The sequence below is a fragment of the Nicotiana tomentosiformis genome, chromosome 12 (genome assembly GCF_000390325.3).
Source record: "Nicotiana tomentosiformis chromosome 12, ASM39032v3, whole genome shotgun sequence".
Lineage (NCBI taxonomy): Eukaryota > Viridiplantae > Streptophyta > Magnoliopsida > Solanales > Solanaceae > Nicotiana > Nicotiana tomentosiformis.
The window spans coordinates 120,197,161-120,269,249 of NC_090823.1; the positions used below are offsets into that span (position 1 = coordinate 120,197,161).

The 72,089-nt window shown below is 37.0% G+C and overlaps 3 protein-coding genes and 1 long non-coding RNA gene across 6 annotated transcripts; 3 read left to right on the plus strand and 1 right to left on the minus strand.

Moving 5' to 3' along the window:
- The first annotated feature begins 13,409 nt into the window (after positions 1 to 13,409).
- On the plus strand, positions 13,410 to 16,995 carry LOC104110465 (protein POST-ILLUMINATION CHLOROPHYLL FLUORESCENCE INCREASE, chloroplastic). Its single transcript, XM_009619968.4, has 8 exons — positions 13,410 to 13,600; positions 14,191 to 14,311; positions 14,664 to 14,748; positions 14,842 to 14,920; positions 15,321 to 15,434; positions 15,524 to 15,636; positions 16,266 to 16,376; positions 16,495 to 16,995. The coding sequence occupies exons 1-8, from the start codon at positions 13,501 to 13,503 to the stop codon at positions 16,612 to 16,614; spliced, it is 843 nt and encodes a 280-aa protein (XP_009618263.1). The 5' UTR covers positions 13,410 to 13,500; the 3' UTR covers positions 16,615 to 16,995.
- Positions 16,996 to 19,207: 2,212 nt separating this feature from the next.
- Positions 19,208 to 20,857, plus strand: LOC104110466 (protein TOO MANY MOUTHS). Its single transcript, XM_009619969.4, has one exon. It carries the CDS (start codon positions 19,295 to 19,297, stop codon positions 20,774 to 20,776), a length of 1,482 nt encoding a protein of 493 aa, XP_009618264.1. The 5' UTR covers positions 19,208 to 19,294; the 3' UTR covers positions 20,777 to 20,857.
- A 14,691-nt stretch (positions 20,858 to 35,548) lies between these two features.
- Positions 35,549 to 45,685, plus strand: LOC104110467 (uncharacterized). Of its 3 annotated transcripts, none has more exons than XR_011412495.1 (7): positions 35,549 to 35,963; positions 36,905 to 37,031; positions 39,206 to 39,423; positions 39,735 to 39,908; positions 41,133 to 41,384; positions 45,110 to 45,301; positions 45,354 to 45,685. XR_011412495.1 is itself a non-coding variant. In XM_009619970.4 (5 exons), exons 1-5 carry the CDS (start codon positions 35,766 to 35,768, stop codon positions 41,214 to 41,216), a joined length of 801 nt encoding a protein of 266 aa, XP_009618265.1. In that variant the 5' UTR covers positions 35,549 to 35,765; the 3' UTR covers positions 41,217 to 41,740. The 3 variants fall into 3 exon arrangements, 1 of the variants encoding a protein (XP_009618265.1); XR_011412494.1 differs by having other exon boundaries at positions 45,120 to 45,301; XM_009619970.4 differs by lacking the exons at positions 45,110 to 45,301; positions 45,354 to 45,685 and having other exon boundaries at positions 41,133 to 41,740.
- LOC117280117 (uncharacterized) lies at positions 44,642 to 45,117 on the minus strand. The gene is made up of 2 exons (XR_004510571.2): positions 44,996 to 45,117; positions 44,642 to 44,899 (listed from the first exon to the last, which is right to left on the minus strand). It is a non-coding gene; the product is annotated as an uncharacterized lncRNA (long non-coding RNA).
- Positions 45,686 to 72,089: the final 26,404 nt, after the last annotated feature.

Below are 72,089 nucleotides of genomic sequence, written 5' to 3' on the forward strand. Positions count from 1 at the left end.
TTTTAAGGGGTGTACAAAGTCAATAGTGAACAAGTAAAAGTAAACAGAGAGAGTATTTATTTTCATTAAGACACAAAAATGTAAGCTAAGGTAAATCCAGCTTTACTGAATTTTCTTAGTAATTATATTGGTAAGTGGGTGATGCAATTGTAACCCACAGTTTCCAAATGTAAGGTGTAATTATTAATATTGGTCGAACAACAAAGTGATCTTATAACACTATCCGATTAGTTATACAAATCTTTTTCTCAATTTCAACCTTAAATATATTTTTTCTTTCAACTTCTACTCAATTTGTCCAAATTCTCACATCTCTTTTATTATAAGCTTTTGTTTAAGATAGCAAACCTAAGGGGTTTTTTTCCCCGATCCTTTAGAAAGAAGAATTTCTCGTCACAAATGTCTGCCAATATCATTCGTAATTTCATCGTTTTTAGATCGATCAACTGATATGAAAAAAATCTAAAGACAAGAAAGAAGTTGAATTTGTGGGGTGTGGAAGAACAGCTATGCGTGTTGCTAAGTAACGTGGAATATCGACAGTTTTGTGACAACTACGGAAAGCTAACGTTAATTGCCGATCTTATCTCTTTTTGGTCTACCTACGTAGACTCTTCCAGTTAGATTATTATGCTTTATCTCATTCAAGCGGCCTACCCGCTTTTCTTTCTATTCTTATATCTATATCATTTCTTCCTTTTTTTAACGGACAAAGGTTTCAAATGAGCATTGTATGGGGCAGCCATAGTTTGAACCATCCTTCTCGTTCAGCTGCCCTATGGGCGGATCTACGTTTTAATTTATGGTGCTCGAGCACCCATTAACTCCAAAGTGTGCTCTGGTAGTTATATACAAAATAGTAAGAAATATGTAAAGTTTACTAATCAGCACCCAGTAACAAAAGGATCCCTGGGTGCTTTGGATAGCCTCTTTTTATGTTAGTAAATGTTTTACCAGCCACGCTGAATTCCGCTACTTTCCCACAATGCATCAATTTTCCCTTCTTTCTTTAATTTCCAAATCTAAACTTATTCTTTCCATTGCTGACATTTCCTTTTGTTCTTTTCTTTTACGTTTTCTTTTTCATTTACTTGTCTCATTGTGGCACATAAAAGAGAAAAAGTAAGAACTAAGATTTGATTAAAGCTAGAGAAATCGAAAAAGAAAAGAATGTGTCTCTCTTTTTAATATTTTTTGGCTCTTAATAATTTTTTTGTGGCTCAAAGAAAAAAAAAATTGGTACTTTAAAAGTGAAAAACAGAAAAGCAAAAAGATTTTCGAACCGTAAGCAATGATGTTATTATTCATCATTTTCAACATATGAAACACTGTCGAGCACAATGATATCTTGTGACTAGAATTGTTTTGATAATGATGAATATTATTAGTAGTTCATTATCGCTTGTGTGTAGAAGTCTTTTTTGATAATGCTAATATTAATCATATTTTTAATTATATTTTTCTGTCGGTTTCAAATAATTATGTACTTATACTATACGATTAGTAGCAACTTTATGTTAGAGTGAGCACCCACGGCCATCAAATCCTGGATCCGCCACTGAGCTGCCCTCAACTGTACCGTAGCCCGTAGGGACTTTTTCATGCAAATTCAATTCATTATTATCCGCCAAATGTTCTATTAATAATATAGGTGAATTTAAGCCATATGTTTGCATATCACGAGATAGTACATTCAAAAATTCAAGTTCTTTATGGTCTTTTATTATATTTCTGCCTTGTTAATTAAGTTCACTTCATTTATCATTAAAAAGTTATAATAAGACTTTTAATTGAGGTATGTGTCACACCTCTTTTTTCGGGGAATTATGGAAAAATGAGTTTTTCTAATTTAAGGATATTATTTGAAAAGAGATTGGTTATTTAAGAATCCCAATTCAAGGAAATTTTGAAAATAGATTTTTCACTTCAAAATAGATTTTTACAATTCGAAGTATATGAAAATAGTTTTGGTTTTCTATTTAATTAGAGATAAAAAACTGAGATTAGTAGATGATGAAAATTTGAAAAAATATTGCCTTATTCTTGAATGTTCCTTAAAGCATAACAATCAATATGATATATATGGTTTAGATTTATTTTCTGTCTCATTGATATACTTCAAATAAAAAGATTTGATTCTTTTTCAAATGCATATATTGCTTATAGATAATGTTAATAACTCCTGTTACCGTTGTTCATCGGAAAGAAATTTTTCAAAATTAAAATTGATAAAATCTTACCTAAGATTAACAATGTCTCAAAAGAGGTTAAACGGATTAGCTATATTGTCAATTGAGAAAGAATTATTAGGAGAAATTGATTATAAGAAAATTATTAATAACTTTGCTTCTAAAACAAACTAAAAAAATAGACTTCAAATAAAAAATAATCTCTATATTTTTTTTTTTAAAAAAAAAAGAAGTTAAGGCCTCTCGTAAAGTTTGGCTTTAGGCTACAAAATTCGTACGGCCACCCCTTCTCTGAATATGGTCCGAGAAAGAATTTTGTTAACCCGGAGAAGGTATAAGACACTCCCGAGTTCTGTGATTTTAGTACGGTCACCTTAAAAAATTACAGTTGGCTTAAATTAATCTTGATTTTTTTACATGTTTTAGGAGTTATGTACATTTCTAATTTTATACCACGTTTATACATTTCAGATATTTATGAAATTTATCTTTGATCAAGTCACGATCCCGTGCACTTGTTATTTTGCACGTATTGTAAATCATGCTGCGCGAATATACCCATAATTTATAACATATTTTTTTATTTGAAATTGAGGATCAAGGGACACAAATGCGCACTTAAACTTGGGTTACATACCACAGTTGTGCCACCAAAGCCGTGACAATCAATTATTTATACGTGCCTAGAAGCAACTAACGTGTTTTGAATTATTTTTTCTAAACTAATATGATATTGTTATAAGGTCATGATTTATGAAATTATTGCAAAAGAATAGATGTACTCTAGTTTTTATGAGTAATACTAAGAATTTCAAAGTCACTTAATCAAAGTTGAAACTCAAAATTATGCCTAAAATTACTAATATTCTATCATTCGTTATTGAAAAGATGGACCAACTTCCAGCATTTCTTGAATTGGGCCACGCAAAAAATAAATTCTTCAGCCCAAAATATTTTGTTCAAATACTGTCGTAGCAAGTTTTATGGCTAACTTATAATTTATATGCTTAATTTAATCAAAAAATTACATGGGTGTCCTATTTGATCGCCCCTATTTAATTGGACGATTTAAATTTTTTTAACTTGTACTTATCGTTTAAACAATTTCAAGCTTTTTTTCCTCCTCCCCCTCCCCCTCCCCCTCCCCCTCCCCTCCTCTTCCTCCTCTTCAGTTAACAATGATTTTATATGGTTTTTGTAGAATTATTTTAAGGTAACAATGATTACAAAATGGGTTCGTTAGATTTATTATTGTTTTGACAAATTGATGATTGGGGTTTGTTCTTGATAATATTTGGGGGTTATGTTTCAAATTTGAGCTTATTTAGAGTAGATGTAGTATTAAATCGTATATTGGATTGTTAAAATTCGAAGAACAAATTTCTGTTTCTCGGCAATTTGCACTTAAGGCCTATTTGGCCTTAAGTGCATGAAAACGTTGGTTGCACTTCAGACATTTTGGTCTTAAGTGCATCTGAAGTGTAATTTTTCACTTCAGACTTATTGGCCTTAAGTGTAGGAAAACGTTTGTTGTATTTCAGACCTTTTGACCTTAAGTGATCTGAAGTACAATTTTTCACTTCAAACTTATTGGGTTCTTTACATAACTAAGCAATATTAAAAAATATAATACATCTTGGTAGCAGCAAACTTAATATATTAATAGTAGCAACAAAAATATTTCTTCTATAGCATATCCTAACCAAAACGGAAACCCCAACAATATGCCTAAGATCTCGCACCTTTGTAACATAAGGATTTGTCCCTTATTTATCTCCTAAGCTTCCTTAATCCCCAACACTACTTTTATGATAATACATATATTATTTAACATTTATTTGACTAATTTTATATTATTTGATTTTTGATTCTTTCATGTTTGTATATTTAAATCTAAATGATATATAATAAGTATATTAATTGACACTGTAAATATTTTATAAATATATTAATGATATATAGTGTTTACTTCAGAGTAATTAAGTTTTATACTGTAAATATTCTACAAATATACTAGTATATGCATAGGTTTTTTCTTAAATATTTTCATATTTATGGTATATTTCTAGTATAAAATAATTTATATCTTAAACATAGCATGAGCATCCCATAAAAGAATTCCAGCTAATCACATTATTAATATAAAAAAATGTATGCATATTTTAGTTGAAAAATATAGGTAATATACATTATGAACTATTTAAATTTATATATATAAATAAGTAAAAATATTTAAATTTATTTTTTATAGGTAAGAATGGAGATAGAAGGTAGCAACAATAAAGGGAGGGACGGGGGGGAGGGGTGGTTGCCGTTACAAAGGAGTGAAAAACGGAAAGTTTTACTATAATGATGGCAGAGAAACAATATAAATATTATTAGAATAAAACTAACTCCTTAATCTGAGGGTCAGTTGATTTTTAAAATATGCTAGAATTGTAAAAAACAATTGCCATTTATGGAATAAATGAAGAATACTATCATTAATGAAAATAATATTAAATAAAGGATTAGGCATGTAAAAATATCAACTTACTTATTGGCCTCAAGTAAGGATGGCAATGGGGCGGTGCGGGTTTTAGCATATGCGGGGTGGTGCAGGTTTAGACATATGCAGGCGCGGGGCGGGGCGGGTCAAAATAAATTTTTTAAAATCCTTTGTGGGTGTGGTGCGGATTTTAACTTTTTGCAAAATTACAACGTTTCAACTATTAGCAAAGTTAAAATGTTTCAACTATTATTAATATTATTACAACCTGCAAATATTTACTTTTTCACTTTGTGGTTCCTTTCTCCTATGCATTGATTATTTTAGTCTCAAACTAATTTGATTTTTACGAGGCATGTATTTCATATTGGACATGTGTTTAGTTGACTTAGGGGTGGCAAGTGGGCCGGGCCCGGTCCTAAGTGGGCCGGTCCTATGCGGTCCGGTCCTAAACGGTCCTGGGCTTCGCGGGCTTACTGCTGGAACCGGCTCGGGACCGGGACCACGAACTAACGGGCCCGGTTTAGTGGGCCGGTCCCGGGCCCAAACGGGCCTAAACGGGCACAACAGAAACTTTTTCTTTTTAATTTTTTTTTATAGAAGTTAGAGAAAAAAATAGTAATAAAGATATATAAGCTATATTCGATTTATATACTATATATACATCTTAAAATATATTATATATGCATGTATATCTACTATATATATCTAGTATATCTGGTATACTATGTGTATATAGTATATCTTAAGATGTATATATAGTATAGTATATATAGTATATCTTAAGATGTATATATAGTATAGTATATATAGTATATCTTAAGATGTATATATAGTATATCGAATATAGTTTATATATCTAATGAGATGTATATATATAGTATAGACTATAGTATAGTATAAATATAAGCTTATATGTATACTATACTATACTATAATATATATACATCTTACTATATATAAGCTATATTCAATTTATATACTATATATACATCTTAAGATATACTATATATACATGTATATCTACTATATATATCTAGTATACTATGTATATATAGTATATCTTAAGATGTATATATAGTATAGTATATATAGTATATCTTAAGATGTATATATAGTATATCGAATATAGTTTATATATCTTATGAGATGTATATATAGTATAGACTATAGTATAGTATAAATATAAGCTTATATGTATACTATACTATACTATAATATATATACATCTTACTATATATAAGCTATATTCAATTTATATACTATATATACATCTTAAGATATACTATATATATATGTATATCTACTATATATATCTAGTATACTATGTATATATAGTATATCTTAAGATGTATATATAGTATAGTATATATAGTATATCTTAAGATGTATATATAGTATAGTATATATAGTATATCTTAAGATGTATATATAGTATATCGAATATAGTTTATATATCTTATGAGATGTATATATAGTATAGACTATAGTATAGTATAAATATAAGCTTATATGTATACTATACTATACTATAATATATATACATCTTACTATATATAAGCTATATTCGATTTATATACTATATATACATCTTAAGATATACTATATATACATGTATATCTACTATATATATCTAGTATACTATGTATATATAGTATATCTTAAGATGTATATGTAGTATATCTTAAGATGTATATATAGTATAGTATATATAGTATATCTTAAGATGTATATATAGTGAGTATATATAGTATATCTTAAGATGTATATATAGTATATCGAATATAGTTTATATATCTTATGAGATGTATATATAGTATAGACTATAGTATAGTATATATATAAGCGTATATGTATACTATACTATACTATAATATATATACATCTTACTATATATAAGCTATATTCGATTTATATACTATATATACATCTTAAGATATACTATATATACATGTATATCTACTATATATATCTAGTATACTATGTATATATAGTATATCTTAAGATGTATATGTAGTATATCTTAAGATGTATATATAGTATAGTATATATAGTATATCTTAAGATGTATATATAGTATAGTATATATAGTATATCTTAAGATGTATATATAGTATATCGAATATAGTTTATATATCTTATGAGATGTATATATAGTATAGACTATAGTATAGTATAAATATAAGCTTATATGTATACTATACTATACTATAATATATATACATCTTACTATATATAAGCTATATTCGATTTATATATTATATATACATCTTAAGATATACTATATATACATGTATATCTACTATATATATCTAGTATACTATGTATATATAGTATATCTTAAGATGTATATATAGTATAGTATATATAGTATATCTTAAGATGTATATATAGTGAGTATATATAGTATATCTTAAGATGTATATATAGTATATCGAATATAGTTTATATATCTTATGAGATGTATATATAGTATAAACTATAGTATAGTATATATATAAGCTTATATGTATACTATACTATACTATAATATATATACATCTTACTATATATAAGCTATATTCGATTTATATACTATATATACATCTTAAGATATACTATATATACATGTATATCTACTATATATATCTAGTATACTATGTATATATAGTATATCTTAAGATGTATATGTAGTATATCTTAAGATGTATATATAGTATAGTATATATAGTATATCTTATGATGTATATATAGTATAGTATATATAGTATATCTTAAGATGTATATATAGTATATCGAATATAGTTTATATATCTTATGAGATGTATATATAGTATAGACTATAGTATAGTATATATATAAGCTTATATATATATATAGCTTAAGATATAAAAGAACAAAAAAATTGTAAAGAGATATTCAAATCAATGCGTTATATTTTTATTATAGCATTAAAAATCATGGCAATATCTTTCTTAGTCTTCCTCGCCCCTATGGAATGAGCACAACAAGGTGCTAATACCACCATTGAGAAGAAAAAGAAACTAATCAAGATGTGCCAAAATACAAGTTACATATTAATTTACATGGTATCTCTTACAAATTTCATAAATCCTTCAAGGTTCGGAGGAATTTTCGTTGGTGGTGGCGGAAATGAAGCTTGCTCATCACCGCTTCCAGGCGAAGCATCATCCTCCGCAAGTTCAGCTAGCATTTCTTCATAAGCTTCGTCTACCTCTGGTTGTGATTCAGCAAGTCCAAAATTTCTTCTTTCCGAACGGATCCAATCTCTGAAAAGTACTGATTTTTCCAAGCTCTCCCTCATAGACGCTCTATAATCACCGAGTTGAAGTCTTGCTTGACTGAAAGCGCTCTCTGATGCCACTGTTGAAGCTTGAATAGTTAAAATATCTAGGGCCATCCTTGAAAGAATTAGAAAATATTTTTCTTTGTCCTTCCACCATTCCAAAATATTAAAGGAGCCGTCGGGATTCACTTCCTCAATTCCCTGTGACAAATAAATTTCAAGCTCATTTAGTTGTGAAAAATCACTAGTACTAGAACCTTGAGAACCCCTGAACCCTGCCCAAGCACTAAGTGCTCTTACTCCCGCAGTTCTTTTAGATGATTGAGAACTAGAAGAAGAAGGAGTTGGAACATTTGGTCTAGCATGATCTAATGCAACTTGATAAGCATTATAAATAGTTTGAACATTTATTTTAATTGAGGCTATTGCGTTCGGAAGTTTAGACAACTCCTCATCTTCAAGTGCTAAACCATTATAAACAGTTTCATACCAAAATTGAGGACCTCCTAATTTCATAGTAGGATTTAACAATGCAGCAATACTATAAATAGGGGGAATAGGAAAAAAATATTTTTTAAACTTTTTTCTCATGGAATCAATAGCAAGTTGATAAATTTTCCCACCATCTGAAAAATGATCAAACAAATTTGCAAGTTCTGCAATATAAACTAAACAGTTAGAAATAGTAGGATAATATTGCCCAAAAAATTTATTTGTAGCAATATAGAATTTTTCTAAAAAATCTACAAGCATTTTAACATTAGCCCAATCCGCATTTGTAAGGTGCTCATCATCATCACTTACATGAGCATTAAACGTTGAGTTTATGGGGTTTCTATATTCATATGCAATAACTAAACTTTCATACATGTAATTCCATCTAGTTGGACAAGGTTTAGGAACCTTTCTTTCTCTTAGGCCAAATTCATCGCATCTTTTAAAATATTCTCTAAGTCTACTTCTACGATTTGAATAAAAAAGCCAATTAAGAGCCATTTTAACTTTTTCAATTTCAACATTTAAAATTCGCATGTCATCACCCACAATTAAATGGTAAATATGACAAATACATCTAACATGAAAAATATTACTAAATACAGAACTTAGTATCGTGGTAAGCAAGGCTACAGCATTTGTGTTACTAGTAGCATTATCCATTGAAACTGATATTATTTTATCACTAATGCAAAAATATCTACAAATATCTGCAATCGTGCTAGAAATAAACTGCCCTGTGTGACGTGAATTAATTATTCTATAAGCAATAATGCGCTTTTGCATTATCCAATGCTCATCAATCCAATGACTGGTAACAGTAAGGTAATCACAGTCATTACCACTTCTACCAATATCAGTTGTAATAGCAAGACGACAATTTATATGAGTAAATAAATAGCGCAAATATTGTTCATATTCATGTTTATATTTATAAATATCACTCTTTACGGTTGTGCGAGGAAAACCTTTATAAGTAGGATTAAAAATTTTTCTAATATAATGCACAAAGTGGGGGTTAGAAGGAAAACTATAGGGTAAGCACATAACAGTGACCATTTTTGCCAATTCTTCCCGATCTTTTTTTGGATCATAATATAAAATACTACCAGTAACAGTGTTAATTTTCGGTTGAAATTGATTTGACCCGGTACTAAGGTCAGCCTGACTAGGTGCACTTGTCCCCTCAGCCAAAGCTTTCATACGAAAATATCTAGCTTTATCTTGAGGGTGTAGCAATATGTGTCTAGCCAAACTTTCCGTCTCCCCCTCCCCCCCCCCCCCGACTTCCAACATATTGAAAAACTAACTCTTTACCATAAGTTTTACACTTACCCTTATTTTTTTCTCTTAGTTGAGTAAAAAATTGCCAAACAAGAGATGTTTCTGCCCGTTTAGGAGGTTGTCTAGAAAAAGTAGGGGCACTAATAGGAGGGTCAGATGGGGGATCATCTAGATTATTATTAGTTGGGTTAACTTCAGGAGCAAGACTAGTGGGTGTATCATCATCCGGTTGCGTTTCATCAAAATCTATTTTTTCATCATCATTTTCATCAATAGTTGGATTACCATAAAGAGCATTCATATATTCATGGTTTAATTGTTCACCGGGTGCTATATTATGGAAAAATTGACTCTCGGTAAATTGTAATAAACTATTATCGCTATCAAGAATAGGAGGTATAGGACGGGTAACATGTTTTGGTCGTGGAGCCGGGGGAAGTGGAGGAGGAACATATTAGCCACTAGATTCACCACTCTTCGATTTTTCCTTATATTTACTAAATATATTTTTTAAGGAATAAGCCATCTTAACTAATCAAACAAAGTAAATAAAACAAACAAAATTATAATATTAAAACTTAAGAGTTGGAACAAGTTTACTGAATTGACGAACAACTTGTTGGAAATTGATTATCGTTGAAGACTTCAATTCACCAACTTCACAATTGTTTCACAAATTGTAACAATAAAGTAAGCAATAGTAGAAGTAAATTAGAGAGAGATTGTGATAGATTGATGATTTTGTAAGAAAAATAAAATAATGATGGGGTAGGTATTTATAGTTGAAAATAGGGAAAAAGTGTAATTATAAAAAGTTTGGGATTAAAACAAAGTTGAGGGGTTAAATGGCTATTTCATAAATAGCCAACGGCTATTTTTGACAGCCCAACGGCTATTTTTTACAGTCCAACATTTAAAAAAAAAAATAAAAATAGCCGTTGGGCCCGCTAGGCCCGCTAATGGGACCGGGCCGGTCCCGGGCCCTGACGGGCCAAACGGTCCCGGACTTGGCGGGCCCAATCATAGGACCGGCTCACGAGACCGGACCAGGCCCGCTAAAACCGGACCAAACGGTCCTGGCCCGTTTAGCCGTTTGGCTCGTCTGACCCGCGGTCCCGGGCCTGGACCGGCCCACTTGCCAGGCCTAAGTTGACTGTAAATACACATTTTTTTGTTATTTGCGTGTCGGAAGAAAATATTATATTATATTTGTTTTAGTGTTTTAAAGTCGATCCCACTTTAAGTATATAGTTACTTTATCTGAGTCGAGTAGATAATTAGTTGACTCAATTTTCATGTATTTGATCTCATGACATACTGATATATCAAACTGAATTTCAATACTAATGCATGTAAAATCAGAAATAAGTATATTAAAAACTTTAAAACCGAACACTGTTAAAAGTTAAAACTAACAACATTCGATAGGATTTATAGTTATGAATATTCAAAATTGGACTTCTTTGGTTTGCAATTTGGATTCAAACAGGAACTTTTAGATTAGTAGTACATATATGAATATAATTGAAAATAAAATTAAATAAGATAAAAATATTACAAATTGAAAGAAATAATAAAGGAAAATTTTTGCAGAGTGGGGCGGGGCGACGCGGGTGGACGCGGGTGTTGATGCGGGGCGGGTGGATGCGGGTGAAAATACTATGTGGGGCGGGGCGGGGCGGGCTAAAATTTTGTGGGTTAAGGCAAAACCCGCCCCGCACCACCACATTGCCATCTCTAGCCTTAAGTGTATGAAACCATTTGTTGTATTTCACACCTATTTGGCCTTAAGTACATCTGAAGTGCAATTTTTCACTTCAGACTTATTGGCCTTAAGTACATCTGAAGTGCAATTTTTTACTTCAGACTTATTGGCCTTAAGTGCATATGAAGTGCAATTTTTCAATTTAGCCTTATTGGCATAAAGTGCAAGAAACTATTGGTTGCACTTCAAACCTATTTTGGCCTTAAGTATATTTGAAGTGTAATTTTCACTTTAGACTAATGTATTTTAACTTCAGACCCGATAAGTCTGAAGTTGATCGTAAAGTGGGTATAGGTTCAATTGTGACCCGAAAATCAGGTATAGATGCAAGAACCATAATTTAATCCTAATACAACTATACAAGAAAAGATGACGAGAGATTATTAGGAAACGAGTGATTGTGTTATGATAAGTTTTTATTCTTTTATCTTTTAGGCTTAAAATAAGAGATTATTTTTTCATTTAGATTGACTTTTGTCAACTTGATCAAGATAGGAAAAAATCTTTTATTGTATATAGTGTAAATTTGCAAATGGTTGTCATGAATGTTATATATTCTTATAAGCCTTGTAGTTAGGAAAAATTACCCAAAACATTGGGCGGTTATTTGGTTGGGAACAAGTCACCTCGAAACTATAAAAAAGAAGATTAAATAGTGACGAAATTATTAAGTGAATATATTTTTATTGGTAAATGTTTGGTTTTTTGGACTTAAAATGGAATACAAAGGGGGCATAATATAAATATGTGACTGGTGTATACTAGATAAGTTGGGATAAATTTTTATCTTAAATTTTAATCTTGAATTTTTAGAGGATTTTAGGGGAATAGCCTTGGAGAAAGACATTTTTGTTATAATACTTTATCTTGGGATTAGTAATCCAAACATTATTATCCCACCCTAAATGTGGAATAGAATAGTACCATAATTACTGAATTAACTAATCTCGGAGTTGCTAATTCAAAATTTATTCAAACGCAAGATAAATAATCTCGCATGTAATTCGGAAATTATTTTCTCATATCCCACCAACCAAACCATCCCTTATCTTTTTTTCTCCTTTAAGGTTTTTCATTCATCTACATTTTTCAGCTGCAGAAAATTTTGAATTTATGGATAATGTTCGTGCTCCAAATAAACTTATTACTGCATAGAATAGCTACTTCTCCAAATTCCCCGCAAATATCGTATAGCAAAATATTATTTTGCAAGACTAACTGTAACCCTGGTATCGAGAAGCAATTAGCACAATGACCTTGTTGACATCTTTTGAAAATGTAGAATGTTTCTTACCTCAAAAATACAAGGTCACCTTAATAAATTTAGAAAAGGATTGAACAATTCTCATAACTATGCCTGAACCAAGTATCTACAGTGGGACTGTGTGGGCATTTTTCATGTATTTCATAAGGATATATGGCACTATTTCCCTATTAATTACAGTTTATTTCAAAAAGAATAGTATTTTTTTATAACTAAAACTAATTTTTTAAAATTATTTATCTTTAATGAAAAAATTTATGGCAATATAAATATTTCAAAAGTTTTAAAGTCACACAAATATTATGACATATCAAAGATATCAAGTCTCAAAAATTCTATATCATACGAATTGAAACACAAAGGGAGTAACTTATACTTAAAGCTGCACTTTTTGTTAGAAAGAGTAGTTGGTGCATGTACTTTGGATCTATTAACTTAAAATTATTGAATTTGTACGTGATAATAAAGATGGCTGGCTTTTTCAACTTGGAAGGATTGAGAAACGAGAGAGAGATATTTCTTCAAATATCAAGATATTTTGGGAAGTTGAAGATTCATGCCTAAGTGTGAAAATGAAGTGGTTTGTCCGGTTCTGGGGGTTTGAGATATTTCTCCATACTGCAAAAAATTTGTATATTTGTGTGGTTGCAAATGAATTTATACCTCACGGCATACTATCCTTCTTTTATCTGAAACAGTCTCTAATTTTCTCATCCTACAGCTTCCAAAATGGCAGCAATGGCTGCAGCATCAACAAACACCTCATTATTTTCAGCAACTCGTTCTGCTTCTAATAGTAATGCAACTCCCACTGTTTCAAATGTATATGGTACGTTCTTGCTATCATTTTTCCATTTGATTGTCACAGTAGCAAAGCCGGAAATTCAGAGTAATAGAGATTAAAAATATATTAGAGTGTTACACTTAGGATTGGAATCTGTGACCTAAAATAATTTGTGAACATCTTTTGCTACTATACTGGAATCTTTCCTTGAGGATTCAATAGTTCATATAATCCAAAAGAATTGTTTTTGCCTTGAGGATTCAACCTTTAAGAGTTTTAGCATTGAACACATTATTTAGTTAAAGTTATGGGTTCAATCAAATATTTGTTGCAATTCTAGTGAATTTTACACATAAATTTATGTTGCGTGTCGAAAATACTGGATTCAGATAAATCCGGTACTGAAGAGCTAGATACGCCACTGACTTCCCCCATGTGATGATAGATGCTTAGTTCTTGTTGTTACACTAACTTTGATATTAATTCCAATGTTGACCAAAGTGTGAGAATTGAGATTTAGAGAAAAGTTGTAGAGAACTCCTAACTTGGTTAAAAGGCTAATTTTTCTGATCATTGGAATGAAATATGACCAAATTGGATAGAATGTCTAACATGTCTGTATATTGAAAACGCAGCTACAAGTTTTATGGGAGCTCACTTGAGAAGATGTTATCCAGCAACGAGGAAACTAGTACGGATTAATGGGGGAATAGTTGCTGCTGCTGTTGCAACTTCCCCTGCAGAGGAAGTCAAAGAGTAAGCTCCACCTTCCTCTTTTCTTCTGCGTTTTGATGAGATACTTGTTTATGTTGTAATTATATACATTTGTTACTCAACTGTGATGTTTTGTAACAGGGGAGTTTTTTCATCATATTACCAATGTACTTTATATTTATCTTCATCTTCCATAATCTTTGTACCTTATACTATTTCAAGACGAGTTAGCCCCAAGGATTTGTTCCCAAGTGTAGTTCAGTTCATATCCTAAATTAATGAAAATGATTTTTCTACTATTTTTGTATGCGTTGCAAGTTGGCTACTTTTATGATCGATGGTCACTTGATATGGAACTATGGAAGTTTAACAATCGCCAACGTTCATGTTACAGATACTCACTTCCGACATGGGCTAAATTTGACCTTGGAAGAGCACCAGTCTATTGGAAAACAATGAATGGTCTTCCTCCTACCGCGGTATGTTTCATATATCTAAAATATGGATAGTTTTTTTAAATATAATAGGTCTGAATTGCTTTTAAGCTTAGGTCCTAAATCTTTTTTTGACAGGGAGAGAGACTGAAGCTTTTCTATAATCCAGCTGCAAACAACATGGTCCCTAATGAAGATTTTGGAATTGCTTTTAATGGTAATTTCTTTTTTGTTTTACGGAACTTGATGCCTAATATGAATTTCTAGTTCACATAATTACTTAGATTCCAAGTTGCTTTCATGTGATCATGACCGAGGTCACGGGTTCGAGTCGTGAAAACAGTCTCTTGCAGAAATGCAGGATAAAGCTGCGTACAATAGACCCTTGTTGTCCAGCCCTTCCGTGAACTCTGCGCATAGCGGGAGCTTAGTGCATCGGACTGTCCTTAAATTCTGAAGCTAAAGGAATACTAAAATCATCAAACAAGTTTCTTCCCTTTTTTCTTTCATGTATATGCAATTTTCTTCATTATGCTACACACCCTTAATTAGATCCTGTGATATAAAAATTAGTGAACCTCTATTGAAAATGCTGAATTCTTGAGCCATAAATTCAGGAGGTTTCAATCAGCCTATCATGTGTGGTGGTGAGCCTAGGGCAATGCTCATGAAAACTAGAGGGAAAGCAGATCCTCCTATTTATACAATTCAGATATGTATTCCCAAGCATGGTGAGTTTTATTAGTTAAGAAACTTGTCTTAAATTGCATGACAAGACATATCTTTTACCCATTTTTAACATTTTGTTTATCTGTTTCAGCCCTTAGTTTGATCTTCTCATTCACGAATGGAACCGAATGGGATGGTCCCTATCGACTACAGTTTCAAGTCCCTAATGCTTGGCGAAATAAACCAACCGAGTTCTTCACTGAGGTAGCTAGCTTGATTTTCAGTAGGGGTTGCAATTTAAGCCCAAACTCATTTGACCCGCCCAACCACCTCAAAGTTGGACCGGACATTGACCCGTCCATTTGCTGAACTTGGCCCATCTTGACCCAACCTGTTTCGGACCATCTAAATTGATCCAAAATATCTTTATTTTTTTGTTTGATATGTTATATATGACCATGACAAAAAAAAAAGTCTTATTTGATAATTAAACAACTCATAAGAAAATAATATACATTAATTAAAGCTTGATAAGAGTTGCGCGGATTGGACTATGATCCAAATTTTAGCCCAACTTGACACAGTCCATCTCAGCCCAAGTTGCTTTTAGGCGGGTCAATGACCCGTCCATTTATTGACTCAACACATTTTGACCCGCCTAAAATAGCCCGACACGCCCATTTGACCCGTCCATTTATTGACTCAACACATATTCACCCGCCCGAAATCAGCCCAATCCGCCCGTTTGACATCTCTAATTTTCAGTCATGCTTTTGTCATTTTTATTATAATAGGAATATATGAGTCATGGTCACTGGCTTCTAGCTCTAGTATGATGAACTTGTATTGGTTTCTTCATGTTAAATTGACTGCCCAAATATTGTGATTTTCAGGGGCTTGCAGGGGAGTTAAGTCAGGAGGGTGCGTGTGACAAGGCAATTTTCCCGGACACGAATATTGTGATCACAAGATGTGCTATGGTTGGTAACTTGTCTGTGGAAGGAGTAAGTGTAAATCATCTTTGCTCTTTGTTTCTGTTTCAATAATTTCCTTTATTTTGATGTTGAAAGTTTTATTTCAAAGCTACAGTATTTGATTAGAAGCGACACTATGCTGATACAGGGTGATCGTTGCGAACTTGATATAGTACCTGGATGCATTGACCCAAGCTCTCCCTATTACAATCCATTAGCCAATGTTGATGATGGATCTTGTCCACCATATTCAGATGCTGAGGATTAACTTTCACTACATATGACCGATGCTTATACCTTAGTGTTATCGATGAGAGTCTTTCACACTAGGGGATCGTTTGGTAGGATACATTACATAAAATAATGCATACATTAGCTTTGTGTATGAGTTCGCCTTCCACTATTTCCCTTACCCTTCACCTTTCCCTGGTTCCTCTGCGTGATAAAGCAAACATCTAGACTTAGTAAAGAGAAACACTTTGAGTAAATATGAATCTCCAACACTATACTGCGGATACTTGAAATGTCCAGTTATACAAGTAGAGCATTTGTACTGGTATATTGTGCAGAACCTTACGGAACTTTGATAATTACCTGTTAGCAATTTGGTATATAGCCGAAAAAGCTCTGCTAGACGATTCTTCTTGTACTATTGGGTGTTGAGCCATCCCCAAACCCCTTGGAACAAATGCCATTATTTGTATAAACTTATTAGAACTGAGCATATCGCCTAAAGAAAATTAAGAACATATATACATCGTGTTGAGGTTTTATTTTTTTTTAAGATGTAATATTCTTAAAATGAGGGTGAATGGGAAATGGAGGGAAAATGAAATTTTGAGTAAAATTTTAAGTTTTCCCCTCTTAACAATGAGACATTGTCCCATATTGGAAGTGAAAGACATTTTTGGTGGGTATATATATAATTGCTCTTCTTGTAGCTCTTAAAGAGTTAAGAAGAAAGCAAGCCTCGCGCCGTCGTCGTCGTCGCTCGCTCGGCTTCGGCTACGGCTACGGCTTCGGCTTCGGCGATTAATTGATTAATTTTTTGGACCAAATTTATTTGTTAATAGTACGTAAGATTATCCGTATTTGTAAACGGATATTTTCCAATCCGTGTATTGATAATTTGGCAGCCGGATAATGGTCTTCCCACCATGAAGTGCTTGCTCCACAAATATGAAGTGCTTGCTCCACAAATATGTAATGCTTGATCCACCATGAAGGGTGGACGTTTGGTCTTGCACTCCTTCTTGGCTGCTATATATATGAGCAGCAAATGTTGAAGAAATACTCAACTCAACATACAATTCGCTCAACAAATTGGCTATACATTGCACTCCTTCCTCTCAGAACTTCCATACATTTTTCTGAGTATATACTCCTTCGTTCTGCATTGTTTTTTAACTTCAAACAAAGCAACTGTAAGTGTGATTTGCTACCGAACTTTGTGTTCGCCGAAACACTGGGGTTTGAAGTACCGCTACACCAGTGTGTTATTCGTTCTATCCTGGGAGGAAATAATCCATTACCTTGGGTACTAGGAGGGGATTAAATTCCTTAAGGAAACACTGTGAATTCAGTGGGCTCGAATTTATTATTATTGTTTCATTACGTTAACTTATATTTTGCAGAATTAATATTTACAAATACAGGAATATTGACCGGGAATAACACATCGTTCAAGTCCAAATCAACAGGTTAAGTTAAATCCACAAAATTCGTCCTAAATCCGCCTCTCAATTTGCAACAGCTCCATAAGGAACTTTACAAGAAGTGATTTCAGGACTAAGAGAGGAGGAATATTCAGTGGAACTCTCTGAAAACAGAACTAAGTGGATTACGCATTCTTAAACGTTTAGTAACTATAACATGGCATGATAGCTGAAACTAGACATAATTTTTATGTTCGATAAATGTTCTCGAAAATTGTACAAGGATGCTTAAAAGATAAGCAGAAAGAAAACCAGGGGGAATTTATGTGGAGGGGGTTGGGTACATGCACCATGCTCCTCTCCTAGGTTATGTATAAACAATACTAACTTTTCAGATTTGTGGTCACTCATGCTCAAGTGTTATTGCTATTGTTTGTTTATTACTTCCTTTTCACTGTTTTTGAGCCAAAGGTCTATCAGAAAAGTTTCTCTATCTTCGTAACACATTATCCTCAGACCCCATTTGTAAGATTTTATTATATTTTTTGTTGTTGTTGTCACCCATGCTCATCTGACTATTTTGTTGCTTCTAAGTGGCCCTTTTGACCCTCAGGGGTTTGATCCCCATATAGTTATTTTTAATGTAATATTTTTTATAATTAATAAATAAATAAATCCCTAATTTTCCATGCCTTTTTTTAATTAACATAATGATACACTTATATTCTTAAAATTCTAGATACACCTCCAAAGAAAACATGTCAAAAGTATAAGGGATGCTTTATGCAAATTATATTCGGCACTTAACTTTATAATGTAGTAAATAATACTTAATAACCAACAGACTAACAGCTACTTAGGAAGAATATAAAGATTGGTTAGACATGTTGAGACTTGAGTTGAGACTAATTCCAAAGTTTTTACTTGTATTTTATACCTTTCTTTCTCCTTTTTTCTTACATTTCTTTTCGTTGGACTTGATAAGTTGAGAATTCGGCCCAAATCCTCACCCCATAATGGAGCCCAAGCCTACTTGTAAGTGGGCCTAGATTCGCTGACGTAGAAGCAGCCTCAAACCCGTGATTGTGATAAATGCTCAGTAACACACAACTCTGCATTTATTTCATCTCCTCCTCATACTCGTGAATCCATAATTATCCTACTTAAATTTATGCACCCACCATTTTTTATTCACTTGTCACACACTCCAACCTGGGAATTCAATAAATTTCCCATCTCTTATAAAATACCCCTAGAAATTCAGACATTATAACAAGTTTCTTTCATTCCAACATGGCCTTTTTTCTCTCAATACAAGCAACTTTACTACTATTTCTTTCCTTCTTTCCACTAGGCTGGTCATTCACCGTTATAATGGCCGATTCGGGTACGCCTTCAGCTCTGGTTGATGCACCACAAACTGGCTACTCTATGAATAATAACCGTGCACGAACCGATCCTCGTGAACGAGAAGCTGTTTACGACATTATGAGGGCCACGGGGAACGACTGGGCCACCGATATCCCTGACGTTTGTCGTGACCGATGGCACGGAATCGAGTGTATGCCGGACTACGACAACGTCTACCATGTTGTATCACTTTCTTTTGGAGCATTGTCCGATGATACAGCATTTCCTACTTGTGATTCAACTCATTCTTTCATTTCACCTTCTGTTACAAAACTTCCACATCTTCGAACTTTATTCTTCTATCGTTGCTTTAGTAACAATCCTCAGCCCATTCCAGCATTTCTGGCCCAATTAGGGCCCACTTTACAGACACTAGTTTTAAGAGAAAATGGGTTCACAGGGCCCATTCCAAATGAATTGGGTAACTTAACCAGTTTGAGAGTCCTAGATCTTCACAAGAACAATCTCAACGGTTCAATACCGGTTTCTCTAGGCCGGATCACCGGTTTGAGGTCGTTAGATTTGAGTGATAACAAACTAACCGGTTCAATTCCGAGTTTGACTTTCCCTCAGTTAAATGTGTTAGACCTTAACCAAAATCACCTTGCGGGTTCAATTCCATCCACACTCATGAAGTGTCATTGGCTTATAAAGCTAGACCTGAGTCGCAATCGCCTCTCAGGCTCAATACCTTACTCCATCGATAACTTAAACAATCTCATCCTCATGGATTTGAGCTACAACAGTTTAACAGGTTCATTCCCAATCTCGCTCAAGAAATTAAATTTTCTCCAAGCCTTAATCCTCAACGGCAATCCAATGGACTCTGCTACTCTACCAGTTAACGGGTTTGATGGTTTCAAGGACTTGATGATTTTAGCTTTATCGAATATGAATCTTCAAGGTTCAATACCGAATTCTCTAGGCCGGTTGCCTAAAATTCGAGTCCTTCATCTTGATGGGAATCAATTCAATGGCTCAATCCCATTAAGTTTTGGTAATTTAAATAGCTTAAGTGAGCTCAGGCTAAACAACAACATGTTAAGTGGACCTATCCCATTTAAGAGAGATATGGTTTGGAGAATGAGAAGGAAAATGAAACTTGCCAATAATGAAGGGCTTTGCTATAACAACGAAAATGGTCTTGGAGATGATCTAGAGACGTTGTTGGATTCGGGGATTGGACATTGTGGAGATTCCAAAACAGAACCAACAAAAATAGTGGAACATATTTCAACACTTAATAGAGGAAGTATTTCAAGATCAAATAGTGACTCAGGTGTTACATTGAACAAATTACAACTTCTTTCTAAGAGCTTGATTCAGTCGGCAACTTTAGTTTTGTTTGCATTCCATTTATTATGAGAAATTGTTTAGTGGTTTGTGTACAGTATCTTTTTTGTCTTTCAGCCTTTAAATGTAACAAAGCATCATAATATTAAATACGAGGGGTGTTATTATTTTCATTCTTCTTACCTTTTCTGGTACTTTGTCAATGACAATTGCAAAATAATTGTCGAAGTCTCAGGACTTGGTCTTAACTAGACTAACTATTTTCAAACAAACTTGGGCAATATTACAAAAAACACTTAACATCTAAATTCGAGATCATGCTTGCAGTTGGAATGTTAACATGGATATGACCATGTATATTAATATTCCAGCTTACAATAAAATTAATGAAGGAGGTGAATATAAACGAAAGTCTCTAATTGTATTTTCTGATTAGCTGCCAAGAAGAGAGCCTCTTCATATAAGACTTTTAGAATGTACAAAACGATATAAAAAGGACAGAGCTTCGTCTGCTTTGGAAAATTCATCAAAGATATATTGAGTAGTTGTTAGAGGGTATTGGCTGTCACAGTTGAAAGAATCTACATTGTCTTCAAATTAATTTAAGTCGATGTGATTTAAGCAGGTGAAGAACTTTCTTGGAACAACCATAGGCTATGCATAGAGGCGCTGTAAGAAATTAATGCGCAGCCATTAAGACACAATTATACCATTAATCTAAAGTTAGAGTTTAAGCGTACAGTTCAACTCTATCGATTTTGGGATGTCTACAATTACCACATATTCAAGAGGCAGAATGCTCTAGGGTTTTCTAATAGAAAGGAGGTTGGCCTTTATCTATAAAGAGTGTTTACCCATCATAGGTCAATTGTTATTGTGCCTCATTTATCCACACACATAGATTAGACCTTTTATTTCTCCGCCATCGTGGCCACATCGTTATCCTTTCAGACTATAACCAAATAATGTAAGTCTAAATTCAAACACGCGCACGAGCAGATGAGCAGAGCAACCACGTTAAAGAAGCAGCTAGTAGCAAGATGGGCAGTTGATAGACTCATTGAAGAAGTAATAAGTCGATTTCGTTGGCACAACAACAGGGCCATTGTCCCAACCAAGCTCAAGGACATGTCCCAATTAATCATGCCCAAATCCAAATGGACTTCTCCACAAGAACTGGCCATACAATTCTTGTCCTGCTTCAGTCCTTGGCTAATTCCTTCGCATCTGCAAAATCTTTATCACACTCGGTTGCAAAAGATCAACGAGTTGCAAATTGAAGAGGCTATAATTGATGAGGGAATGGTTGAGATTCAGTCCAATTGTATCTTATATCTTCCATTTGGTTTGACGTAGTTACGCAAGAGTACTGAGTCTGTAAAAGCTTGCATCCAATCTGAGTTCAAGAAGATCCATAGGGTCATTACTAAAGCCCAAAACCTGAGGCTAAAGGCGGTGGAAATGGCAGTGAGGGAGCTGCTGAGCCAAACTGAGGCAGTAGATTGCCTTAGCAGGAAACTTGTTTTACCAAGCAGCTACGCGGCACAAATTGAGCAAAAGTTCAGATTCTGGAAGAATAATTTCACGCAACTTTCGGTATGATTATTGTATGGGTCAAAATATGCCCTAAAATATTTAAGATAAAATAACACTAAAGAAAGAATCCTCGAGCCGTCGTCAGTCGAGGTCGAGCACCGTTGATAAAGCTGTAACGATTAGTTTTCGAAATACGATATTAAAGAGAATATTCTAGTGGATATTCTCTACACTTGTACTATTAGGGTTTACTAGGAAAATGTCTCGTTTAAATAGAAAAAGAGACAATGATAGGGGCATGTGACATTCATTTTGTAAGAATAATCTTTTGACATAAGATTCTCTCTCTTACTAAGATACAAACACTACCTTTTCATCAAGATTCTCATTCATATTATTATATATTTTTCCATCAGATCAGAAAATAGTTCGAACATTCTAGGATTTGTCTGTCACCCATCATTGTCGGAAGGAACAACCATCTAGCTCATCCTTTATTGGGTGAATCACTCCTCCTATTTACTTAAATGTCATTTATTGTTATTCATTGCTATTAAATGTTATATTATTGCTCATACTTTTTAGAATAGTTATTGCACGTTGCTGTCTTTCTTCCACCAGATCTATTTGACGCTAGTCATGTTTTCAAACTTCACATTTAGAAATATTATTGTTAATTAGGTTTAACCCATTATCACATAAATTTAATTATTTGAACTAAGAGTTATATTTTTTTGTCAAACAATTTGGCACCGTCTGTGGAGATTTCTTAGTTAAGCTTTTAGTTTCTTCTAGATCTACAACTAACACGGGTCACTAATATAAAAACAAAAAAGAGCAAAAATAAGATATCCTTTCTTAGTGTGCACACATTCTAATATGGCAGGTAACCGAGAAGAAAGGACGAGAATAATAAATGACCTCCCAACCAACCTCATGAACGTCATCAACGAAAGCTGTGAAACGGCAGGCGAAGACGCAACGCCCAGTGCCTCCCCTAGGCAAGATGGTTCGCCGCCTCCTTACTGCAACATCACAAAATCTCTTGGTAAGGGAACCTCTACATCTGTGGGGGAGGAGACGCCCCCAGCTGTAAAAAAGCTCCTCAAAGCATGGCTAACTGACATGCTAACCAGCGTCCTCAACAAGCTCGCCAGGGACACGGCTACAAAAAACACAAGGACTTGCACTATACAACCAACAGACGAGCAGTGCAACCAACTCCCTCTTCCTCCAACGAAAGGTATTACTCACAATGTCATTAATAATGCAGGTGACAACGCTCTCGCAGCCATTTTGAAAAGGATGGAAGAAATAGAGAATAAGAACAAGACACTCCGAGATCAAATGAAAGAACACCATGAAAGGGTCGATAAATTACTGGACCGCCCCAAGTTGTTGCCAAAGAGTTATGCCGGTTGTACAGTGATGATGCGGCCCCACATGCTATACCAAAAACCTTTAAAATGTCGCCCTACCTCAGGATATATGACTGCACAATCGACCCCGAAGATCATGTGACTCATTACGTCATCGACGTAAAAGGAAACAACCTCGCTAAGGAACACGTGTCTTCCATTTTGCTGAAGAAGTTCGGCGAAACCCTCACTGGAGCAGCATTAACACGGTATTCGCAGCTACCAGCACGCTCCATTGAAACCTTTAAAAAAATGGCCGACAAGTTCGTAGCGGCTCGCGCTGGAGCCAAAAAGGCCGGGGCAAGAGTGAACGACATATTTGTCGCCAAACAATCTCTAGGAGAAGGATTGAGGGTCTTCCTCGTCCGGTTCAACCGAGTGAGGATGACTTTACCAAACGTGTTCGAAAGGATGACAGTCGCAGCCTTTCAGAACGGGTTGAGCAGGGATGGTTCAAGAGCAACGAGAAAACTGTTAAGTCAGTTGATGAAGTACCCTCCAACCACTTGGGATGAAATCCACAATGATTATTGTGCCGAAGTCCGTGCAGATGAGGACGACCTCAACGGACCAACCCATCGGCTAACCTCAGTATAAGCGGAGTCAAGAAAGGATCGAAAAGACAACGCCAGAAGATATCACTTGATCCCACGACTTAACATGGAATGAAATCAACCATACATCAGGGCGGCTATCGCACCTTCCCCTCACTACGAAGAAGGGCGTCCAGATCAAGGACGGTAACTCATCGGAACAATAGAGGTATGCCCTTGTTGTCTGCTCATAATTTTTTGTGTGTCACCTACAAAGATAGTCTACGCCCTAGAGAAGCCCGGACCAAAAGTGAAGTGGCTGCCAAAGATGAGATCAGACCCTAACACCAGAAAAGTCTAATGCCCTCTTTGAGTTCTACCATGAACGAGGGCACAAAATGGAAGACTGCATCGCACTAAGGCAGGAGGTCATGAATATGCTACGTCAAGGACATCTTAAAGAGTTGTTAAGCGATAAGGGAAGAACAAATTTCGCCAGAGGGAGCGAACATCAAGGACTACCCAAACCACCCTTACCAGCCCGTACCATCAACATGATCATCAGAGACGACGCCTCTATCAACAGCGTGAAATTCACCACTACACACAAACTCAAGCGACCCATCACCCGAAAACGGTATGACAAACTCGAAGAAAGTATCATCTTCGACAAGTTAGATGTCGACGGTTTGGTCTTTCCTCATCATGACGTTCTCGTTATTACTCTGCGAATTTTGGATACTGATATTAAATGTATTATGATTGATGACAGGAGTGGCGCATGTATTATCCATCCCCGAGTACTTACCCAAATGAGGCTCAAGGATAAGATAGTACCACGCTGCATCACACTAACTAGTTTTAACAATGCAGTTGAGCGGACATCCGGGGAAATTACTCTCCCCGTTTTGGCTGGCGGCATAACCCTCAAAATAACATTCTACATCATGGACTAATACACCGCGTACAATGCCATAGTGGGGCAACCGTGGATACACCCCATGAAGGTCGTCCCCTCCAACTTATACCAAGTCATCAAATTCCCAACTTCGTGGGGAATATTCAGCATATGAGGAGAGCAGCGCATATCTCGGGAATGCTACCGAATCGCTTTAGACAATACGATCTCCCAACAAAGGAAGGACAAGGAAAACGAGGCATAGCAATCATTAGGGTCGAGGTCGGGGGACAACGAGGTCGGGGAAGGCATCAAAGATCTCGACATAGTCGAAGCCACAGGGCTAACGACCACAGGTAAATTCAGTCAATTCTTAAAAGCTAACACGGATTTGTTTGCTTTCAGCCATTCAGATATGTTGGGAATCCCAAAGGAGATCGCCACGCACAAATTAAACGTCGACCCCTACCACCCCCCGATGAGGCAGGTCAGGCGTAAATTCAACTCTGCAATAAATGATGTAGTGCGCGAAAAAGTGGAAAAACTATTAGAAAATGGTTCCATAAGGGAATCAAAGAACCCCAAATGAGTCGCCCACGTGGTAATGGTTAAAAAAAGAATGGGAAATGGCGGATGTATGTAAACTTCATAGACTTGGACAACGCATGCCCAAAGGATTCATTCCCACTGCCTCACATTGACCAACTTATTGATGCCACGGTCGGACACGGACTGCTAAGTTTCTTGGACGCTTACTCATGCTTTAATCAGATCCTCATGGAAGAGGAAGATCAGAAAAAAAACCACATTCATCACCCACCAAGGAACGTACTGTTACAGGGTCATGCCCTTTGGATTAAAGAACGCGGGCGACCTATCAAAGGTTGGTGACGAAAAAGTTCAAGGATCAGCTCGGCAAGATACTGGAAGTATATATAGATGACATGTTGGTCAAGTCGAAAAGAGGAGAAAATCATATCGATCATTTGAAAGGAGACTTTCGACATACTCAGACAGTACGGAATGAAACTGAACCCAGAGAAGTGTGTGTTCGGCGTAGCCTCAGGAACATTTCTAGGGTTCCTCGTATCACAACAAGGGATCGATATCAACCCTGACCAAATTAAAGTCATTGAAGGGATACCCGAACTCTTAACCACCAAAAAACAGGTACAAAGATTAACTGGCCGCATCGCCGCCCTATCAAGGTTCATCTCGCGGTCGTCAGATAGATTCCATAAATTCTTTGGCATACTCAAGAAATATAAAGGCCTCCAATGGACTTCGGAGTGAGTCCAGCCTCTGAGAGAACTAAAGGAATACTTGTCATCGTCGCCCTTGCTTTCAAAACCCGAGCCAGGTAAACGTCTCCTCGTTTATCTAGATGTATCCGAGGTAGCTGTGAGCGCTGCCTTAATTCCAGAAAATAAAGGTACGCAATCTCCCATCTATTACATCAGAAAAACATTAGTCGATGCCGAGATGAGGTACCCGCATCTAGAGAAACTGGCTTTGGCCTTAGTCGTAGCTTCACGGAAGCTTAGACCATATTTCCAGTGCCACTCTATCTCAGTCATCACAACTTCCCCCCTAAGAAGCATTTTGCATAAACCCGAGCTGTCGGGGAGGCTAGCCAAATGGGCCATTGATCTCAGCAAGCACAATATCACATACTAGCCACGGGAGACGATAAAGTCACAAGTGCTCGTTGACTTCGTCGTCGTCTTCAGCGCAAAAATAATGCCTGAAGTCGAAAGGGAAGCCCTCCGAAATCCCCCCCAAACACAAGACCTCTAGGTCCTATACACTGACGGTACGTCTAGCACGTCTGGGTTCGGACTGGGACTCGTACTTGAAGTACCAACATGCGAAGTAATTCACCAGTCCATAAGGTGCCCGGGCATGACTAACAACGAGGTCGAGTATGAGGCCTTCATTGCAGGTTTGAGACTAGCACTCAAGTATAGGGCAAAATGGTTAAAATTATGTTGTGATTGCCAGCTCATAGTCAACCAAGTCATTAGGACTTTCCAAATCAAGGAACAAAGATTGCAAAAATACTAGACCAAAATATGCAAGTTGTTGCCCGAGTTCGACGAATGTCAGCTCGACCATATTCTATGAGCACAGAACGCCAAGGTAGACGGCCTCGCCAAGCTAGCCGCGGCTACCAAAAGCATCACAACGGGATACAAAAACGTGATCCATATTTTCAACTCCTCACTAGACCAAGTCAAGGTAAGACCCATTAACTTAACTTGGGACTGGCGCAATCGTATTATCGCATACTTATAGGATGGTACGCTCCCAGGCGATAAAAAAGAGGCCAGGAAATTAAGAATGCAAGTGGCCCGATACAGTATCCTCCACAACGACCTGTATAAGAGAACCTACGACGACTCTTTAGCAAAGTGCCTTGGCCCAAATCAGACTCGGCGCGTCCTTGAGAAGATCCACGAAGGCCATTGTGGGGCTCATTCCCGGCAATCGAATACTGGTAAGATGCCTCATATGGGCGGGATATTATTGGCCCACCATAAAAAAAAAGGCCGCAGACTTCGTAAAAAGATACGAGCAATGGCTAGAAGTATGCCCCACTGATTCACCAAGCAGGCAAACACCTCCACTCTGTCACCTCACATTGGTCGTTCATCAAATGGGGAATAGACATCGTAGGCCCCCTCCCGGCAGGATGAGGTAACGTACGATTCCTTTTAGTTTTAACTAACTATTTCTCTAAGTGGGTGGAAGTAGGCGAATTCGCCCAAATATGGGAACAGTAAGTAATCACTTTTATATGGAGAAATATAATTTGTCGGTTCAGCCTTCCCAAAGAAACCAGCTACAATAACGGACCCCAATTCACGGGAAAGAAAATCGTCAATTTTTTTGAGAAATGGCATATCAAAAGAATACTCTCAACCCCGTACCACCTCGCGGGAAATGGGCAAGTAGAGTTCTCCAACAAATCAATACTAAACATCATGAAAAAAAAGCTCGATGATGCCAAGGGACGTGGCCGGAAGTCCTACCAGAAGTATAGTGGGCATACCGAACAAATCCAAAAACAACCACGAGAGAGACGCCCTACTCTTTGGTTTACGGGACCGAGGCAGTAATACCAATTGAGGTCGAAAATCCAAGGTACTCCCATGAGAGCGGCACAAGCAACGACGAAGGCCGAAGACAGGAACTCGACGAACGAAGAGATATGGCTTATTTAAGAATGATCGCCCAAAAAAGCAAGCATAACATTATTATAACATGAAAGCAAAGGTCAGGCCGCTCAAAATCAGAGACTACGTACTAAAAGCTAAAACCCAAGCGAGCAAAGATCCCAGAGAAGGTAAGCTGGGAACAAATTAGGACGGTTCGTACAAAATCACAACAAAAGCGAATAAAGGATCATTTGAGCTAGAAACAATGGAAGGAAAGCTACTACCAAACAACTGGAATATCAGCCACCTCAAGTACTTTAACTTATAAAGGAAAGAGTGTCCTAAGTCGTACTCTTTTTTCCCTCACTTGAGTTTTGTCCCAATTGAGTTTTCTCGAGGAGGTTTTTAACGAAGCGATGAAGGGAACACTCCAAGTCAAAGTACGCGAAGGCTAAGCCCTGGTTACTATTTGTTTGCTAAACCTTTCACTACTCTCCAGATCGACCAATGAATGGACTAGATAGACCGGGACTGGGACTGGAACGCCAGCCAACACCCAAAATCTGTAAATTTCTCCAAGTATGTAACAAATGCAACAATATCAAGGCAATAAACTTTATATTTACCAGCGTATCTCTCTTAAAGTTAGGTTATATTCGACCTCGCTCGAACTAACACCTGCCGTACCTCGGCCATAATTAAATTTAGGTTATGTTCGACCTTGCTCGAACTAACACCTACCGTCCCTCGACCATAATTAAGTTGGGTTATGTTTGACCTCGCTCGAACTAACACCTACCGGCCCTCGACCATAATCAAAGTTAGGTTATGATTCGACCTCGCTCGAACTAACACTTACCGGCCCCCGGCCATAATCAAAGTTAGGTTATGATTCGACCTTGCTCGAACTAATACCTACCGGGCCCCGACCATAATCAAAGTTAAGTTATGATCCGACCTCGCTCGAACTAACACCTACCGGCCCTCGGCCATAATCAAAGTTAGGTTATGATTCGACCTTGCTCGAACTAACATCTACCAGCCCATGACCATAATTAAAGTCAGGTTATGATTCGAACTCGCTCGAACTAACACCTACTGTGTCCCGGCCATAATTAGAGTTAGGTTATGTTCGACCTCGCTCGAACTAACACCTACCGGCCCTCGGACATAATTAAATTTAGGTTGTGTTTGACCTCGCTCGAACTAACATTTACCGGCCCTCAGCCATAACTAAACTCAGGATATATTCGACCTCGCTCGAACTAGCATCTACCGTCCCTCAGCCATGACTAAGTTCAAATATGTTTGACCTCGCTCGAACAAGAAACGAAAGCAAAAAACATGCAAGTATAGAAAAACTAACCACAGAAAAGGAAAGAGATGCAGAAAAAAAAATATGGGCATTACATTTCATACTTAAATGTTTTTTTTATAAAGGCTCGTGAAGACGCCGACAAAAATACACAAGCTTACAACAAAATAAAAAAGAAGGAGAAAAAATATTGGTCGCCTCCATCGGGATCTTCAGCACTATTGCCCTAAAAATCGATACCTCGGCCGTCTCGATCCCCCTCTTCGTCATCACCATTGCCCTCAAGGTCTGCAGCATCATACCAGGCGTTCTCTTCAAGCTGGTCCACGTCCTCCTCCCCCTCATCATCACCAGCCTCAGGCGTGGCGGGATCATATCCACAAATGACCCAAGCCACACAGGCCTTAACACGAACGTCATTAAGGGCGGCTGCAGAAATAGACCCCACCTTATACAAATATCGAAACACGTCCAACTGAGCTTCAACATGAATCTATTCCTCGTACATGTCCCGGGGAATGTTTGGGAAGTTTAAAGTGTGATAGGAAGACGGTTGCGCAAGCAGTTGAGCCTTTTCAGCCTCTAAGGCGGCCACCAGGTCCTAAAGGAGGGAGTTGTCTTTTTCCAAATCTCCAATCCTCTCATCCAATCTATCTTCTTTTGCCTTCGCCGTAGATTGGTCAATCTCCCGCTTGGCCCGGAGAGCCCTATTCGCCAACTCTAACATCTCCGATTTTCTCCGAGCCTCCAAACGGGAAGACTCCGCCTTCTCAAGCTCGCTCTGCTTCTCGGCGAATTCGCTATGAAGGACCTCCATCTGTAGCCGGAACTCTTCCAACTGCATGTGCAGCTCGATCACTTACGTCATAAGGTCACCACATTGAGCCTCTACGGCTCTGCTAACTTCGAGTTCTTCCTCCTTACTTCTCAACGTTCCCTCAAGGACACTACAATACTCGATGACTCTCACCAGTTCGTCATCCTTCTCCGTCAATTCATCACAAAGGGCTTGCAAATTGCAGCCCTCACCAAACCGCCTGTGAAACTCCCGGTACTTGCCACGGTACTCAAAATACTTGCGTTGCAGCTTCTCAAATATTGCCTTATGATTCACCTCTATTCGGGCGCTTTCAATCTCCAAAATCATGGTCTGTAATCATAAATACACAAGCTTACAACAAAATAAAAAAGAAGGAGAAAAACTATTGGTCGCCTCCATCGGGATCTTCAGCACCATTGCCCTGAAAATCGATACCTAGGCTGTCTCGATCCCCCTCTTCGTCATCACCATTGCCCTCAGGGTCTGCAATATCATACCAGGCATTCTCTTCAAGTAGGTCCACGTCCTCCTCCCCCTCATCATCACCAGCCTCAGGCGTGGCGGGATCATATCCACAAGCGACCCAAGCCACACGGGCCTTAACACGAATGTCATCAAGGGCGGCTGCAGAAATAGACCCCACCTTATACAAAACTCGAAACACATCCAACTGAGCTTCAGCATGAATCCATTCCTCGTACATATCCCGGGGAATGTTTGGGAAGTTTAAAGTGCAATAGGAAGACGGTTGCACAAGCAGTTGAGCATTTTCAGCCTCTAAGGCGGCCACCCGGTCCTAAAGGAGGGAGTTGTCTTTTTCCAAATCTCCGATCCTCTCATCCAATCTATCTTCTTTTGCCTTCGTCGTAGATTGGTCAATCTCCCGCTCAGCCTAGAGAGTCCTATTTTCCAACGCTAACATCTCCGATTTTCTCCGAGCCTCCAAACGGGAAGACTCCGTCTTCTCAAGCTCGCTCTGCTTCTCGGCGAATTCGCTGTGAAGGACCTCCATCTGTAGCCGGAACTCTTCCAACTGCCTGTGCAGCTCGATCACTTGTGTCATAAGGTCACCACATTGAGCCTCTACGGCTCTGCTGACTTCGAGTTCTTCCTCCTTACTTCTCAACGTTCCCTCAAGGACACTACAATACTCGATGACTCTTACCAGTTCGTCATCCTTCTCCTTCAATTCATCACAAAGGGCTTGCAAATTGCATTTCTCACCAAACCGCCTATGAAACTCCCGTTACTTGCCACGGTACTCAAAATACTTGCGTTGCAGCTTCTCAAATATTGCCTTATGATTCACCTCCCTTCGGGCGCTTTTAATCTCCAAAATCATGGTCTGCAATCATAAAAAGAGAAAAAACATAAGGAAAGCGAAAATGAGAATGCCCCCGCTAACAAAGGCAAAGCACTAAACAAAAAAAACACAATAGACCAAAAATCGAAGCCCCAAAATACTCACCTTGAGAGCAAGGCCGACTATGCTTCTCGACAAGGTAACATCATCCAACTCTTTGAGGGGTTCGCCCTCCACGTCGGAGCAAAGAGGGCCGAGGGCAGGGACTACGTTCTCCGTATTCTTCAACAGATCACGATCCATGGGGATCACAATGGTCCTCGTAGATCCCTCCAGCCTCACCTCGAGCTGAGTAAACCTTCCTCCATCATCCTCAGGTCAACAACGTCAATGTCTGAACCCATCTCGTAGCCGTCTTTGGCGATGCCTTTTCCTTTCCTATAGGCTGGAAAAGAAGTATCATCGGCTAGCTGCGAAGTCAACGACGCCTCTTGCCGCGAAGTGTCAGAAGCCCCAGTGACCAGCCCTTAGACTTTCATCATCGCAGAAGGGAGAGACACGCCCTCATCGGCCTCTACCGACCTCGGAATCTCAGGCGCTGGCCCGACATCGTCTTTAATGACAATAGTCACCGTCTCACGAAGCGTAAAATCACCCATCACCGAGTCAACGGCCCGGGCAACCCAGTTGCCAACGTCCACCGATCTCCTCTTACGGGGCATCAGGTCTCCATCACCTGGCAACGACTCATTTTCCTCATCTATGCGATATAAGAGAGAAGCCGAATCTTTCGCCGCTGAAGTCTCCACAGACAAAGAAGGAATTGATGCGGAAGAAGCAGCGGGCGGAACCGAGGAGTGAGCAGAATCAGTCGAGGTTGTAGATGGGACAGAAGCTGAAGAGGCAGCAACTTTCCTCTTAAGGGAAGTACAAAAGGATAAGAAAGTCAGTAAAAACAAACTACAAAAGAGAAATAACTAACAGGACAAAGACAAGAGTAACTTGCCAGTCGAGGGGGGAGCTGGCCCAAACCTTTTGAAGAAGCCCGACCACTGACGAATCCCCGCGATGTGATGGAGGAGATGACCGACCCAACCAAAAATGTCCTCGACCAAAGGAGGAGGCGAGGTCTTGGCTGCATAAGAAAAGGACGAGAGGTCAGAATCCACAACTAAGCAAAATAAACCAAGTACTTACATGCAAGGGAGTGAGGCGTGTACGAGTGCAATTCCAAGCTTCAGGGAAGCCGTCGGCGTTGGCTAACCCAGAACTGGCGGTTAGCCTTGTCATCCATCTTCACCACCAGTCATTTGCCTCATCGGTGGTGGAGATTCAACATCGTCCCCCCTACAAAAGCTGGGGGCGAACAGGTGCATCAGGTGTCAACGTGTGATATCGACCCTGGCCAACTCCGCAAACTTAGTGAGCATCCTTATGAACTTGTAAACATACGGCGCGAGTTGAGCCGAGCAAACACCATAGAAGCGACAGAATTCCTCCGCCAGCTGGAGGAGAGGAAAAGTGTAGCCGACGTGAAAGGGGTAGGCGTAAAATGCGCAATACCGAGGATGGTGGTGTTGCACTGCATCCTACCCGTCAGGGATCAATTCGACATGATCAGGAAGGTCGTATTTCACCTTGAACTCTAACAAATTAGCCTCCTTCATCGCCGACTTAAAGGTTCCGGGTTCATCTTCAAGCGGTTTTGAGAAATCGTCTTCTCCGCATGAGGAGGAAGAAGAATCGCCAGAGGGACTGGGTCACTTCCCTCGCTGGGACCAGAAGGTATGTTAGACATATTTTCAACAAAAGAAAGGAAGGTATCAAATAACGGAGAATTAAAAACGATAAAGATCGTTAGAACAAGAGGCGAAGATGCACAATAATGGAAGAAGAAGATACATGTTTTTGGTGCAAAGATTTCGTAAAGGTTGAAATTATACCCACACACCCCTATTTATAGGAATTCAAGCATCGTAACCGAGCAATTGATCCATCTTTACTTGGCACAGTAACCGAAGCGGCAGATTCAATCAAAAGACGCACGCAAAATGAAGCAACACATCAGAAAAATGCATCATAATGACGCATGACGTCACCTTGATTCATGGACAGCACAACTCCAGAGTTTGCGGCTCACAAAGGGGCACCTTGCCAACTCGCCTCAATCATCACAACCTGGTTAGCCCGTCCAATCGTTTCAGCGGCAATAAACGAAATCCGCTCATCAAGCCTGCCTAAGGCCGACCTCAATAAGCGGAGGGACTAACTGTATAGATCAAAATCTGTCCTAAAATATTTAAGATAAGATAACACTAAAGAAAGAATCATCGAGCCATCGTCAGTTGAGGTCGACCAGGAAGCAACGAGATTCGTGGTCGAGATGTCAACAATAGTCGAGGTCGAGCACCATTGATGAAACTGTAATGACTAGTTTTCGAAATAGGATATTAAAAAGAATATTCTAGTGGATATTCTCTGCATTTATACTATTAGAGTTTACTAGGAAAATGTCTCATATAAATAGAAAAAGAGATAATGATAGGGGGGCATGCGATATTCATTTTGTAAGAATAATCTTTTGACAAAAGATTTTCTCTCTCTTACTAAGATACAAACACTACTTTTTCATCAAGATTCTCATCATATTATTCCATACTTTCCCATCAGATTCGAAAATAGTTCGAACATTCTAGGATTTGTCTCTCACTCATCATTGTCACGAGGAACAACCATCTAGTTCATCCTCTATTGGGTAAATTACTCTTCCTATTTACTTAAATGTCGTTTATTGTTATTCATTGCTATTTAATGCTATATTATTGCTCATACTTTTTAGAATAGTTATTGCACGATGTTGTCTTTCTTCCATCAAATCTGTTTGACGCTAGTCACGTTTTCAAACTTCATATATAGAAATATTATTGTTAACTAGGTTTAACCCATTATCACATAATTTTAATTATTTGAACAAAGAGTTATATTTTTTGGTCAAACAGTTATGGCAAATTGCAATAAGTTCCTGTGTATAACATTATTTGGATGTTATGCGATTAGATTTAAAGTAGCTAGTTTCCTTTGTGTTTGTAGAATATTTTGGCTATGTTTTGTCCTTGATACAAAAAATTGGCCGACATTCTTTTGCATTTAGCTGACACACTCTTGTTAGGCTGCTAAGCCTACTTGAAAAAAAAAATTGGGAGGAGGTTGATAATATAAGGGTAAAATAGATATTTTAAAAGAGTCAGTTGACAAATTAAATGAAATGGAAATATCTATTATTCAAAGTTGAGGGAAAAGGTTAATTTTTATAATAAAATTAGGATGTATAAATAATTTTACCTATTTAATATTTGTTTTTTTTATAAGAGGAAAAATCCGCCGCTACATCCTCTGTCACATCCTCTACCCTTCGGGTGAGCGGCTCTGTGCGCACTGGGTAAACATCTCCATGTGTAATAGTCTGCAAATCAAACTGGGATGTAAACCACACTAGGCAAAACATGTGCGACATGCTCAACCCAAAAGGTATTGAGGGGGAATCGATCCCAAACCATCCATACAGATGATCTCCCTCCAAACCAACTGGGCAACCCGAAGGATTCTATTTAATATGTTATACTAGTAAGTTAATAATCTTTTTTTTTTCCTATTACCAAATCAAATTTAATTGGTAATTTTCTCTTATTGCTATTCGTCAATTGGAGTGTAAACCCGAGAACGTCCTTGGTTTGACATATTTTTCGAAATCTCACCCATGATTCATGTATATCCCGAAAAGATATTCAAACGCTCCATGTAGCGCGTGTTGAAATCCTTTTCCCAACGTTCACCGCTTTCAACATCCTCTATATAAAGGGAGTCGGGAGTATTATTGCTCAAGAAAAGTTTCAAATCTCTAAAGCCAAAACCTCTTCCCTCATCTCTACACATCCCCCGCAATTTAAAAACCCTAAGCTTAACCCTAGTACCTAAATCCCCGATCAAACAATCAATCGCTAAAGCTCTGTAGAACAGATTAAATTAAAAATTGTGCAGTAGTAAACTGCAATAATTATTTTTGTTTACTAGTTTTAAACGATGTCTGCAATTGTTTGCCGCAAGAGATCATATTTTGAAGAATTACAATCAGCGTCGCCGACGTCAGCGTCGCCGCCGGTTTCAAAGAAGCTTCGTTGTTCTTCCTTCACCAGCTCTCCGGTTCACTTCTCTCCGCCGTCCCCGCTGCCGTCTCTCTTCAATCAGCTGAGAGCTTTATTTCCTGATATGGACAATCAGGTTTGTCTTTTTTCTTTATCTTGATGTATATAATTTTGCTTGGGTCTATAATGGTTCCGATATTTGTTTAATAGTAGTAGTAGAGTATACTAATATTGTTTATTACTCTTTGTTTTTATTTTGTCTATAAAAATGCAAATTGACAGTATTTGAATGAGACTGGTCCAAGTGAAGCCGAATGAACATTGAGGTTTTAATGTACTCCTTACCAGCTAGGTTCGGATTGAGACAGTGTGCTTGGTTATGTAAAATTTCTTTTCAAAAGTAACTTCTTTTTTAATTGTACGTCTCTTTGAGTGGCAGAGTCACAGCCAATGAAAGGGGTTCAATTGAATTGGTGTAGATAGGACAAAAGATAATCTTTTCGTGTGTATATATATATTATCGTGGAAAATGATAATGCATACCTTTCTTGGCTTTTTGGCTAAGATCAAGTGTGTGTGTGTGTGTATATATATATATATATATATATATATATATATATATATATAAAGTTTTAAATCCCCTTGATATAAGGACTTTCCATTGTAGTGGCAAAGGTAGTTCAAGTGTAACTTTAGGTCTCATATCTGAATTCTTTGAATCCCCTTGTTAAAATTCCTGGATCTGCCACTCTTGATATGACCATTGTTTTCGAGGAACAATGTTAAATACGAAACCATAGATTATGTTATTCAGTATTTTCATCTAACTTTATTACTTACCAAAAGAAAAAAGAAAAAAAGAAAATTCTCTTTTTGTCTGAGTATTTCGCTCCTTCTGATGCTTAAAAATGCAGTTTTAACCTGCTTTTCCTATGAGTTCGAAATGCTTTTCTTTAAAAAGGTTCCCACAAAATTTCTTGGTGGTCTGACCTATTTACTTAGCCATTTAAAAAACCTTTTAGTTTGGCTTTTGTATAATGAGTCACCAGGTACTTATTTTGTGTTCATACTCTTCAGCTACTTGAGAAAGCATTGGAAGAATCTGGCAATGACCTGGATGCTGCTATTAGGAGCCTGCATGAGCTTCGCCTTGGATATGCAGATGGAAAATCGGACACGAAAGCTTATGGAGAGATGGAAAATGGTAAGTGAATATCAAAATCCCATCATATGTTCAAAAGATTTGTTTGTTTATCATATACTTGGTGTAGCTAAGAGGGATGAATCCTAATTATGTGAAGTTGGAATATGTTTATATATAGACTCACACATACACACGATAATGTATACCTTTCTCGGCTTTTTGGCTAAGATCAAGTATATATCCACCCTACTTTTATCAATTGACTCATCAGTTACACAATGATGCAAAATTGTCCCGGGAGAAATACAACTTATCTTCCTTGACAGAAATAATGTGCCATTATTAATGAATGAAAAGATGTATCTACAGTTGGTTAATATGTCAGTGGCATGCATGGATGGTTTCTGGTCCTATTTATAAAGGATCTCAAACACCACACCCCCCCCCCCCCCCCCCAAAAAAACCCCCACCCACCCACCACACACACACACTCACACACACAAAAAAAAACTTAAAGGTGTTTTTGGAGGGAACAAATACTGGATCCTGTGACACTCATTTGTTACAGATAAGTGTATCTGTGTTGTATGTGTCAATTTTGGTATCAGCAACAGATAGTGGATCTTGTAACTGGCATCACTCATTTGTTACTGATAACTGATAAGTGTATCGGAGTTGGAAATGTCAATTTTGGTCCATAAATTTGCAACCCATCCAAACTTGAGGTTGGCCGGTTGGGATATGACCCGCATCAATCCATATTGACTCAAGCAACTTAGGGCGGGTTTGATTGGAACTTGTTTATGAATTTAACCTACTTTACAACAACAACAACATACCCAGTATATCCCACAAGTGAGGTATGGGGAGGGTAGTGTGTACGTAGACCTTACCCCTACCTGGAGAGGTAGAGAGGTTGTTTCCGATAGACCCTCGGCTTATCGGCTCAAGCTACGGTGGAAGAAGAAGAAGAAGAAGAAGAAAGAGGGGGGAGAAAGAAAGACGAGGGAGACAAAAGACGATAAAGAAAAAAAGGAGAAAAAGTAGCATCAGATAGTAACAATTAGGGAGCAATAATTTCCGGTAAAAGGGAGAAAGAGTAGCATCAAATAGTGACAATCAGGGAGTAACAATTTCCAGTAGCAATTTTCAAAAACAATGGACGTGGTTGCTAAGTACCAGATATAATAACAAACTAAAAGGAAGTAACTTTCAACCAACAACTAGAATATTACTAGTACTAGTAGTAAACCTAGGAGAAACTCACAACTACCTGTCAACCCACCACATTAATCCTCAACCTCCACACCTTCCTATCGCTAGTCATGTCCTCGGTTAGGTGAAGCACCGACATGTCCTGCCTAATCACCTCTCCTCAATACTTCTTTTGCCTACCCCTTCCTTTCCTCAACCCGCCATGGTCAACCTCTCATACCTCCTGACCGGGGCATCTATGTCTCTCCTTCTCACATGCCCAAACCATCGCAGCCTCGATTCCCGCAACTTGGCTTCCACGGATGCCACTCTCACTTTGTCCCTAATAACTTCATTCTTGATCTTGTCTTTCCTGGTATGTTCACATATCCATCTCAACATCCTCATTTCAGCTACGCTTATCTTCTGGACATGGTACTTCTTGACGGGCCAACACTCAGTTACACACAACATAGCCGGTCTAACCACCACCCTGAAGAATTTGCCCTTAAGTCTAGGCGGCACATTCTTATCACATAAAACCCCCGAAGCTAGCCTCCATCTCATCCAACCCGCTCCAATGCGGTGGGTAACATCCTCGTCAATCAACCCGCTAACCAACTCATTTATTTGACACCCTAGAGGTGTCAATTTCAACTCATAAAAGTGTAATTGTCCAACCTCAAACCTGAGCTTGGTAGGTGTTGTTATGGCATGTTCAATTCATCTTGACCAAAATTTGTGTATTCGCGTGCATACATTTTCTTGTATACATGTATATATGGTTATCATAAAATTACTTGTATACATTTGTGTATTTAATTTTAACAAGTATTTGTGTGTCTCTGTGGTGTATGGAGTAGTTGTTATCATGGACATGCCACTTCTCAAGTTTATAGTTAATTCATTTAAGAAGTTGACTTTATTATTATTTTTTTTGGGGGGGGGGGTGGGTTTGTAGTAGTATTGTGTTAATACCTGATCAGGAACATGATTTCCAATTATTCTCAAAAGAAAGATTTTTCATGAAAAATTGGCAGGTATGAACCCCACCAATGTGCCGGCTGCTCAGTCAGAAGATCCTTCTGAAAACAAGTTTCCTGCCAATGGTGTAGAATGGGAGGAATTGTTTGTGAAGGAAATGATGAGTGCTACAAGCATAGATGATGCCAAGGCTCGAGCTACCAGGCTGTTGGAGAACTTAGAGAAATGCATTAGTTCACGTGCAGGTGCAGAGGCAGCTCAAAATTCTCACAAGGTTGGTATTGAAATGCATGTTTCCGTTTTAATCCATGAGTTCTAGACTTATAGGCAATGAATTTCTTGCCAAGGATTGGTGGCAGGAAACATCACTAGTTGATCACGTTTTTTGGATATAATTACTATATATATACAAGGTTAAGAATATATTTAGTAATGTTCTCTATACATTCCAAGACTCGTTTCCTTGATTTCATTAGCAACATTAGTGGACTGTGGTGCTTCAGCTGTATGAGAATTACCATTAACAATTCTGGGGTTACCCTTTGACCTGCTAATTTATTGACTTCAATTTACCTCAATTCGCAGGAAAATATTATGCTGAAACAGCAAATAGAAGTGCTTCTCCGAGAGAATACCATTCTCAAGAGGGCAGTGTCCATTCAGCATGAACGTCAGAAAGAGTATGATGAAAGGAACCAGGAAGTGCATCAATTAAAGCAGCTGATTGCTCAGGGTAAAGAGCAATTGAGAACTCTTGAGGTAAACATTCCAACTTCATAAACTTCTCACCCTAGCCATGACATATGACAAATTGAATGATTTTATATTTTCTCACAATAGTTGAGATTCTTCTTTGCTGATCTGCACCACTAATAGAAAGTCCGTTTGCATTTCTTGGTCTAAGTGCTTGTCCAAACCCTTTTTGATAATAATCATGTGGAAAATAGTTGTTGCTTAAACAATATACCTGTGTATTCTAGAATTGTCTTCTTAAGCAGAGCTGTCAAGGATAGGTGGATAAGTATTGCAATATCAATGGAAATTGTATAGCTATAGAATTTTATCAATTCGGCATTCTTTGACCTCAATAAAAAAAGGAGTTCATTCAATGTGACAGGCAGAGATTTGATAATAATTGGAATGCAAAGAATGTCACTGAAGTACCTTTTCCTGAGAAAAGGGTATTAGCCTCATTTCTATAATGTTGGAAACTTAACCTCCAATTTGGCTAACAGAAAATTACCTAACAACTGATGTAGAGATGAACATCTCAGTTACTAGATTGTGTTTTCAGACTTTCCTTTTTGAGAATAAAATTAATACCATATGCGTTTTAAGGGACGAAAAACCATAGATGTTGTTGCTGAGCCATCTAGTTTTGCATTTAGGTGTAGTTGATGAATTAAATGCCTTTCGGTAGTTTACTCCATTATGTTTGCATGACAAGAACTGAAAGGTATCAAGCAAAAATTTCAAAATGTTAGAGAATGATCATTAATATCCTTCTGTAAGACCTTTTATCATCTTGTCAAACTATTACTATAATCTAACAATACTTTTTGCTATTCAGCAACAATAACAACATACCCAGTGTGACCCCACAAGTGGTGTCTGGGAAATGTGAGGTTTACGCAGAACTTACCCCTACCTTGTGTGAGGTAGAGAGGTTGTTCGTACAAACCTTTGGCTCAAGAATAGCATTTGCAAAACAGGTTGAAAAATACAACAGTAAAAAAGCAAAATAAAAGTAATGACAACAAAATAGTAACGATACCCGAAGTAAAAGAAACAACAGTAATAATATGGAGAAGAAGGAGCAGATAAGGTGCTCTAAACTAGAAGCATAATCTCCCACAGAAGAGAGAAATGGCGACTTTTAAGATTTACTTTATCCAGAAAAAAGTAGACTTTTCAGTTTTAGAGAATTGAAAAAGATACAAGTTTCCCCGCTCTTAACTTTCTGATTTCATTTTCATGTCACAGATCAACAATTATGCTTTGAAAATGCATTTGCGGCAAGCTCAGCAAAGCAACTCTATCCCTGGATTCAATCCAGATGTGTTTTAATGTGCCGAACTTTCAAAGGAAGAGATAGAGCCCAGATATGGATGTTTTACAGGACATTTTCTTTCTGTTGTCAGATCTTAGAGTTGTAAGGTTTCTCTAGGCCAACTTGTGCTGATGATTCCAGTGAACCTGCACACAAGAGACAGCGCCAAATTTCCAATGTTGAAGGTCAGTAATCTTTGTGATGGAAACAAGCTGAAGTTTAAATTATGATTTTGTTTCTTTCAGTATGAATTTTGTGAGGCCTTCAATTGATATACAAAATTAATAAACACTAGTTTTAGGATACGTGCGTTGCACGTGTTAATTAGCTGAATCTATTAATACCATAATTGTTTATAATAAAAACAAATTATGTATAATAACAATTGACGTTCAAATAGATACAACATTCATTTAGATGGAAAAATGAGTGTTAGTATTACATTGATGTAATAGGTGAGTTCAAAATAATAGGATAACTTATGTACCTTCAAACATGAGAAATTAATTAGTTTAGTTTTATAGCATGTGTAATTATGTTAGATATCTCTTAGTAGACAATGCTCTTGATATATCTCTCCGTCGCTTTTGTTGCTCTATCATACCAACAAGGCAGGATAGAAGTCAATCAAGATATTTGAAAATTTATTTAATATACGATTAAAAGAAAGACTTGAACCCATAAGAATTAAACATCATATAAAGAAAAAGAGAACTTTAACGTTTAGTTGTTCTGTTTCTAAAATTCAAAGAGAAAAAAATGAAATGCAATAAAAAAATCAGGTATTCCATAATGACCTGAACTGATATAACAGATAAAATTCTGGCTAGGTGCAAGGACGCCAACTGCCAATGTTTATTGTTAAGTATAAGAAAAATTTAAATCATTTAATATTTATAATACTCCCTTCGATCTACACTAATTCATTTTTTGGTTGTTTTACACATAGTAAGTAATTCACCTTTTATCATTAATTAATAATAAAATTGATTATATTAACCTTAATTTGTTCATTGGAAGTACAACAAATACTCCTAAGCTTTTTTACTCCAAGCGCAACTTTAGAAAAAAAAAGTTAATTCCTTCTTGATATTTAAAAAAGTTAAATATTATGGACCACAAAAAAAAAAGACCAAAAAATCAATTAAAGTGGACCAGAGGAATCAACTAAAAGAGGTAATTGAATTCACCTTTTTTTCTTACAAAATATGAGCAATATATGAGTTAGAATGTTTAACCATTTCTTTTATAATCGTATATGAGACATCATATACAATAATCGCAACAACAACTTTTTAATTTGCAATTGTTTATTATTATATAACTTCAAAAACAACCTAAAGGTTAGAAAATTTACCTCAAAATCACAAGCAAGTTCATCCCACAGGATACTACCAAGAGTTTATGATAAGGAATATGGAATAGTGACTTCTTTTAATAATTTTGGTTTTAAAATTCTAGAAAACCAAAAATTGCTTTGCATCCTACGACAATTTTGGTAAAAGAATACTAAACCATAAGTGACATTAATTGTTGGGTGATTTTGATGAAAGAACCCTAAACTTAAAGTGACATTAAAGTGGCTTTTTCACACTATAAAAATTATTGTACAACCGTAAATATTTGAAATATAGAATATTCTTCAAGAAGGAACTTCCATTTAATTGAATAACCCAATACACTGGTAAAATATAGTTAAACAAAATCAACGGCAATTATGGTAAAAGAATACTAAAATTAAAGTGACATTAAATTGCCGGCCAGTTTTGGTAAGAAAATCCTAAGCCAAATGTGACTTTAACTGCGGGTGGAAAATTAAAGTGACATTAATTGCCGGCCAGTTTGGTAAAGAAATCCTAAGCCAAAAATGATTTTAATTGCGGATGTTGAATCGAGCTTTTTTTTTACACTATAATTTAAATTATTTATATTTACAATTACAATAATATTCAATATAAAATATACTTATTAAGGGTAAAAAAGGCGAATGACATTTCGCTAAGTGCCTTCGTGCTTTTAAGATGACTAGTTTTAGAGTACGTGCGTTGCACGTGTGTGTCGCGTCAATTTAAAAAATTTTATTTAAAAAAATAAATTATGTAAAATAGTAACAGATCTTTTAAATGATAAAAAGAATGTTACTACATTAACACAGTGTTTGAGTTCAAAATAATTGGAGCATTCAACCTGCTTCTAACTTTTTTTTTTTAATAATAACAAAAGTTCTTGATGTAACATTTATGGCGCCTTTGAAAAACGTAAACTAAAATACAAAACGGGGGAGTTACAAAAGTTATTTTGAAACTAGTAAAGTTGCCCGCGATGCGCGATCGAATATAATACCAATAAATTTAAGTTTTATCTAATTAAAAAAATTCACGAAATATTAAGAATATAAAAGACTAAAATGAAAATTTAGAATAATTTCATCTTAAGACTACTAATTACGAAAATAAAAATATTTAAATTATAATTATTCGTATATTAAAAGATGATAATATATAAATGAAATATAAACTTTTATATTAGCAGAACCGTTGTCTCTTGTCCTGTCAACTTAAATTTAATACCTTTCTTGTTTTCGGAGACTACATACGACCTTGTATTTAAAATAAATAAATTTAAAACTTTTATTATAAATATCTAAAAGTAGATTGTATAAATTAAATATTTCAAATTAATACTTACGATGTAATCTAGACATAAATTTAGAACACAATTGAAGTTTATCTTGACGAAAACAAACCCCTTTGTTGCAAGGGTATCAGATAAAACAAATAACTTTTTCCAGTAAAGTAATGTATGCTCTATACTTGGGTAAGAAATATTTTACTCCTGCCCAAAATATTAGTTCTCTGATGGAAAATGTATGCTCTATCAACCATTCTTTTGGTTCGTTAAATAATCTTATTTAAAATAATACAATAATTATCTGTATGCACAAAATGTGGAAGCATGAATTGAAGGACAAAATGACAGGTTTGTAATGACTAAAAAGTACACATCTGAAACTACATAAACATATGCAAGTTTCCTTTCTAGAAATAATACACTCATACATACTTATAACTTCAATCATAGTTATATATTTTCAAACCAAAAATCAATGAAAATTGCACCTATATTTTTTGTTTCGCACTAATTAAAGGATTAAAATGAAAAGAGATAGTCCCAGCAGTACAACAAAAATATGCATAAAGAAAACCGGTGATGCCTTTTGGCGATACTTCCTGCCGCCGATTTTTATTCAACTTTCTGCATCTTCTTATTATAAACGTAACTTATGTGTATTTTTTGTTTGTATGTTTTATTCATCACACACATATAAAGACCTTAAGTTTGAATGAATTAATAGCATCCGATTCTGAATAGCTTCTTTATTTACTTATCAGTAGAGAAAAAATAACCGCTTCATAGAGTTTTAATTTGTTAAAATCCAAGAAACATTACAAAATGAGTTTATTATAGTACCGATCTTCGCACTAAACGTCAAATGCAGAAATAAAGTTTCTTCTTTTTTACTATATCGAAAAAAAAACAGCCAATTTAAACCAATACGAAATGAGCCAACCCCAAAAAACGAAAAAGGAAAAGAAAATGCAGCGAGAGTCTTGTGTCAAGCTTATCACTTCATGACTTGCGTCATTACTGTCATCATTCTCATTGCGATGCGTCTTTTTATTTTACGCTTCATCTGCATCTAAATAATCCAAAATAAAATAGTCAACATTCACTATTTTTAAATCATAAACTTCTAATAAGCAGAACATATGGAAAAGAGAGAAAGTAAGAAAACCTTGAAGTTCAGAAACTGCCAATAAGAACTTTGCCTTTTTTCATTTTGTACTTCCTCTGCATCCCACAAACTAACCAGAGTAGTCAAATTTCACTATTCTAATCATAAAATTAGTATAAAGCAGAATATATTGTATACGGTCAAAATAGATTTCGGCTTTTCTACGTTCGATCGAGATCGAGTGGCAAGAAGCCGGAGTAGGATTTTGGGAGTAAGCTCCGAAGACAGTACAAACGAGCCTCGAGTCCAAAGGCTGCTCGAGGAGTCGGCTCGATAATCTTATCGAGCCCGAGCTGTTGCTTCGAGGTCGGAAATGCACCACGACCTTCGGTTATCGAGCCCGAGCTGTTGCTTCGAGGTCGGAAATGCACCACGCCCGCCCCGAAGGTCGAACTCAAGCCAAGACTGAAGAGCCGACCCAATAACAGGTTCGAGCCAGTATCGAGTTCGAGCCAGTGTCGAGCTCACAGACAGGAGCCGTTGCAACCGCACCAAGAGAGAGAATCTTGACGGGAATCGAGGAAGAGACAAATCATTATGGATTCTCCACTATATGCTTTATTTTATTATTTTGTTATAAATAATGTAATGACCCTCTATTATAAAAGGGGATCCTTGTAAGCTAAAGATATTGAATAGATTGGAACAAAAGATCTTTTCTTATATACAAAGATATCCTTATAAGCTAAAGATATTGAATAGATTGGAACAAAAGATCTTTTCTTATATACAAAGATATCTCCTTGTGTTTGTCTTGCTTCATCTTATTCATTCTTTCTGTTCATCATTCCCATTCTCATAATCAAAATACTCGTATCGTTATCTTTATATCATAGGGTATTACGTATCCTTAGAACCATACATAAATTTAATATTATCCGATTTTTCGGGTAAACAGTTTGGCGCCCACTGTGGGGCTAAGGATAATAGTGATTGTTTGATATAAATCTACAGTACACACCAGCTTACAACTTCAAATCAGCAATGACTTTACCTATCGACCACGAAGCCGGCCTTCAAGATGAAACCAACAACTCACTCGATAATGGCACTGAGGCTCGAATCGAAGCACCCGAAATTCAAGCCGAAGTACCATTGGATGTCAATTCACAAATAGCTCTAGAGGCGCATCAGCGTTCCGAACCGAAAAGAAGCATTCAGGGCGGTACTCGATCCGTAGCCCGAGACACCCATAACGCGGGGGAAATCGGGGCCAGCTTGCGTATGATCTTCGAGATGCTACAAGCCCAACAAGTAGCGATAGCTCAGTTACAGAGCCAAACTCATATACAGAGCATGCCAGATTCCAATCCGCTTCGAGAAATCACCCCCAGAACGGAGCCTGCCGTAGTGAAATCAAACGAGTAAGAATCGGGGACCACTCCCGAAATTACTAAATTACTCGAGGAACTCACAAAATGAGTCGAAGCCAACGACAAGAGAGTGGAAACATACAATGCCAGGGTCGATCAAATCCCGGGGGCTCCACCAATGATAAAAGGGCTTGATTCGAAAAAATTCATACAAAAGCCTTTTCCCTTGAGTGCGGCCCCAAAACCAATCCCCAAGAAATTCCGTATGCCTGAAATTCCCAAATATAACGGTACGACCGATCCTAACGAACATGTCACCTCTTACACATGTGCCATCAAAGGTAACGATTTGGAGGACGATGAGATCGAATCCGTGTCTTTGAAAAAGTTCGGGGAGACCCTCTCGAAGGGAGCAATGATCTGGTATCGCAATTTACCACCAAATTCCATCGATTCTTTTGCCACGTTGGCAGATTCGTTCGTAAAGGCACATGCTGGTGCCATAAAAGTTGCAACAAGGAAATCATACCTCTTCAAAGTAAAGAAAAAGGGTAATGAAATGCTGAGGGAATTTGTATCCCGATTTCAAATGGAACGCATGGAATTGCCACCGGTCACAGACGATTGGGCCGTACAAGCTTTCACCCAAGGGTTGAACGAACTATGTTCGACATCATCACGTCGGCTGAAACAAAATTTGATCGAGTATCCTGTAATAACTTGGGCAGATATACACAACCGATATTAATCGAAAATTAGGATCGAGGTTGATCAATTGGGAGCTCCGTATGGACCCGTGCATCAGAGCAGGACAACTACTAAAAGCCAAAGGGAGATCGACAGAGAACAAAGGTCGAACAGAGACCGATACCAACCGTACGTCGCAGATCGGATGAACAACGATTCGACACGCAATACAGTTCAGAACAATCGAAGGATTGATCGAGGGCAAAATTCTCGGAGACTTATGAGCAAGAGAGGCTTTGATAAATATGCCGATCCTATAGAAGCACCTCGATTATCAGAGTATAACTTCAGCGTTGGTGCTTCCGCCATCGTGTCGGCTATCGGACACATCAAAGACACTAAATGGCCCCGACCCATGCAGACCGATCCTGCCTAAAGGAATCCCAATCAAATGTGCGATTATTATGGAACCCATGGCCACAGAACGGAAGACTGCAGGCAACTAAGAGAGGAAGTAGCCCGCTTATTTAACAAAGGGCACCTTCGGGAATTTCTGAGTGATAGGGCGAAGAACCGTTTTAAAAACAGGGATTTCGGCAAGCAAAACGAGCAAGAAGAACCGCAGCACGTCATTCACATGATCATCGGCGGCGTCGATACCCCTCAGGGACCAGTGCTTAAACGCACTAAAACATCGATTGTGAGATAAAAGCGATCTCGAATTCAAGATTATGCACCCATGGGGACTTTGTCCTTCGATGATGAAGATGCATAAGGAATCATCCAACCTCATAACGATGCACTGGTAATATCTGTACTCATGAATAAAACTAAAATTAAGCGTGTGTTAATCGATCCAGGTAGATCGGCCAACATCATCAGATTGAAGGTCGTAGAACAGCTCGGCCTACAGGACCAGATCGTACCCGCAACTCTGGTTCTAAACGGATTCAATATGGCATGTGAAACCACCAAAGGCGAGATAATCCTACCAATAAACGTGGCCGGAACCATCCAGGAAATAAAGTTTCACGTGATCGAAGGCGATATGAGATACAACGTCCTTTTCGGAAGGCCATGGATCCACAATATGAGAGCAGTACCTTTGACCCTACACCAGGCCCTCAAATTCCCGACATCGAGAGGTGTCAAAAAGGTGTACGGAGAACAACTGGCCGCAAAGGAAATGTTCGATGTCGAGGATGCAAAATCAATGTCCTCGCCTTCGCCGATAAAGGGATCGGGCTCAGAAGGAGAACATGACACCAAATAGCAACCACAAACTTCGGCTTCGACCCAGCCAGATAACCAGAAGATCGAAAAAGATGATGATCAAAGGGTCCCTCGATCTTTCATGATTCCCGATGACTCCGACGCCACCAAATTAACAATCGAGGAACTAGAGCAAGTCACACTAATCGAGCACTGGCCCGAGCGAAAGGTATACTTGGGAACGGGGTTGAGCCCTGAACTCAGGAAGAAACTTGTTCAATTTCTTATCGATAACGTCGATTGTTTTGCCTGGTCCCATTTAGATATAACAGGGATCCCACCGGACATAACGACGCATCGGCTAAGCTTGGACCCTAGGTTCAGACCGGTGAAGCAAAAGAGAAGACCCCAGTCCGAGGGAAAGCACGCATTCATAAAGGACGAGGTAACCAAACTTCTCAAGATAGGGTCCATTCGGGAGGTGAAATATCCCGAATGATTAACCAATGTAGTTGTAGTGCCTAAAAAAGAGAGCAAACTTAGAATGTGTGTAGACTATAAGGATTTGAACAAAGCATGCCCCAAAGATTCCTTTCTGCTGCCCAATATCGATCGCATGATCGATGCCACGGCCGGCCACGAGATCCTCACTTTTCTCGATGCCTATTCCGGGTATAATCAAATCCAGATGAACCCGGAGGACCAGGAAAAGACTTCGTTTGTCACCAAATATGAAACATATTGTTTATAATATGATGCCCTTCGGACTAAAAAACGCAGGGGCTACTTACCAACGCCTAGTAAATAAAATGTTCGAAGAACAAATAGGTAAATCAATGGAAGTTTATATTGATGACATGCTAGTTAAGTCCCTGCGCGCAGAGGACCATTTGACCCATTTGCATGAAACGTTCGAGATTTTGAGGAAATACAACATGAAGCTCAACCCCGAAAAATGTGCTTTCAGGGTCGGTTCAGGCAAGTTCCTTGGCTTCATGGTGTCGAATCGTGGAATCGAGATTAACCCCGACAAAATCAAGGCCATCGAAGACATCGCCATCGTGAAAGCTGTACAAAAGCTAACGGGACGGATTGCAGCTTTAGGCCGATTCATTTCGAGATCATCAGATCGAAGTCAAAAAATTTCTCTCTACTCAAAAAGAAGAACGATTTCGCTTGGACATCGGAATGCCAACAAGCATCAGAGGAACTAAAACGATATCTATTGAGCCCCCCACTACTTCACACTCCAAAAACAAACGAAAAACTTTGCTTGTACTTGGCAGTATCGGAAGTCGCCGTAAGCAGTGTCCTAGTTCGAGAAGAGCAAGGTACGCAATTCCCCGTTTATTATATAAGTCGGACCCTAGGAGAAGTGGAAACTAGGTATTCGCACCTAGAAAAATTGGCACTTGCACTGATAAGCGCCTCTAGAAAGTTAAGGTCGTACTTTCAATGCCATCCCATATGCGTATTAACCACTTACCCGCTTCGTAATATTTTGCACAAGCCCGAGCTATCAGGATGATTGGCCAAATGGGCCGTCGAACTCAGTGGGTACGATATCGAATATCAACCCCGTACGACCATCAAGTCTCAAATTTTAGCAGACTTCGTGGCCGATTTCACGCCAACCCTCGTACCCGAAGTCGAAAAAGAACTCTTGTTGGAATCGGGTACATCATCGGGGATATGGACCCTTTTTACGGACGGAGCTTCGAACGTAAAAGGGTCCGGACTAGGCATAGTTTTGAAATCACCCACGGGTAACACTATTAGACAATCTATTAAAACTACCAGGTTGACTAATAACGAGGTCGAGTATGAAGCCATGATTGCAGGTCTCGAGCTAGCTAGAAACTTGGGAGCAGAAGTCATTGAAGCCAATTGTGACTCTTTGCTAGTGGTGAGTCAAGTAAACAAAACCTTGGAAGTCCGAGAAGGTAGAATGCAAAGGTATTTAGATAAACTGCTTGTCACTTTGCACCATTTCAAACAATGGACTATACGGCATGTTCCACGAGAGCAGAATAATGAAGCCGATGCACTTGCAAATTTATGATCGTCGGTCGAGGTAGATGACTTGACCTCGGGGACTGTCGTTCAACTTTCGAGATCGGTAATCGAAGAAGGTCACGCCGAGATAAATTCTACAAGCTTAACCTGGGATTGGAGAAATAAGTATATTGAATACTTAAAGAGCGGAAAGCTCCCATCGGACCCTAAAGATTCTAGGGCCCTACGGACTAAAGCTACTTGATTCACGTTGGCTTCGGACGGAACGCTATATCGAAGGACATACGATGGACCGTTGGTAGTATGCTTGGGTCCAGGAGATACCGATTACATCCTATGGGAAGTGCACGATGGCACTTGTGGGAATCACTCCGGTGCCGACGCATTAGTTCAAAAAATAATCAGAGCAGGGTATTATTGGATCGATATGGGCAAAGATGCGAAGGAATTTGTTCGTAAATGTGACAAATGTCAAAGGTTTGCACCAATGATCCATCAACCCGGAGAGCAACTTCACTCAGTCCTATCCCCATGGCCGTTCATGAAATGGGGAATGGATATCGCCGGCCCTCTGCCATCAACCCTAGGTAAAGCCAAATTCATTTTATTTATGACTGACTATTTTTCTAAATGGGTTGAAGCGCAGGCGTTCGAGAAAATAAGAGAGAAAGAAGTTATAGACTTTATTTGGGATCATATCGTATGCCGATTCGGGATACCCGCCGAAATAGTATGTGACAATGGAAAATAATTCGTTGGCAGCAAGGTAACAAAATTCTTCGAAGATCACAAAATAAAAAGGATACTATCAACGCCATACCACCCCAATGGGAACGGACACGCCGAATCAACGAACAAAACTATCAGTCAAAACCTAAAGAAGAGGCTGAACGACGCTAAAGGAAAGTGGAGAGAAATCTTACCCGAAGTCCTTTGGGCATATCGAACGACGTCAAAATCCAGTACGGGGGCAACCCCGTTCTCCTTAGTATATGGGTCCGAAGCATTGATACCAGTCGAAGTCAGCGAACCCAGTACCAAATTTCGATACACAACAGAAGAATCAAATAACGAGGCTATGAACATTAGCCTCGAATTATCAGGCGAAAAACGAGAAGCTGCTCTCGTCCAGTTGGCCGCCCAAAAGCAACGAATCGAAAGATATTATAATCGAAGAACCAAGCTCCGCCATTTCAAGCTCGGGGACTTAGTGTTAAGAAAAGTCACCATCAATACCCAAAATCCAAACGAAGGAAAACTAAGACCAAATTGGGAAGGACCGTATCAGGTGCTCGAGAACGTCGGAAAGGGATCATACAGGCTCGACATTATAAACGGCAAACAATTATCAAGTAGCTGGAATGTATCACATCTAAAACGGTACTACTGCTAAGGTACGACCTTTCCATATTCATTTACATTTCGAAACTGACCCCTGTAGAAGTCCGAACAAGAGCTAAGATGGATTTTTCGCTTGAAAGCACGCGTTGCACACTTTTTCCCTTTGACCGATTTTATCCCAAATGGGTTTTTCGGCAAGGTTTTTAATGAGGCAACCATTGATCTTGCTGTACTTACAACAATATCCGAGGCCTCTTTACAATCGACCTCGAATACGGGAGGGGGGGGCATTAGGCCCTCAAATACATCAAGTTCAGATGCAAGAAAGTTATTTCGCAACAACAGGGTTCCCATGGGAAAAAATTGTAAGAGCCAAATGGTCGAAACGAACCATGCTCATGTAGATTGGCCCGAACCCGGGCGCAAAACATGAACACATGTATAATGACTTGCACAGAAAGTCCTCCTCTTTACCGACGTCCAAGAAAATTCCTCTATTTTTGAGATTTATTGCACAATCAGAATCAAGACAAATTCGACGACTAATAAGCCTATGGGCTTCTTTTATTTCGAGTTCGAGCAAGCACTCACTCGACCATTACGCCTACAGGCTACATTGCTTCGAGTTCGAAACATTCACTCGACTAATAAGCCGATGGGCCACTTTTTATTTTGAGTTCGAGCAAGCACTTACTCGGGCTACATTGCTTCGAGTTCGAAACATTCACTCGACTAATAAGCCTACATGCCACTTTTTATTTCGAGTTCGAGCAAGCACTCACTCGACCATTACGCCTACAAGCTATATTACTTCGAGTTCGAAACATTCACTCAACTAATAAGCCTACGAGCTACTTTTATTACGAGTTCGAGCAGGCACTCATTCGACCATTATGCCTACGGGCTACATTACTTTGAGTTCAAAACATTCACTCGACTAATAAGCCTACGGGCTACTTTTATTTCGAGTTCGAGCAAGCACTCACTTGATCATTACGCCTACAGGCTACATTACTTCGAGTTCGAAACATTCACTCGACTAAGAAGCCTACGAGCTACTTTGATTTCGATTTCGAACAAGGACTCACTCGACCATTACGCCTACGGGCAATATTACGTCGAGTTCGAATCATTCACTTGACAGCTAATGAGCCTATAAGCTGCTTTCATTTTAAGTTTGAGCGAGCACTTACTCAACCATCACGCCTACGAGCTATATTTCTTCAAGTTCGAATCATTGACTCAACTAGCAAGCCTAAGGGCTACATCACTTCAAGTCTGAAAAAATAATCGATCAATCATAGAGACTACGAAGTCAAAATTTGATTAAAGTCTTCACAAAAACAAGTCGACCAAGTTGTATATATACAAAATTGTCTACATGATTGATTACAAACGTAAAAAAATTAAGAACTATGCTTCCTGGTCATCCTCAGGGGCGTTCGCTTCTCTGTCGGGCTCTTCCCCGTCCTCGAATCCGCTCTTGCTACCGCCATCATCATCATCATCAGAAGCCAAGGCTTCAGCTTCAGCTTCGAGCTCTATAGCCTTTTTTATCTCTTCGGTAAGGTCGAAACCTCGAGCGTGTATCTCCTCGAGGGTCTCCCTCCGAGACCTACATTTAGCAAGTTTGGCAACCCAATGAGCTCGAGCGTCGGCAGTATCCGCCGCCTCCCGTGCCTCCATCTGAGCAGCCTCGGCATCGGCCCGATACACAACAATGGACTTATCCGCCATGACTTTCGATGACTCAACCTCCGCTTTGGCCTCAGCAAGACATGTTTCAAGCTCCTCGATCCTCTTAGCTTGAGCCAACCCCTTTTGCTTGACGCTTCGAAGCTGAACATCGGCCGATAGTAATTTGGTCAAAATGGTTTCTTTTTTCGTAGCCAGGCGGTCAATAGTCTCCTTCCACCGATTACATTCAGCTTTGATTTGATCAACTTCTTCCCGAAGTAACCCGATCTTTTCAACCTTTTGCTGCAGCTGAGACAACGAAGGGTTAACTTCCACAGTTGAGTCAGACCCATACTTTAATAGAACGAGGCTCACCTGCTTATCGAGTTCGACCTCTTTTTCACGAACCTTAGCCAAATCCGCTTGGAGGTCCTTTATAGCCTCGTCCTTTTGGCTGCAAAGAAGCCGCATGGCGTCTCTCTCACCTGAGACCTTCTGAAGCTCGGCCTCACACTAACTAAGATTGACTCGAAACCTACTCATGGCCTACACAGTAGGGAAAAAACACAAGTCAAGTATGGAAAAGAACAAAGAAACCAAGTGTAGAAAAATCATTACTCGAGTAATGAAACGTTGGGCCTCCTCTAGCAGAAGAGAAGCATCACCAATATCGGAAGCATCATCGACTCTAGTGAAGCAATCCCGAAAAGGGTCCCCTACACTAGAGCCTCCGCCCATATCGGGGGTCTTCAATTCTCAAGCTTCCTTTAACGCCTCCTCAGAAAAGTTGGAAGAGAAGGCGAATGACCCACTGTCATAGCCCTAAGCAAATCACTCGGGGTGTTCCGATCAAGACTCGGGATTTCAGGACCGACCCCGACCGGTACAGCTGCCATCGGCTCAGGAGCTCTAGCAATCTCGATAGCTTTCGCAGATCAGATCACCAAAGCCGAGGCGTTATCTCCTTCTTCTTCTTCTTCTTCTTCTTGATTGCAAACGTAAAAAAATTAAGAACTATGCTTCCTGGTCATCCTCAGGGGCGTTCTCTTCTCTGTCGGGCTCTTCCCCGTCCTCGGATCCGCTCTTGCTACCGCCATCATCATCATCATCAGAAGCCAAGGCTTCAGCTTCAGCTTCGAGCTCTATAGCCTTTTTTATCTCTTCGGTAAGGTCGAAACCTCGAGCGTGTATCTCCTTGAGGGTCTCCCTCCGAGACCTACATTTAGCAAGTTTGGCAACCCAATGAGCTCGAGCGTCGGCAGTATCCGCCGCCTCCCGTGCCTCCATCTGAGCAGCCTCGGCATTGGCCCGATACACAGCAATGGACTTATCCGCCATGACTTTCGATGACTCAACCTCCGCTTTGGCCTCAGCAAGACATGTTTCAAGCTCCTCGATCCTCTTAGCTTGAGCCAACCCCTTTTGCTTGACGCTTCGAAGCTGAACATCGGCCGATAGTAATTTGGTCAAAATGGTTTCTTTTTCCGCAGCCAGGCGGTCGATAGTCTCCTTCCACCGATTACATTCAGCTTTGATTTGATCAACTTCTTCCCGAAGTAACCCGATCTTTTCAACCTTTTGCTGCAGCTGAGACAACGAAAGGTTAACTTCCACAGTTGAGTCAGACCCATACTTTAACAGAACGAGGCTCACCTGCTTATCGAGTTCGACCTCTTTTTCACGAACCTTAGCCAAATATGCTTGGAGGTCCTTTATAGCCTCGTCCTTTTGGCTGCAAAGAAGCCGCATGACGTCTCTCTCACCCGAGACCTTCTGAAGCTCGGCCTCACACTGACTAAGATCGACTCGAAACCTACTCATGGCCTACACAGTAGGGAAAAAACACAAGTCAAGTATGGAAAAGAACAAAGAAACCAAGTGTAGAAAAATCATTACCCGAGTAATGAAACGTTGGGCCTCCTCTAGCAGAAGAGAAGCATCACCAATATCGGAAGCATCATCAACTCCAGTGAAGCAATCCCGAAAAGGGTCCCCTACACTAGAGCCTCCGCCCATATCGGGGGTCTTCAATTCTCAAGCTTCCTTTAACGCCTCCTCAGAAAAGTTGGAAGAGAAGGCGAATGACCCACTGTCATAGCCCCAAGCAAATCACTCGGGGTGTTCCGATCAAGACTCGGGATTTCAGGACCGACCCCGACCGATACAGCTGCCATCGGCTCAGGAGCTCTAGCAATCTCGATAGTTTTCGCAGATCAGATCACCAAAGCCGAGGCGTTATCTTCTTCTTCTTCTTCTTCTTCTTCTTCTTCTTCTTCTTCTTCTTCAAGTCAATCGGAAGGGCAACTGCCTTCTTCCTCACACTCCGAGTTTTGGTCTTGGGGTCCTCTGACCGAGAGGCAGCTCTTCGCTTCTTATCTTTCCCCGGTTTCGGGACCAGGGACTTGGTTTCTTCTTCACCGCTCGAAGGCCTCAAAGCGGTATCCTTGGTTACACATGCATGAAAGGAAATCAGTAATAAATAGAACACAAGGAATACTTCGAAGGAAACAAGAAGCAAAACCTTACCATGGTTCTTGGCCTCCCATCTACCTTTAGCCAAATCACGCCAAGCGCGTTCGGCATAAGAGGAAGTCGAGGCTAACTTTCGAACCCAATCCTCGAGGTCGGGTACCGCTTGTGGCATCCAAGGAGCAACTGAATATCGGAGAAAGACATCAGAAAAAATCGGGAAAAGACACGAAAAACAAACAAGAAACACTTACGGTCGAAATTCCATTCCTCGGGGAACAACATCTTCTCTTTCGGAATAAGGTCACGGGTCCTCACCCGAATATAATGACCCATCCAACCCCAATCCTTGTCTTCGTCGATGCTCGACATCAAAGCCTTCGATTCCCGGCGATGAAGTCTGATTAGTCCTCGAAAGATTTGAGGCCGATACAATCATATGAGGTGATTCAGAGAAAAATCCAGCCCCCCGGCTTTGACAGAGAAGAAGCGAAGTAAGATCACTATACGCCATAGAGAGGGATGAATTTGACCGAGGGTGACCTGATATCTTTTGCAAAAATCAATGATCACCGGGTCGACAGGTCCCAACGTGAAGGAATAAGTGTAAACACTTAAAAACCCCTCCACATGAGTGATGACGCTCTCTTCGGGGGATGGAATTTGCAACACAACCTCGAGACCCCAGTTGCAGTCTTTTCTGACGGCCTCGAGATGACCCTCCATTATAGAGCACATGTACATCGACACGTGCTCGCATCAACCCGGAACGGATGAAGGATTCTCAACCTTAAAATCGATCTTCAGAGTGCACGGGCCGGGAACATAGTCGTGAATGGATGGCTCCACTGGCGCCTTGTCGCCGGACTGCCGTGAAGAAGAAGCTTTCTCCTTCTGAGGTACAATTTTCGAAATTTTAGCCGTTGATATGAGAGGAAGAAAGGCAAAGGAAAGTGAAAAATTGACGGCACCTGAAACTCTGGTGTAGATGGCTCTAAAGCAATGAAACAGAGGGAAAAGATAAGAGAATTTGGAAGAGTGAAGGCGTAAAAGTGGTAAAAGTTAGATGGAAGGGTTATTTATAGGCTCGCATCATGTCGGTTCAATATCAAAAATGGCCGACCATCATCTGACAAGCATTAAATACCTTGAAAAACTAAATCGACGGGACAGCTATCACATACGTCATAATCGGTCCCTGATAAAACGTCAACTTGTTGTCCGATTGAACCGTCAAAGATCATGTCGATTCTCACCACATCCTTTATGAGAATCAAGGGGACTATCTGTATACGGTCAAAATAGATTTCGGCTGTCCTACGTTCGATCGAGATCGAGTGGCAAGAAGCCGGAGTAGGATTTTGGGAGTAAGCTCCTTCGAAGACAGTACAAACGAGCCTCGAGTCCAAAGGCTGCTCGAGGAGTCGACTCGATAATCTTATCGAGCCCGAGCCGTTGCTTCGAGGTCGGAAATGCATCACGCCCGCCCCGAAGGTCGAACTCAAGCCAAGACTGAAGAGCCGACCCAATAACAGGTTCGAGCCAGTATCGAGTTCGAGCCAGTGTCGAGCTCACAGACAAGAGCCGTTGCAACCGCACCAAGAGAGAGAATCTTGACGGGAATCGAGGAAGAGACAAATCATCATGGGTTCTTCACTATATGCTTTATTTTATTATTTTGTTATAAATAATGTAATGACCCTTTATTATAAAAGGGGGATCCTTGTAAGCTAAAGATATTGAATAGATTGGAACAAAACATCTTTTCTTATATACAAAGATATCTCCTTGTGTTTGTCTTGCTTCATCTTATTCATTCTTTTTGTTCATCATTCCCATTCTCATAATCAAAATACTCGAATTTTTATCTTTATATCATAGGATATTACGTATCCTTAGAACCATACATAAATTTAACATTATCCGATTTTTCGGGTAAACATATATATAAAAAAAGAAAGCAGACCTTGAAGTTGCAAAAGCTTCATAGAGAGACCTTCCGTTGAGAGACGAAAGCAACGCAATTCTGTTGACTGTTAGGTGCACTTAAATAGGAACAAAGAATGGTTAGATATCAGAATTGACTGACTTTTGAAATCCAGTGTAAATGACCTTGTTAAATACGGGAAGGGAAAAAGACGTTTCAAATATTTGAAGAGCACCTTTTAGTGATGATTGTTTTCCAAAACGCATGGATAAAGTTGTAACCTATAGAATCTGTGGTCACATCTTTTAGAGAAAAAGAAATAACTAAGGGGAAATATGAGAAAAAATGCCAAAAAATTGAGAGAAGAGATAAATAGTAATCCTAGCTTAAGAGGGATGCCATGTCAATATTCTTTTATCCTCTTATATATATATATATATATATAGATGTGGGGTAGATAATGATACATATGTATGCAAAATTTCAATAAGTTAATATTGAAAACGTGTAAACTTTAGATATATTCAATATTATAAGTTCTTTGAGAATTTAAAACCTCAACTTTAAATTATATATTTGTACATCAATGATAAATTACTGATTTAGTTTTCAAAATACTTTTGACTATGCAGGTATCTTTAAGCCTTTTGCAAATTTTTACATATATATTGTATTCTTTACATGTGTAATGTGTTATAGAATTTTTGCAATCCTTTTTCTTGAAAAAGTTGAACTAATTTCCCGTTTATGAATAGTAGACATGCTTCGCAATTATGACCCAAAATTTTGTAATAGTTTCAGGGGACAGTACATAAAGTTTAACACAAAAAAATTTATATAAGGTAAATTTTTAATTGATTTAAAGTCCTAAATATTTGGAGTTACTATATTACTGTTCAAATAAGGAAAATTTTAGTAGCAAAACTTCTAGTTGATTTCAAAGTTCTAAATATTAGGGAATTAATTAAATTACTTTTGACTATTTTGTCCAATGTGAACTCTATTTTTAAAGGATAAAAAAGGCGAACGACATTTTGCTAAGGGACTTCGTGCTTTTAATATAGTATAGATAGGGTACGCGCGTCGCGCGTGTATCTATATCAAGAAAGATAAACTTTTTAAAATAATATAAAATAGTATATTCAGAACATATATTTATAATATAAAATAAAAAATTATAAGTTCTTAAAAATAATAAATATTAATCATATTTAGGACTTGATATTAATCTACATATCAATGAAAATAAACTTTTTAAATAATATTTAAAATTTGTGATTGAGTTATAAAATAAAAATTAACAACAGATAAGTTCCGAAATTAATAAATGTTGATCATGTTAGGATTTTGGATCACTCAAGTGATTTTTCATCCAGTTTGCTCCCATTACTTAATTTTGTCAAATAAGTTCTTATCTTACATATTTTTAGTTTTATTCTTTCATTTTTTAAGTTCTTATTTTGGCAAATAAGTTTTATACGAGATTAACAGTATTTAAATTCTAGAGAAAACTTCTTGTTGATAGCAAATACTTTATTTTTGGTTCTTTTTCCTGGTTGATTGTGTTTACTACTCAGTAGAATGATCGGAATTGGGCAATTTGAAAAAAGAAATCCTAAAAAATCAAAAATAATTTAACAATTAATAAGTATAAACTTGAATAGAAGAAATAGTCCACATGACAGAGTGTCAATGATTCGAAAACTTATTTTGAGTGAAAAAATAAAATTTTAAAATGATTGAATAAAATTTAGTGTACATAGAAAATCTCAAATTAATAGAAAAATATTTAATAATAAAAGAAGATGAACAATCGAGAATTAATAATAATAAATTACAATCTTGATAAGACTTTCAATTTAGATAAGATGACTCTCCTAATATTTATAATAAATTAGTTAATATATAAAAAAACGATATGGAGTCGTATGTTGGAAGGGGTGAAAAATGAAAGAAAATAATTAATTACAACTTATTTAGAATACATGTTGTCTTATGTCTCGTCCACATTCCTTCAAGCACAAAACTATTCAACTTGAAGTAATAAAGGTTAAAGATAAGTTGGTTTTGAACTTCGAAACATTAGACATAATTAATTAAAATACTATAATTTTGAAATCATTCAAACTATAAATCTTGTTGAAGTCTAAAATGCATATTAATACCTCTTAATTCTGTCTAGAACACCTTTTTATAAAAAAAAATTAAATTAATATAAAACTTTTTAAATTTTTATAAAAGAATAAAATGAGTATTATGCATATTGGTGTCTCTTTTGTTGTTGTTGTTGTTGTTGTTGTTGTTGTTGCATATTGGTGTCTCTTTGTTCCCCATGGCGTGGGATAATACTGGATATGTTGTTGTTGCTGCATATTGGTGTCTCTTTGTTTTTTCTCTTAAATTTATTCTCTTTCTTTCTTTCCCTTTTATGAGAACATAACCTTATTGTTAGATAATTGAAAGAAGAAAATTTAGAATTTAAAACACATATATTATATAAATAAATGAAAAGTCAGTGAAATAATATACGAATAAGAATTTTTTTGGTCAAATCTTTCTAAGATTTTGTTTATAAGAATAATCCTTTCCTATTAAGTTATTGGAAGCTTCAAAGTAGTTAGCTCGTCCGGAACTTAAGTTTTTCCTTTTCGTTTCTTAGGATTATTTTAGGTTTATGTTGTCTTTCAAGTATAACTTTTTTCTAAGGTTATAGCATTTTTATCTTTTTTTGCTTATACATTTTTACCGGAGTTGAAAATTAGAAATATTTATAATTCTTATATAATTCAAATAAAAAAGATTTAATGACTAAATATTAGAGAATTAATTAAATGATTATTCTTATAATATTACAAAATTAATTAATTGGCTATTTCTAGATATTAAAAAATAATTAAATAACTATTTCATCCAATATTATATTTATTTTAATAAATTTTAGTTCACAAGTCTTTATGGATATGAATATTAAATCGAAAAGAAAAGAAGATGAGTGAATCCTAATCCCACACAAAAACCAAAATCAACCGAAACCTCACATCAACTTAAATTGGACCATTACGTAAATAATTTTTACATCTCATGAAACTTAAACTCTTTCTTAAATAATAATAGAACAATAGAACGCTACATTGATCTAATTATTATTATTATTATTATTATTATTATTATTATTATTATTATTATTATTATTATTATTATTATTATTATTATTATTATTATTTACTTTCTTTCTTATGACTCTAATTAGTATCATTATTATCATTGATCTAAACGATCATTTATTCAATTACATATAGTCAAAACTATGCATGCGATGATTTTGAATACTTCACCTTTCCTTTTCCATGATGAACTATAAAAAGTACGAATCTTTCAATGACTGCACTAATTAATCACTAAATTAAAATAGGACTGAGTTGTTAATGTTGCAGCACATCTCAGTAATAATGATTTAATTAGGATATGCTAGGTTTGTTAAATCTCACAGATAATTCAAAAAGTCTTTCAAATATAGACAAAATTAAATAATTACATTCCATTAACAAATTATCTATAGATATTAGTCAAGAATTTATAGAAATAAAATCTTACTTGATTTTTAAGTTCTTAAATATTAGGAGTTTTTACCTAATTCAAATAAGGAAGGATTTAATAGTAAATTTTTAATTAATTTCAATGTTCTAAATAGTAGGAATATAATTAAATGACTATTTTGTCCGGTATAAATTCTATTTTTAAAGGGTAAAAAAGACGAACGACATTTCGCTAAGGGCCTTCGTGCTTTTAATATAATACTAGTAACTATGTACGTGCGTTGCGCGTGAACCTTTAGTGAGTTATTTACTTATTTATGTGACAGAACAGGAAATTAAATTTATTACAAAATTACTCCCTTCAGTCCACTTTAATTGATTTCTTGGTTGTTTTCACACATATTAATGAATCCACCTTTTAGCATTAATTAACAATAAAATTGACCATATTAACCTTAATTTGTTCATTGGAATCAACAAATACTCTTAGGATCTTTACTCCAAGGGAAATTTTGAAAAAAAGAAGTTAATTCCTTCTTGATATCTGATATTATGGACAATAAATTATTTAAAGTGGATCGGATGGAGTATCTACAAGAAGAAAGAATCCTTGTAAAGAAATTGATATGGATGCAATGCAAGTATGTAATATCCGTTGTCTATTGATCAGAGGTGGTTAAAAGTATTTATTCATGTATAATTGGTATGGCGGTAACTTTAGCAATAAGGACACTTGAGATTGATATTATAATTCTATATAGATTAGGAAGAAGTTTTTAATTTTATAATATTATCCAACCAAATTATTATCTTTTTTGAAACATAAGATAATCAGTTTTTTTATATTATAAAATTAATTGTGAATTATCATGTAAAATCGTTCATACTTGAAATTGGGATGGGCTACGATTATCTTATAGGTGTAATCAAATTTAAAGTTAATTAATTTAGATTTGATTCATAACAAAATTAGAAGCGAAGCAATTTTGTAGGAGTTTACGGTCGACGGTTTGTTGCATGTTTGACTCATATTTACGATCCTGTAATCGAACTTTTAAAATCAAAGTAATGAATTGGTGTTTTTTAATGATTTTAGTACGATAGAATACATAGCAAAACTTCAAAAATAAATATCCTTAATTTATCTTTACGGAGAAAACCTCTCGCAACAACAATCACAGGCAATACCAAGCAAATATTACAAATACAAACACTAATGAAGTTGTATTCTCCTCCACAGCTTCATCCTAATAAAAATGTTGGCTTTTCATGACCCACAGTGTTGCATTGCTTTTCTAACCATAGGTGAATGTAGATTTGACAATAAAATGGATAAAAATATTTCACCAAAATTATTTCTTTAAAGAGATAATTTGACGCTGACAAAGATTATTGTAATAAAGAGTTTTCGTACTAATTAGGACTTTAAAGTCTAAGTTAATTTAGCAAAGACGCATCCAAACCAACTCAATTATTTATGATAAACTTCTAGCATCTAAGAACAACGTCAACCGTTATATTCCCAATAGCATATTTAGCGTCAGTTACAATTAAATTTACCTCCTCTTTCACGTAATAAACCAATTAATACACCAATAACAAATCATACCATAAAAAATTATGGTATGAATACATAAACAATCAGTTATTAAATATAAATTAAATTATCTACTCCTACTTTCACGCCCCAAAATCTATTAAGGTCGTGATGGCGCCGAACACCACTGTCAGGCAAGCCAACAATACAAATTTCACTTAATTACCCATTTAGTATTTATGAAATCAAAATTTCTTCAATGAAATAATAAAGATAAAACTCATAGAGTAAATGATAAATATTTTTAGCAACTAAATTTCTAAACAATTCACAACCATTCCCAAAACCCGTGTCACAAGTGCATGAGCATTTACTAGGGAATTAAAAATAAAATACAGCATCTGTCCAGAATATAAATTAGACAGGAAAATATAATAACTCTGAAGGAGACTCTGTTAGCTGCGGATCGTAATATAGAATGCAACTCACCTCTGTCCCCACAATTATTAACCACACCTCTTCGCCCACAAGGCTGCTATACATATATGTACATACACAATAAAATGTGCAGCAAGTGCAGTATGAGTACAAAAATAACGTGTACCCAGTAAGTATTAAGCCTAATCTCGAAGTGGTAGAGATGAGATGGCCGATTTTGACACTCACTATGGGTCAATAATATTAAATAATCATGAAATAGAATTATTTATATCAACGTGATTCACAGAGTTAAAAGTAATTTTATTGACCAGTAGAAATAATTAAATTCCTTCAAATGCAACAATTCTCAATATATTAATTAAATTTCTTCAATTCAAATAAATTTCCAAATTTATCAATTAGTCTCATTTACAGTAATAACAATAATTCTTAACAAGCATGAATAATAATTCAATAAATTCCAAAGATTTTCAATTTATCAATTAGTTTCACAAGCTGAAATAAACGATTAAGGTATCGTGTAATTATTATTATTAAGCACGATTTCTTCCGAGGACGTACGACCTGATCCAGAGTGTCGTGTACACTGCCGAGAGACGTGCAGCACGATCCATAGATGCATCTATCCTGCCGAGGTATTTTGCCCGCTCCACAAGAAAGGAGGACATTTTCTTATGTACCTCCGGAAGGAGAGTATATTTATTATAAGATAAATTCGGGAGGAAGAATAATTTTTTTAATAATTAATTAATTAAAACAGAAATCAAGCATATGAGATTTCCATCCTTTAATATCTTTATCCAATAATTCACAATATATTCATATATATCACTTAATATTAATTAAACAAAGAATACAATTTACACAAGTAATTCATGCTTTGAGTCCTAAACTACCAGGACTTTAGCATTAATAGTAGTTACGTACGGACTCTCGTCACCTCGTGCGTACGTAACCCCGCAATTAGCAATAATTATTTAATTTAATCCCTATGGGGTAATTTCCCTCTCACAAGATTAGACAAGAGATTTACCTCGTCTCAAAGTCCACTTTCCGATTACCACGTCGCGTTAAATTTTCGATTCGACGCCGAAAAATCCGAAACTATCCAAATATTATACAAAATAATTAATATATGATAAATGATTCGAAATTTATCTATTAAATAAATTACCTTATCCAAAATGATAAAATTCCTAAAATTCACCCAGGCCCACGTGCTCGAATTTTGAAAATTTTCGGATAAAAACGTTACCCATAATCTCAAGAACTTAAATATATAATTTTTACCCAATTCCATAACTATTTTCGTGGTCAAAATCTCATTTTTATAAAAATCTAGGTTTTTCACCTAAACCCTTGATTTCTAAGATTTACTAGTTATAATATACTCATAATCTATGTATTTAACTCAAAGGGTGTGGAATTAACTTACCTCCAAGTTGATAGTTGAAAACTCCTCACAAAGAGCTCTGAAATCGCCCAATAATGGATGAAAAATAGAAAGCAATGGACTAAGTTTTCGTCCGTTTAAAGGTTCTACCCAGACAGGTTTTTCGCACCTGCGGAAGGAGTACCGCACATGCGGCTTTCGCACATACGGAAATTCCTCGCAGGTGTGCATTTTCCTTCTTTTCCTGGTTCCGCACTTGCGGAAGAAATGCTTACTTCTACGCAAGCGTAGGTGCGCCCATCCCTTCGCACCTGCGCATTTTTCCGCTTCTGCGCACAAGGCCATCGCACCTGCGCGTTCGCAGGTGCGCCAAATGCTTCGCATCTGCGATAGCTGGGCAGGCTTCTCTCGTTCGCACCTGCGATTGGTGGCTTGCACCTGCGGCTGTCCAAGCGCAGGTGCGATTATGACAGTAGCTGGGAGCTTTAGTCCTTGTTCAATTTTCCAAAATTGGTCAGAGCCTCGTCCGGTTAACACTCGGGACCCCCGGGGGCCCGCCCGAACATACCAATAGATTTGAAATCATAAAACGGACTCGCTCGAACTCTCGAAACGTGTAAAACAATATCAAATCTAAGAATCATACCCTAAACCAAATCGATTCAAACTTAAGAATTTCAAGTTCTTCAATTTACTTCCAATGCGCCGAAATATACTTAAACTACTCGGAATGATACGAAATTTTGCGTGCAAGTATTAAATCACTATACAAAACTATTCCCAAACTCGGAATTCCAAACGGACTACAATTGCTCAAAATCTTACTCCAAACCAAATTTAAAGAATTTTAAACCTTCAAATAGTTAATTTTTACTATTAAGCGTCAAAATGCTCCCGGGTTATCCAAAATTCGATTCGAATATATGTCCAAGTCCGAAATCATCATACGAACCTATTGGAACCGTCAAATTCTGATTCCGAGGTCGTTTTCTAAAATTGTTGACCGAAGTCAAACTTGGCCTTTTAAGGTTAACTTAAGAAACCAAGTGTTCCGATTTCAACTCACACACTTCCAAATCTCGAACCAACCATCCCCGCAAGTCATAAATCATTAAAAATATATACGGAAAGTTTTTTTTTAGGGGAACGGGGTTCTAACAGTCAAAACGACCGGTTGGGTCGTTACACCTACTTTCTTTCTCTTAAAATTACAAAAAGTCATTAACTATAACTTTGATTAATAGCCTGTTTGGCCAAATATTTTTTTTGGGGGGGAGGGGGGAGGTGGGGTGCTAAACGTGCTTTTGGCCAAAAATTGAGATGTTTGGCCAAGCTTTTAGATGGAAAAAATGTGCTTTTGAGTAGAAGCAGAAACAGTTTTTGAAAAGCAGAAAAAAGTAGTTTCTCTCCAAAAGTGCTTTTCTAAGAAGCACTTTTGAAAAAAATACACTTAGAAACAGTTTTCAAAAGCTTGGTCAAACATTAATTATTGCTCAAAAGTGCTTTTCAAATTAATTAGCCAAACGCAAACTGCTTTTCAACAAAAAAATACTTTTTTGAAAAGTACTTTTGAAAAAAACAATTTGATTTTAGAAGCTTGGCCAAACACGCTATAAATATAATTAAGTACTCGTACATTCTCTCTCAAGATAAATTGCATCGACCAAAAACAGCATAACTTCAAATCTTTGACCAACCCAAAGCTTCAAACATATGGTACGTGGATCTTCATAGTCTCATATGCAAGAATATTGTAAGAGAAGCAAAGATGAGTGCAAATACATGTTCCAACAATTGCACCAAGTACTATAACTACTAAATACTAATTGGTTCTAGCACTTGATTTCTGTAGTGTAAAGATTATGTCTTGTGATTTATTCATTTATTATTCATCTACTGGTCTATTAATAATAATATTGCACAACTCCCACTACAACATACTAATTTCATAAGGAATATAAATTTATAGGTTACGCCTCTTTCATTTAGTACCAAATAAATGGCTCTAGATAGTCAATGTCAATCTTTCATTGATGGTATCATTCATCTTGATTTTTCACATCCGATGCGTATATAAAATAGATAACAATGTCACTGCCGGGACTATCTCACGACGGACTGCGAACTCACAATACTTTATTTCTTTATAAATCTGATTTTTATAAAAATGTGATAACAACGTGTAGAGTAAAACAAAATCTAGTTTTTCAAAAATAAAACATAAAATAGGACGTGAACCCAGAAGTCCAGAACTGAAAAATTAAAGAAGAAATAATACAGCATTAAGAACCTCTAACCATTAAATTATGCCGACCCAACATGGATCTAGTGTGTTAGAACTAAATTGGTCAGAAGATATAAATCTATGTATGTAAGAAAACAATTATGAAGAGGATTTGCAGCTATGCTTAATGCTAACGACGGAAACGTACTAAGTAGTATGGTGGAGAGGCGCAGGAGTGGTCATCTAGGCATAAAGGAGTAGTACATCAATATTACGAAGCAAATTTATACCAATAAGTTTTATATAAAAAGCTCAATCTAATTCTATACAACTTGACTTGTTTAGCCGTCGCACATAATTACAAAGTTGTAAGTATAATCCTTTTCATGTTCGATGTTAGCAAAACTCTATAACTGGAAAGTCAAAGTAGTATACTCATACTTGAATTGAAAGTCCTCAATATTAGGAATTCATTTAGTAGTTCTTACAATTTTGTCCAAGATGCATTAATGAAGCTTAGTTTAATTTATGAAGGTTAAAATAGTCAATTAATATTTCGAGGATATTTTAGTCGTTCAACATTTAACATGAAATATTCGTACTTTTATAACAACTAGTATCTATGAAGGTGCGTTGCACGTTAATAATGACACGTGATGATTTAAACATTTATTTATGTGAAAGAACAATAAAATTTAATTAATGAGAGAAATTTTATGTATAATAATACAACAGTCATCTACATGCCGAAAATATTATTACATTAGAATAATACATGAATTTAAAATAAAAGGACATCATCAAAACTTACACAAATGATCAATTTTGTCATGTTAGTTAGATAATTATATGTTATAGTTTAAAAGTATTTATTTGTGATGGTATCTTAACGAACACTTCTTTGTGGACAATATTTTTTGTGTGTATGTTTCCTCCTAATTCGTTGGTTGCTCTGCCTTAACCAGAACTCTTGTTGTCGATCTTGATATCCCTCTTGAAAGTGCAATATACAGTTGTTCATGCAAGAAAACATATTACGGCAAATATAGTCCAATATTTAGGATGTTTGTCTTTATACTTTATTTATTATATTTACAAAATATAAACATACTAAAAATTATTTTCACACAAATTTAAAAGGATACTCCTTAGTTTCGGAAGACGAAAGTTGAATTCGGGGATAAGAATATACTTAGAAGTACATTAACCTATATCATAATTTTTGCATGTATGACGTTATTGTCAAAACTTCCATATACCATCTGTGTGCTATTATATAAGCTATTAGGCTTATCTAAGTTTTTTAGTAGCATGACATGCAGATTTTTCTTTAAAATTAACATAAATACAATGGAAGATCAATTTTAACTTAGTCAATTATATATACGGTGACACTAACATATATAAGAAATAAGAAACTTAACGACAAACATGTGTGGTAAAAGGCCATTTGGTATAAAAGTATTTAAGTATTCTTCTTGGTAGTAATTATTGGTATCATTTTATGCTGAGTCAAAAACCGAAAAATATTTTGTTTTTACTATAAAATTTTGCAATCAACCTTTTATTAAGTTGATCAACATATTCATTTCTGCTAGCTAAGATATCTTTTAAATTCTATCATGTAATTTGCACAAATTGCGTTTTAATCTAATGATATAAATATTTCTCTTATTAAATGCACTACTATTACCATTGGGATTGATAACCAAGTGTTCAGGAAGAACCAAATCATCTTTTATTGGATGCTCTTCTTCGTTTCCGACACGAAGCAATAAGACACTGAATACTGGATCTGTTCTTACTTTATATTTCTTGTGAGTTGAATCTTTTTCATTCAAAACCAGAAGTATAACTTTGGCAAGCTAGCTTTTACAGTCTTTGCTTTTGTCGATTTTGGAACTACTAATAGTACTTGACAGAAATCACCTCCCTGTGATGACTCAAAATATCATCTTTAAATTTAATAAGTAATTATGTATTCTAAGACGTCGAAAAGTATCATTTATTATTTCTTGACTTGCGTGCGCAGTCCGTACAATTTTTCAAAAAGTTTTCATGTGAAAAATGGATTAAAATGTGAAATAGAGCCTTAAAACTCAACTGAGTTGACTTTGGTCAATATTTTGAGCAAATGGATCCAGATCAGTATTTTGACAGTTTCGGTAGCTCTGTATCATGATTTGGGACTTGGGCGTATGTCCGAAATTTAATTTGGAGGTACCTAGCTTAAGTTATGACCATTTAACGGAAACTAGTAATTTAAAGGCTAAAGATTTTCAAGTTTGACCACGGGGTTGACTTTTTGATAACGGAGCCGGAATCTGATTCTGGAAATTTGAACAACTCTATTATGTTATTTATGACTTGTGTGCCAAATTTAAAGTCATTCCGGATTCATTTAATATGTTTTGGTACGAAATTTGCAAATGAAAAGTTTACAACTCAAAGTTTGAATTGGGGTGTGAATTGTAATTTCAGCGTTGTTTGACATGATACGAGACCCCGAATAAGTCCGTATTATGTTATTGGACTTGTTGGTATATTCATATGGGGTCCCGGGAACTCTGAGTGTGATACGGATTGAAATCAGATCAAGAATTGAATTTAAGCAAAATTTGAATTTTTGCCTTCTGTTATAATCGCACCTGCGGATTTTTGACCGCAGGTGCGAGCTCGCAGAAGCGAGCCTTCGATCGCAGATGCGCTCGGGCGTGGCTGGGAAAAAGTCCACAGGTGCGGAAATCTGCACGCACCCGTGTGTTCGCAGAAGCGGACAGCTTCTCGCAGATGCGGACATACGCTGGCAGCCCCCTTTCCGCAGATGCGAGATTTTTCTCGCAGATGCGAGCTCGCATGTGCGAGCCCAGGCACCGCAGGTGCGGAAATGCCTGGGTAGTGTATATATCGAAGAATCCGATATTTTTACTCATTTTGGTCATTTTGAGCTCGGTTAAGGCGAAGTTTTGGGCGATTTTCACGAAAAATATTGGGGTAAGTGTTCCTTATCTTATATTGATTATATTTCATGATTTCATACTCGTTTATATCATGAATCCGTGAATTTATGGAAGAAAAATCAGATTTTTCTAAAATCTTCCAAAAACGAGAAATTTAGGTTTGAAGGTCCATTCTATATCGGAATTGGACAATTTTTGTATGGTTGAACTCGTATCGGAACGGGTGTTCGTATTTCACTAGTTTTTCTAGGATTTGAGACGTGGGTCCCACTGTCGAATATTTTAATGAATTTTGAATTTTTATCCGAAAAATTTGTAAATCCATATGGAATTAATTCCTATGATTAGTATTGAATAAATTGAATTGTTTGTGAATAGATTTGAAGCTTTCGGAGACAAATTTAAAAAGAAAAGTTGTGGTTGAGTAATTGGTTGGAATTTGCAAAGCGAGGTAAGTGTCGGGGTTAACCTTGACTTTAGGGAATAGAACCCTTAAATTATTTGTTATGTGAATTGCATGTGAACGACGTATAGGTGAGGTGACGAGTGTCTATACGTCGTCAAATTAATTGTTTGCCTGCTTACTTGAAAAAACATAAATTATTTTAAATCATAAATTAATTATTATAATAATTATTTCTCTCTTATTCTTTGTCAAATATTAATTCTTGAATTCCTGCATTAATTGTTACATGCTATTTGAATTATGTATTTTAATTGTTATTTGACATTTAGCATATTAAATATTAAACTACCTATTTTCTCCCTGATTTCTATAATAATTTGCTATTTGTCATTGTTTGTTTCATAATTAAATCATAATTATTGTATCCATGTCTTATAATTTTATATTAATTGTTGTATTTATTTGAGAAATTTCTTCTATAAGAATTGATTGGAATGGATATATTGGAGGATCGGGTTGCACGCCGCAACAAACTTATTAAAAAGTCCATAGTGGAGGATCGGGTTGCATGCCGCAACAGACTTGTTAAAAGTCAATATTGGGGGATCGGATTGCACGCCGCAATAGACTTATCTAAAAGTCAATATTGGGGGATCGAATTGCCCGCAACAGGCTTATTTAAAAGTCTATATATATACTTGATTGAAATAAATATATGACAGAATTGATTAAAATAAATATATTGTGAGAGCGGGTTGCACGCTGCAACAGAAATGAATGTGAATATATTGTGAGAGCGGGTTGCACGCTGCAATAGAATTGGGTGAATTAATAACGGATTATGACTGCTGAGTTGGCTTCAATTATTATAAATGAGTTACCTGATTTATTTCTATTATTTGTTGTTGTTGTTATTAATATTGCGTACAGGTTAATGTAAGTGAACCGCCTTAGCCTCGTCACTACTTCATCGAGGTTAGACTCAGCACTTACCAGTACATGGGGTCGGTTGTACTGATACTATACTCTGCACTTCTTGTGCAGATTTCGGAGTTGGTCCCAACTGTGTAACATAGACTTGCTCGGATTTCAGCTATTCGAAGGAGACTTAAGGTGTAACTGCATGGCGTCCGCAGTTCTGAAGTCCCCGACTATTTTACTTTAGCTGTGTGTTTATTTCCAAATAGCTTTATTTTATTCAGACCTTTATTTGTATTATTCTAGAATGCTCGTGAATTGTGACACCAATTCTCGAATGGTATTTAGACACCGTTGTTTTTATGGATTATTTCACTATGTTTCAAACTTTGCTTCCGCTTTGTTTTCTTGATTATTAATAATATAAAATTTGTTTTAAAAATAGATAATATTATTCTAACGTTGGCTTGCCTAGCAAGTGAAATGTTAGGCGCCATCACGGTCCGAATGTGGAAATTTCGGGTCGTGACAGTTGGTATCAGAGCACTAGGTTACATAGGTCTCATGAGTCACGAGCAAGCTTAGTAGAGTCTGAAGGATCGGTACGGAGACGTCTGTACTTATCTCTCAGAGGCTATGAAATTTAAGAACAATATCACTTCTTTCTTATTCTGTCGTGCGATTTTATTCTATCATCGATGATTGAACCATTCTACTCTTATTCTCTCGCAGATGGTGAGAACACGTAATACCTCTACCGATGGACAAGGACCAGAACCCCCAGTGGCAACTATGGCGAGGGGTAGAGGTCGAGGCCGAGGTCGTACTAGAGGCCGAGGTAGAGCTCAGTCCAGAGCTCGGGTAGCTGCACCTGTTGTAGAACCTCAGGTGGACCTTCAGGAGGAGGTTCCAGTTCATAATGTACCAGTTGGACCAGTTCACACTGCTCTATAGTATCTCTCTGTATTGCAGTTGCACACAATGTTTCTTTCTTAGAGCCTCATGCCACAATAAAATTTCCTTTGATTATCTTCCAT

What these genes read in the sequence shown, in the direction of transcription:
- LOC104110465 (XM_009619968.4), top strand. Translation starts at nt 13,501, where the DNA reads ATGGCAGCAATGGCTGCAGCATCAACAAACACCTCATTATTTTCAGCA. An exon ending in CACTGTTTCAAATGTATATG is followed by an intron (nt 13,601 to 14,190) that starts GTACGTTCTTGC and finishes TTGAAAACGCAG; the next exon opens with CTACAAGTTTTATGGGAGCT. An exon ending in TTTTGGAATTGCTTTTAATG is followed by an intron (nt 14,921 to 15,320) that starts GTAATTTCTTTT and finishes CCATAAATTCAG; the next exon opens with GAGGTTTCAATCAGCCTATC.
- LOC104110467 (XM_009619970.4), top strand. Translation starts at nt 35,766, where the DNA reads ATGTCTGCAATTGTTTGCCGCAAGAGATCATATTTTGAAGAATTACAA. An exon ending in TTCCTGATATGGACAATCAG is followed by an intron (nt 35,964 to 36,904) that starts GTTTGTCTTTTT and finishes CATACTCTTCAG; the next exon opens with CTACTTGAGAAAGCATTGGA. An exon ending in AGCAATTGAGAACTCTTGAG is followed by an intron (nt 39,909 to 41,132) that starts GTAAACATTCCA and finishes TTCATGTCACAG; the next exon opens with ATCAACAATTATGCTTTGAA.
- LOC104110466 (XM_009619969.4), top strand. Translation starts at nt 19,295, where the DNA reads ATGGCCTTTTTTCTCTCAATACAAGCAACTTTACTACTATTTCTTTCC.